At 48.5% G+C, this 70,751-nt stretch overlaps 1 protein-coding gene across 3 annotated transcripts; it reads right to left on the bottom strand.

The window, feature by feature from the left end:
* Window positions 1-32,448: 32,448 nt before the first annotated feature.
* On the bottom strand, window positions 32,449-49,096 carry Slc4a1 (solute carrier family 4 member 1 (Diego blood group)). Of its 3 annotated transcripts, XM_029483033.2 has the most exons (21): window positions 49,023-49,078; window positions 46,968-47,020; window positions 45,392-45,474; window positions 45,152-45,272; window positions 44,148-44,221; window positions 43,226-43,406; window positions 43,011-43,146; window positions 42,209-42,332; window positions 42,023-42,104; window positions 41,728-41,909; window positions 40,892-41,102; window positions 40,567-40,779; window positions 40,231-40,379; window positions 39,929-40,123; window positions 38,157-38,327; window positions 37,715-37,804; window positions 37,082-37,248; window positions 36,324-36,577; window positions 35,021-35,190; window positions 34,766-34,939; window positions 32,449-34,005 (listed from the first exon to the last, which is right to left on the bottom strand). In XM_029483033.2, exons 3-21 carry the CDS (start codon window positions 45,404-45,406, stop codon window positions 33,925-33,927), a joined length of 2,790 nt encoding a protein of 929 aa, XP_029338893.1. In that variant the 5' UTR covers window positions 45,407-45,474; window positions 46,968-47,020; window positions 49,023-49,078; the 3' UTR covers window positions 32,449-33,924. The 3 variants fall into 3 exon arrangements, with proteins under 3 accessions (XP_029338893.1, XP_021033280.1, XP_085685658.1); XM_021177621.2 differs by lacking the exon at window positions 46,968-47,020 and having other exon boundaries at window positions 49,023-49,096; XM_085829532.1 differs by lacking the exons at window positions 45,152-45,272; window positions 45,392-45,474; window positions 46,968-47,020; window positions 49,023-49,078 and adding an exon at window positions 44,535-44,606.
* Window positions 49,097-70,751: the final 21,655 nt, after the last annotated feature.

Here is a 70,751-nt window from a genome sequence, read left to right as displayed (position 1 = left end):
AGACAGTTGTGAGCTGCCATGGCGGTGCTGGGAATTGAATCCCAGTCCTCTGGGGAAAGCAAGTGCTCTAACTGCTGAACCATCTCTCTAGCTCCCACACCCCACCTTTTTGTTGTTGTTTTCTTTTCTTTTGTTTTGTTTTAGAGACAGGGTTTCTCTGTGTAGCCCTGGCTGTCCTGGAACTCACTCGGTAGACCAGGCTGGCCTCGAATTCAGAAATCCTCCTGCCTCTGCCTCCCAAGTGATGGGATTAAAGCCACCCCACCTCCTTAATACCGTGTGAGTTTGGACAAATTCTACCCTAACCAGATCCCATTTTCTATATGTGTATACTTATAGAATCCACTTCCTCATCAGGGATTGTGAGACGATGTATATAAAGCTTTATTCTCCACATACGGCACTCACAATTAAAACCAAGAAAGATGCAAATGTTCCACGGTCAGATCTGAAGTACAGGTATTCTGGCACAGAGCCCTGAACTTCTTGGCTGGGCCAAGGGGCTTTTCGGTAAAGTGCTTTGGAAGAAAGCAGGATGAACATGAATCATAAGGATTATTATTATTATTGATTCCTTGGGCAGCAAAAATCATGGCTGGCACCTTCCCCACTTGGAAACTCTTCGGCTTCTTTACCTTTGTTGGGTTTCTGGTGAGGTCATGAGTCTAAGATGTGGGATACCAGCCACAGAGTGAGAAAACCTGCCCTTGCCCTTGGTCTTTGCCCCTTTCCCTTTCATCCAGCTTTGTCCCCACTCTTCCCAGCTTCCTGGCAGCTGCCTTGAAGCAGAGCCTTGACACTCTGTAACCCCAGCCTATGCCAGCGACACAAACAGAGCACAACCCTTGCTGTGTGCCCTGCACTTGGTTGCAGCCCTTCTCTGAGTTGCCCAATCCAAACCCAGGCTCCTAGGAAATCCCCAGAGTTCTTTGAATGCTTTAAGCAAAATGTAGTAGTCGAATTCTGTTATACGCCGGGCGGTGGTGGAACATGCCTTTAATCCCAGCACTTGGGAGGCAGAGACAGCCGGATTCCTGAGTTCGAGGCCAGCCTGGTCTACAAAGTGAGTTCCAGGACAGCCAGAGCTATACAGAGAAACCCTGTCTCAAAAAAAAAAAGATTTCTGTTATACAAGGAAAAAAATCCATTGTATATGTATCTATATCAGTGTGAGTGTATGTCATCAGAGGGTGTTGGGTCCCTTGAAGCTGGAATTATTATATATATGTATATGTATATGTAATTTACCATCAAAAAGACAAAAATATCGAATATTTCCAGGATCTCAGAAGCTTGTACTGGTAATTTGGGCTACATTGCTTTGGCTCTCAGCCAGATGCACTCCACATGTGCCCTCACAGGAGCTATCTAGATTTGAGAATGGGAAACACACACACGCCAGTTAATTTTAAAATGCCTTGCCTACCTCAAAGGCTGGACACTCCTAAACCTTCCCCTGCTACCTCAGGCCCAGTTGGGAAAGTAGCCAGTAGCCACTCACCCGAATTCTCACATGGCTGGTTGGCTTTCCCTCCTGCAGCCCCTATGTCCCATCCTTCTCCCCCGAGTCATGGCACTTCTCCATTTCTCCTCTTGTCTTCCGCGCCCCAGCCTTAGCAAATCTAATGATCCCATCCCATCTATAGGCCACTGGTATCTTTATTGATCGATCAAAAACCGGTTGAGGACAAGGAGCTTCAATGTTTGTGCAGATTTCAAATTAAACCAAAGCAGTAGAACCAGTCTCCAACAGAAGCTCACTCAGCCAATACACCCCCCCCTCCAGACTCTTCAGCATTCTGAGTTCCATCGCCATTGCAATGGGACAATCTACAGCTTGGTAGATTGCATATGTTCCACTGTTAATGGACGTCTAGGTTGGATCCAGGCTCTGGGTATATGTCAGTTTTTATTTATTAGGATTGTATGCTTACAGAATGGAAGGACCACAGCACTCCCGCCATGTGCACGTGGACTTCAGAGGACAACTTTGTGGAGTCAACTTCCTGCTTTCACTTTGCCTCCAGAGGGCAAATTCAGGTTGTCAGACTTCCATTACTGAGAGACAAGAGTCTTCACCTGACTGAGCCACCTTGTTGGCCCCAGATTTTTATCATTGGGAATAAAGTAGCTTTGAATACGAATGCCTTTTGAAGTGTGTGGGATTTCTGCCTGCACCAGAGGATGTAAGTGTAGTGAGGGATGGGAAGTGACTCAGCCAGTAAGGTGCTTACAGTGCAACCTGTGGGCCTGGATCCAGGTCCCAGGTGTGATCCTACACCTGGTACTGAGGGTGTAAGAGAAGAGGTTGGCAAAGATGGGTAATCAGTAGGGTCTAGCCAATCAGTGCTCTCTGGGTTCATCAAGAGACCCTGTCTATAAATACATGCATATGCACTTGTGAACATGAGACACACACATACATATTATATATATATTAAATAGCACGTATATGTTATGCACACACACACAAGCATACAATTATCCTTGACTATTAAATAGTAGGTATTCTCTCTCCACCCCCCACCCCCAGGTTTTGGTTTTTCAAGACAGAGTTTCTCTGTGTAGTCCTGGCTATCCTAGAACTCTCTCTTAGACCAGGCTGACCTTGAACTCACAAGCGCCATCAGTGTCTGCATTCTGGGCGCTGGCTGAGATTATGGTTTATGCCCCACTCCCCGGTCACCAAGTGATCGCTAAAATGGTTGTAATATCCACTACCCCCAGAAATGTGTGGACTTCCAGGGGCTCTGGAGTTTTCATGCTAGATCCTATTAGACTTTTCCTTTTTGCCAGATTGGTTAGGATATAATCGTGGTTTGGTTTGGTTTTCCAGACAAACTTTCTCTGTACAGTCTTGGCTGTCCTGGAACTAACTCTGTTGATCCACCTGCCTCTGCCTCCCAAGTGCTGGGATTAAAGTGGGCTAATACTGCCCAGCTTTTTTCCTCCCTTTTTCTTTTTTTTTTTTTTTAAGATTTATTTATTTATTATTTGTAAGTACACTGTAGCTGTCTTCAGACACACCAGAAGAGGGCGTCAGATCTCATTCCGGGTGGTTGTGAGCCACCATGTGGTTGCTAGGATTTGAACTCTGGACCTGCTCTGGAAGAGCAGTGGGGTGCTCTTACCCACTGAGCCATCTCACCAGCCCCCTTTTTTCTTTTTAAGCACAGCATCTTGCACAGGTTGTCTTTGAATTCATGATCTTGTCTATACTAGCACTGAACACTCCTGCCTCAATATCATGAGCGTCGAGATGATATATTTGTAATTGCTTAAGCTTTTTTCTTTTCTTTTTTTTGCTTTTTGGAGAGAGGTTTGCCCTCTGTAGCCCAGGGTGTCCTGAAACTCATGGCAAATCTCCTGCTTCCATTTCCCAAGTGTTGGGATTCTTGCATTACTGAGCACAATTCTTCAGAGGGAGAGAAAGAACCCACGCACTCCTGCATGCGCGGGCGCACACACACACACACACACACACACACCACACTTTGTCTCTTACCACCTAATATCTTGTTTTTTTAACTTTTTTAAATTTAATTAGGTATTTTCTTCATTTACATTTCAAATGCTATCCCAAAAGTCCCCCTTACCCCCCGCTCCCCACCCAATATCTTGTGTTACTCAAGGACTATGGCTAAGTTGCCATGAACAGATGTAGTATTCGATTTTCAGCATTCAGAACTGTGGGGCAGGGGGAACTAGTACCCAGACAACCCCCTTTTCTTTTAAAGTTATCCAAACTGTGCTGTTCCATTGCTAACAATAGAAAACAGATGGGAGGGGCTGGAGAGGTGGCTCAGCAGTTAAGAGTACTGACTGCTCTTCCAGAGGTTCTGAGTTCAAATCCCAGCAACCACATGGTGGCTCACAACCATCTGTAATGAGATCTAATGCCCTCTTCTGGTTTGTCTAAAGACAGCTAAGGTGTACTCATATATAATAAATAAATAAATCTTAAAAAAAAAAAAAAAAAAAAAGGCCGAGCAGTGGTGGCATACGCCTTTAATCCCAGCACTTGGGAGGCAGAGGCAGGCGGATCTCTGAGTTCGAGGCCAGCCTGGTCTACAAAGTGAATTCCAGGACAGCCAGGGCTACACAGAGCAACCCTGTCTCGAAAAACCAAAAAAAAAAAAACCCAAAAAAACAGATGGGAGCCGAGCAGTGGTGGCGCATGCCTTTAATCCCAGCACTTGGAAGGCAAAGGCAGGCAGATTTTTGAGTTTGAGGCCAGCCTGGTCTACAGAGCAAGTTCCAGGACAGTCAGGGCTAGACAGAGAAACCCTGTTTCTAAAAACCAACAGGAAGAAAGAAAGAAAGAAAGAAAGGAAGAAAGAAAGAAAGAAAGAAAGGAAGGAAGGAAGGAAGGAAGGAAGGAAGGAAGGAAGGAAGGAAGGAAGGAAGGAAGAAAGGAAGAAAGAAAGAAAGAAAGAAAGAAAGAAAGAAAGAAAGAAAGAAAGAAAGAAAGAAAGAAAGAAAGAAAGAAAGAAAGAGAAAAGGAAAGAAAACAGATGGGGTGGATTGGTGGGTAGATAATAATTAGATCATACAAATATGGAAGTTACAGCCGGGCATGGTGGCGCACGCCTTTAATCCCAGCACTTGGGAGGCAGAGGCAGGCGGATTTCTGAGTTCGAGGCCAGCCTGGGCTACAGAGTGAGTTCCAGGACAGCCACGACTACACAGAGAAACCCTGTCTCGAAAAACCAAAAAAAAAAAAAAAATGGAAGTTAGGAAACCTCTGGGTCTGTAGTGACTCAGAAGATGTGATGGTGTGGGTCTAGTCCAGGTCTGAAGGCCTGAGAATCAGGAGAGGCAATGACAAAAACTCTAGTACAGGACTGGTGCATTCCTCGGTGGTAGAGGGGTCTTGATCTACAGGTTGAGAACCACTGGTCTAGAATTTCTCTAATCTGAATCTCTTAATTTTTCCCTCCTATTAGTTGCAAAAGATTCTAAAAGCTTGGCTTTCTGGCATGGATCTATAGTTCCAAAGATCAAAGGATGTTGATTCCTCCTCCTCCTTTCCCTCCTCCTCCTCTTTCTCTTTCTCCTCCTCCTTCTCCTCCTCCAGCCTCTCCTGCTTTCCCCCAAAATATTTCTCTCTGTAGATGTACGTGTATGTGTATGTAAATGCATACATGTGCAAACCACAGTATGTACATGAGCATCAGTGACAACTCCTGGGAAACAGATTTTGTCTCTTGCCTTGTTGAAGTAGGGTAGGATCTCTCCTGTTTCTGTGCTGTGCAGAATATTCCAGGCTAGCTAGCTCTCAACTTTTTATGGTAATTCTCTTGTCTCTACCTTGCACCTCATCATAGGAATGTTGGGATGACAGATGGGTACCACCACAAGCATCCTTTTTTTTTTTTTAATGAGTTTTCAAGACAGGGTTTCTCTGTGTATCCCTGGCTGTCCTAGAACTCATTCTGCCATCAGGGCTGGCCTCAGATCTGCCTGCCTCTATATCCTAAGTGCTGGGACTAAAGGCATGCATCATCATGCCTGGTTCATGCCCAGATTTTTAATGGGATCTGGAATCAAATTCAAACCTGTACAGAAAGTACAGCATCCCTCTGCCCAGCCCACCAATAGCATAGAAAACCCACAGGGAGGCTTTGTTACAGCACTGATCCCACTTCTTGTACCAATTTTCTATGTTAGACTTTTAAAAAGTATTGTTGGGGCTGGAGAGATGGCTCAGTGGTTAAGAGCAATGATTATTCTTCCAGAGGACCCAACACCCACATGGCAGCTCACAACTGTCTGTAACTCCAATATCACCTTCACACAAACATTTGGGCAAACCATCAATGCACATAAGATAAAAATAATTTGTTTTGGTTTTTGTTTTTTCAAGACAGGGTTTCTCTGTCTAGCCCTGGCTGTCCTGGAACTCACTCTGTAGACCAGGCTGGCTTCCAACTCAGAAATCCCCCTGCCTCTGCCTCCCAAGTGCTGGGATTAAAGGCCTTACCACCACCTTGATAAATAATTTGTTTTGTCTTGTATAACAAATACTCCAGACATACCCAAACAACTTAACGAGGGTAGGAACGGCAGGAACGGTCCGGTCTGTACTCTGGAGAGGTAAAGAACCTTAACGTAGTTACTCAGCCAAGAAGCTGGATGCTTCAGAAGGACGGGACCCAGTGACTCATCTCCACTCTGAATTCGGATGCCTGGAAACTCCAGGGAGACTTTATGAGTCCCCAGAGCTGGACCAGGAAGCTGGAGTCTGACGACCACAGACAATGGCAGCAGACATTGGCTCTGTTTCCAGGTCTTGTCAACTGGGCCCTCCTTCCCAACCTCCCATCCACTAAGAACTGCGGAGACAATAAAGAACAAGATAGCTGAGCAGGGAAGGGAGCCTGGATTCTGGGCCAAGAGTAGAAGTAGGAGATAAACTAGCAAACTCCTTTCTCAATCCTCGAGGGCCAGAAAGGTGCTAGATGAATAGTAAAGAGAAACGAGCGGAAAGTTGGGGGTGGGGGGCTGGGTTAGTTGGGAGGGGGCGCATATTTCTAGGAAGTGACATCTGTCAGAAGCTGCTCGGGTATCTTCTTACGTCTTTTCTGGTATTTATTTATTTATTTATTTATTTATTTATTCATTTTGTGTGCATTCGTGCGACTGAAGGAGTGTGTGCCATCCTGTCCATGTGGAGGTGAGAAGACAGTTGTTACCTGTTGTGAGTTCTAGCCTTTGAGACCTTGTTGAGCAAGGTCCCTCTTGTTTCTGTGGCTCTTCCAGGCTGGGTGGCCAGCAGCTTCCTAGCAGCCCTCTCTGACTCCGCCCTCTCTCTGACTCCGCCCTCTCCTTCTCAGCCCAGGTAACAGCTGCACAACACCCCCAGCTTCTCTTTTTTGGGGGCGAGGGGAGGTATTGGTTTTTGTTTGTTTGTTTGTTGTTGTTTTTCGAGACAGGGTTTCTCTGTCTAGCCCTGGCTGTCCTGGAACTCGCTCTGTAGACCAGGCTGGCCTCCAACTCAGAAATCCACCTGCCTCTGCCTCCCAAGTGCTGGGATTAAAGGTTTTTGGTTTGGTTTGGTTTTTTGAGACAGATTTTTCCCTGTCTTGGCCTAGACTGTCAAAGTTCTGTAGATCAGGCTGGTCTCAAATTCACAGATATCCACCTGCCTCTGCCCCCCGCCCCTGCCCCGGTGCTAGAATTAAAGAAGAGGGCCACCATCGCCTGGGCCACTATATCTTTCTTTTTGGACTCGCTCCAAGGGTCAAACTTAGGTCATCAGGTATACAGGAATACATCTCCCAGTCCTTGTTTTCCAGTTCCTTCCAGCTATTCTGATGATTGTCAGCTGTCAAGACACAGGAGGGGGGTGTCATTCAGTATTCATTCAGATGTTATGATGGTGAAGACAGAGGCTGTCATCTGGGTCACTCTGGTCTCCATCTTAGATGCAGTCTGTTTTGGCTAACCCTTCTGAAGAGAGAGAGATCTGTACCCCACGGGTGAGCATCCTTTCCGTGCAGCCAGTGGCTATTCAGCCAGGGAAGCTCTCCCCTCCACTGCCTCTTCTTTCTGCTCCTCATCCCTAAGGGTACTGAGCTCAGCTTGTCTGACTTATTGAACTTGAAATTCGTGTCATTAAAGGGTCCATTAGAGGAGTAAGACTTTTCCCTGGCTGATCTTTTTTTTTTTTTTTTTTTTTTTTGGCTTTTCGAGACAGGGTTTCTCTGTGTAGTCGTGGCTGTCCTGGAACTCACTCTGTAGCCCAGGCTGGCCTCGAACTCAGAAATCCGCCTGCCTCTGCCTCCGGAGTGCTGGGATTAAAGGCGTGCGCCACCACGCCCGGCCTCCCTGGCTGATCTTAAATAGGTGTTGCTATTGCCTGGCAGTGGTCCTGATTATCACTCTTAGCTTTATGACCTCCCTCTGATTACTTAGATAAAGACCAGAGGGTTTGATTCACCCAAGAAAAGAATCTGCACTGTTTGGTAGGTCCTCGTCTTCTTCAACAGAGACAGCTAAAGTTTGATCCTGGAGCTAAGATACATTTTTTTTTTTTTTTTTTTTTTTTGGTTTTTCGAGACAGGGTTTCTCTGTGTAGCCCTGGCTGTCCTGGCACTCACTTTGTAGACCAGGCTGGCCTCGAACTCAGAAATCCGTCTGCCTCTGCCTCCCGAGTGCTGGGATTAAAGGCGTGCGCCACCACGCCCGGCTAAGATACATTTTTAAAAGCTTATGTGTAGTACAACTAATTTAAACATATCCCCATCTAGCTTACAAATAAATGAGATTCAGACATCAGTTATTTTATTTGGCTTTGACAATTACTGGGGGCTAATCCTCAATCTACTTTTCTAACCTGCTGGCCTGGCTACCTCCCCAAAGGTGCCCCCCCCCCAATATTTGCCGTTTCCCCTGGCCATGTGCTCATAGTACTTCTCTCCAAGTTTTTCCTCCTTCTTCACCACTTCTTCCTCCTACTCCTCTTCCTCCTTGCTTCTCCACTCCCCAACTCTAATCCCTCCAGTGATTGGCTGTAACCATTTTGTTTTACAAGTAGTTTTAAACAAGGGAACAAGGTTTGCACAACAAAAGCTGGTAACCTTGAGAATTCTTTCATAGCCAGACCTCCTCCCGCTCCAGAATTTAGCATTATAATACACAGCAACTGAACAAACCTCAACACCAACCCGCTTGTCTTTCAGGACTCCACTACTCTTTAGATAAAAATAGCAGACCATCATAGGTGTTCATCCTTGCTTCTGGGTGATATTACTTTCAAAAGAAGCCAGATGCCTAATAGTAGGATAACAAGCTGGGCAGTACTTGGGAGGCAGAGGCAGGGGCATTTCTAAGGCCAGTGTGGTCTACTGAGTGAATTCCAGGACAGCCAGGGCTACACAGAGAAACCCTTCCTCAAAAAACAAAACAAAACAAACAAATAAACAAAAAAGTAGAATAACAAGAACCATTTCCTTCCATACCGTAGGACAGATGGATCTGGCTGCTTAAGACCCTTACCCTAGCATTTTGACAATAGGAGGCATGAATATGGAATACTCAAAGACTGAATTACAATGAAAAGCCTAAGGAGGTATTTCAGTAGTAGATCACTTACCTGGTGTGCATGAGGCCTTGGATTCAATTTCCAGAACTACAGTCAACTACTAACAAGCATGTAGGAAGGGACTTGGCCTTCGGGAAGCCAAATAAAGATGTCTGTTCCTATGTGGCCATATATATCACAGGTCTCATAGTGCAACGTCTGCTATTCTTGTCTTGGCATCTAAGTGCTTTGACAGTAACTGCCTCAATAGCTCAAATGTGCACAGTGTGGGGTAGACAACAGAAAACCAGTGTATACCATGAAAATAAAAACGTTAAGTCAGCCGGGCGTTGGTGGCGCAGGCCTTTAATCCTGGCACTCGGGAGGCAGAGGCAGGCGGATTTCTGAGTTCCAGGACAGCCAGGGCTACACAGAGAAACCCTGTCTCGAAAAAAACCAAAACAAAAACCAAAAGTTACGTAGCTAGAGTATTTACATTGCCCTTTTTACTCGATAAATAATACTACATAGGAAGTCAGATCAAGGGGGAAATCAAATGTATACCCCAATAATAAAATGACTATACCCTAAGCCAGCCTGGGTTTCCATAGTAATGCTAGTGAGACTGGGAATCTATACATCTCAAAGATGTATCGAGTCTTTGTTCCCAGTGTTCGCCAGGTTAGGTTAGGGTTATCAGATTCTGCTACATGGGCTGGCCAGTGAGTCCTACAGATCTCTGACTCCTCAGTACCGAGATTGCAAGTGCAGGCTACTGCACCCAGCTTTTTGTGTGGGTGCTGGGGATTAGACTCAGGTCTTCATGCTTGCACAGTGAGCATGCAGTGGACTACTGCCCGGCTCATGTTTGGCTTTCTCATGCTGAATGTGAACGTGCTCTACGTCAGCGCGCACAGCTCACTCAGCGCCCCTCTACTCTCCGATCCTTCGCGTACTAGCCATCGGGCAGCAATCTATAGTTCTTTGATTTCCAAGTGAGGGTATGGGAGACAGGAATGTACCTCATTGATGTTCAGCCTGCGGTCACTCAGTCACAAGGGTCTTCATTTAATGGCTTTTCTTACGGAAGTCCTGTGTCCCTAGGAGTTACATTAAACCCAGAAAACTAAGACTAACTAAAAGTCCAGGAACGTTGTGTCCAGGGACCCCTGGGCTGTCCTCTCGGGGGTCTGCTTCACTTTAGGCAGGTTAAGGCACCACCAGTATGACTGTGGAAACTCATTGGCTTTTCTGCCCCGAGCAACCCCTGGATCCCTGCCTTGAGATCTTGGGACAGCTAACATAGTGCTGCTTCTCTTCTCAGATCCATGTTAGTGTAAGACTCCGGGGAGCCTTAGCTTACCGGGCACCCCCTGAGTGAACCACGTGGAGCCAGGATCCATGCAAAAAGCAAGAGGAATTTATTGTTCCAGTGCACTGGGGTCATCCCAGACCGGAAGGAGAGGTGACGACCCCCAGTACCCATTCAGGGGTGGGGTGGGGGTGGGGTTATATGGTTTCCAGGGGCAGAATAGAGCATCAGCAACTGGATACAATATGATTGGCGGAACAGTGCGCCCTTTAAACTGATTGGTCTTTAGGGAATAAGGTGACAAGGACTTCCCTTATCTGAAGGTCAGTCCAGCAGAATATGTCCCCACCTGAAGGTCCTTGTTGGTTCCCACCCTGTGGTCAGAGAAATGATAATTAGCCTCTCCCTTCCTTGGGGGTGTGTGTGTGTGTGAGTGTTTCAAGAACTTCCCAAAGTTCCTGAGCTGACCTTTTCATTAGCACCGGGTCTTCTCTTTGCCTCACTAAAGAGCATAGGAGGGCATCCTCTCTGTAGGGCTTTATATTGCCTTTGAGTGTGCTATTCTTAGGAAGCTCTCCCATGTTGTCTGTCTGTCTACCTATCTATCTACCTACCTATCTATCTGAGACAGGGTTTCTCTGTGTAGCCTAGACTGTCCTGGAACTTGCTTTGTAGACCAGACTGGCCTTGAACTCAGATCTACCTGCCTGCCTCTGCCTCCTGAGTGCTGGGATGGGATTAAAGTTATGCACCAATAGTGCCTGGCTTATTTGCTTGTTTGGTTGTTGTTGTTAGTCTCCTATGTAGCCCAGGCTAGCCTGGAACTCACTCATAGAGTTCTACCTGCTTTGCCTCTCAGTGCTGGGATTAAAGGCAGATAGCACCACATCCAGCTTGGTTCTCCTTTATTTTATTTTTTTTTAATAAAAGCTTTATTTTTATCCTCTTTTAGTTATTAAAATTTTAGACTTTCTTTTTTTTTTTTTTTTTGGTTTTTCGAGACAGGGTTTCTCTTTATAGCTCTGGCTGTCCTGGAGCTCACTTTGTAGACCAGGCTGGCCTCGAACTCAGAAATCCGCCTGCCTCTGCCTCCCGAGTGCTGGGATTAAAGGCGTGCGCCACCACGCCCGGCAATTTTAGACTTTCTGAAACAACTTCTTACTGAGTTCAGGCTGATGAAAATTCTGAAGGTGAAGGTGGCCATGGGTTGATCTTTCCTGCTCTAGCTCCCAAATGCTGAGGTGACAGGTGTTTGTCACCACAAACCTAACCATCCTCATTGTGAGAGCCCTTGCTTATTGATAACCTACCTAGGAGCCATACTGTTATGCAACAATTTCCTCTGAGATGAAACTTTCTATAGTAGAGGAAAGCTCCTGAAGTCACAGAATGGTCTAAAGAGGTGGAGCATTGCATCCTGCAAGGAAGCACCTCAGCTCAGGAAGTAAACAACTCAAAGGCTTTAGGAAGTTCCTGAAACTGACCAAAAACACTAGGTCCCTCCCTCTGGGAACATATATACTAAGGGCTGCTGAGCAATACTCCAAGGCCAGACAGCCTAGAACATTCCTAGACCAGCTGAACTGACTGAAAGAGACTCTCCAAATTGTGGAACTGTCAGCAAAGCAAGCTGTGCAGTTCCGTCCAGGTTTCTAGCTTTTGTGAGCCATCAGCCATACCAATGGCCTTTGTCAAAGCAACTGTCAGAGCCATTTCTGCCGCTGTAAGTAATCCGGGTAGAACTCACTGGTTCACTAGGTTTGTCTTTAAAAGCATCCTTACCTTGGTCTGCCATCAGTTCTCTTTGGAATGTGTAGGTATTTGTTCTAATACCTCCAGAAAGAGCATCATAGAATACATGCAAATAAGATACAAAAAAATAAGCTGGGCAGTGGTGGCGCACTCCTTTAATCCCAGCACTTGGGAGGCAGAGGCAGGCAGATTTCTGAGTTCGAGGCCAGCCTGGTCTACAAAGTGAGTTCCAGGACAGCCAGGGCTACACAGAGAAACCCTGTCTAAAATTAAAAAAAAAAAAAGATACCAAAAATATACCTGTAGAGCTAATGTACAACTCTCTCTCTCTCTCTCTCACACACACACATACAAAGCCATACATAAAATCAGACAAAAATCCCTACAATTAAACATTTTAATAGATTTATTTTATTTTATGTGTTGGAGTGTTTTGCCTGTGTGTGTATGTCTGTGCAACATGTTTGTGTCTGGTGCCCTTGAAGATGATTCCTCCAGCTCTCAGGATTCTTTAGTTGCCTTTTGTTCTTTGTGTGTGGCTGAGGCCACATGACTCCCCATCTTGACCACTTTGACATGTCTGATGCTGTTCTCATCCTCATTTGCCCCAAAGGTTTTATAGCTCCCATTTAGATTCATTATTTGCCAAGTTGGTTTTTTTTTTTTTTTTTCCGAGACAAGGATTTTCTGTGTAGCCCTGACTGTCCTGGAACTCACTCTGTAGACCAGGCTGGCCTCAAACTCAGAAATCCGCTGCCTCTGCCTCCTGAGTGCTGGGATTAAAGGCATTCGCCACCACGCCTGGCCTTGCCAATTTTTTTTTTTAAAGATTTCTTTATTATTATATGTAAGTACATTGTAGCTGTCTTCAGACACCCAGAAGAGGGCATCAGATCTCATTATGGATGGTTGTGAGCCACCATGTGGTTGCTGGGATTTGAACTCAGGACCTTGGGAAGAGCAGTCAGTGCTCTTAACTGCTGAGCCATCTCTCCAGCCCCTTGCCAAGTTTTTAAAGGTGAAAAATTGTCTGACTGTTTCTTCCACAGCATTAGACAATCCTTACTCAGAAATCTGTACTTCAAAGTACTCTTGCTCTGGGAGGAGGTGGCGCATGCCTTTAACCCCAGCACTTGGGAGGCAGAGGCAGGAGGATGTCTGAGTTCCAGGCCAGCCTGATCTACAGAGTGAGTTCCAGGACAGCCAGGGCTACACAGAGAAACCCTGTCTTGAAAAAACAAAAAAAAAAAAAACCAAGCCGGGCGTGGTTAGCGCACACCTTTTATCTCAGCACTGGGGAGGCAGAGGCAGGCAGATTTCTGAGTTCTAGGCCAGCCTGGTCTACAAAGTGAGTTCCAGGACAGCCAGGGCTACACAGAGAAACCCTGTCTGGAAAAAAAAAAAAAAGACACAAAACCTAAATATAATTGAAAAGGACTTCTCTAATCCTAGTGAGCCAGGTTGTGGTGGCACAAGCCTTTGAACCTGGCAGAGGCAGAGGCAGAGGCAGAGGCAGGCAGAACCTCTGAGTTCAAGGCCACCTTGGTCTACAGAACATGTTTTAGGACATTCAGTGACACAGAGAGAAACCTTGTCTCAAAAATAAAAATAAAATAAAACCTTGTCACAAACAAGCAAACGAAACACAAAGTAAAAAGCACAACAAGCTGGGTGTGATGGCGCATGCCTTTAATCTCAGCACTTGGGAGGCAGAGGCAGGCCTGGTCTACAAAGTGAGTTCCAGGACAGCCAGGGCTATACAGAGAAACCCTGTCTAGAAAAACCAAAAAAACAAAACAAAACAAAACAAAACAAAACCAAAAAACAAAAACCAAAAAGCACAACAAAAATACCCAGAGACTAGGCACGTGACTTGGTCAGTAGAGTCCTTTAGGCACAAAGCCCTGAGTTCAATCCCCAGCACCAGATACAAACCAGACCTGGTGACTCACACTTGGGAGGTAGAGACAAGAGGATCAGATAGATATTCAAGGTCTTCCTCTGCCACACAGTGTGTTTCAGGCCAGTCTGTGCTGTGTGCTACCCTGTCTCAAAATACAGTGCAATCAAACAAAAACAAACAAAAGAACAGAAAATTAGAACTCATCTGAGAAGGATCTGGAACATTAAAAAAAAAATGGTGACATTTGTTCAGCAAAGTCAAGTGACACCATGGAAAGCCTGCTGGGCTGACAGTCACATGGTTAAGGTCACTACGGCTATGAAGCACCATGACCAAAATGACTTGGGGAGGAAAGGGTTCATTTGGCTTACACTTCCACATCACAGTTCACCATCAAAGTAAGGTAGGACAGGAACTCAAACTGTGCAGGACCGCCAGCCTAGGAATATCAATCCCAAAACCAACTTCTTTTTTTTTTTTTTTTTTGGTTTTTCGAGACAGGGTTTCTCTTTATAGCTCTGGCTGTCCTGGAGCTCACTTTGTAGACCAGGCTGGCCTCGAACTCAGAAATCCGCCTGCCTCTGCCTCCGGAGTGCTGGGATTAAAGGCGTGCGCCACCACGCCCGGCTCAAAACCAACTTCTTGATGTGAAATAACTGGACAGACCTGAGGCAAAGGAGCTGAGGCCTGCCACGGGAGGCCCCGGTCCAGTGTGTGTCTCCGCTTTGCTCCTTTACCCAGCCCCACTTCCTGTTATCTTTCTCAGCAGTAAATTCAATTACCTGTATAAAATTAATGAATGGCTTAAGATAAAGAGCCCTAGGATCTTGTCCTAGGCTCTAAGGAAGAAAGAATACAAAAGAAATTCTTACTAAAGGGAAACACACAGAGATCAAGATTAGATAACCATGGTAACCGGCCACATACCTCACCAAGTCAGCTCCTGATGCAAAAAAAAAAAAAAAAAAAAAAAAAATGTTCGGGAAGGAAGGTTTTCTCGGTGTCAGCACTTGTCAGGCCTTTGTCAGGACCTCCAGGCTGATCTCCCTCCATCTCTCAGAAGAGAGGTGCCCAAAGCTAGCACTTGTTTTTTGTTTTGTTTGTTTTTTTTGTTTTTGATTTTCCTTTTGTTTGCACAGTAAGTCTTGTGCATGCTTTCTTTCTTTCTTTTTCTTTTTTCTTTTTTCTTTTTGGGTTTTCGAGACAGGGTTTCTCTGTAGCCCTGGCTGTCCTGGAACTCACTCTCTAGACCAGGCTGGCCTCGAACTCACAAACCCGCCTGCCTCTGCCTCCCAAGTGCTGGGATTAAAGGCCTGCGCCACCACGCCCGCTCCTTATATTTTTTTAAACCCAGGTCCTCAGGAAGAGCAGCCAGTGCTCTTAATAGCTGAGCTGTCTCTCCAGGTCCTTTTTCCTGCTTCCTGAAAGTAACTCTTCATGAAAAACAGGTCTTATAGCTTTATTTTCAACTAAATATCCTGTCACCCTTTATATCCTATTGCCCCAGCCTCACTGTATCCTGATTTATGTTTCAAGATAGTTACTTTGGGGATTAAAGAAACCTCAGGTAAGGAGGGCGGGATGGCCCCCCGGCAGGACAGATGCTTGCTGCCAAGTCAAATGACCGGAGTTTGATCCTGGGTAGGAGTCATCTGGAAAGTTGCCTTCTGGCTTCTTCTTTCTTTTATTTATTTATTTATTTATTTATTTATTTATTTATTTATTTATTTATTGGTTTGAGACAGGGTTTCTCTGTATAGCCCTGGCTGTCCTGGAACTCACTTTGTAGACCAGGCTGTCCTGGAACTCAGAAATCTGCCTGCCTCTGCCTCCTGAGTGCTGGGATTCCCGGCTGTCTTCTGGCTTCTTTAGGTCCACTGCAGGATTGCATGCTGTGCAGACACACATACACTAAACAAACAAATAAAATGTAACAAAGATAAATTAGCCGCGAGGTTAAAAAGGAATGATTTCCTTTTTCATTGTTGCTGGTTTTGACCCCAAGACTCACTATGTAGCTCTGGCTGGCCTGAAATTCACGCAGCTGCTCTGGTGTCCCAGTACCTCTCTCCTGCCACTCCACCCCCACCCTCAAGACTTCCTGGCCTTATTCTCCTTGGGTGACACAGGATGGCTGCAGTCCGGAGTCTCATTGCTTTCTTAGGCTTGGAAGGCAGCGGCTAACTAGGCTCTCCTTTTAATCCCACAGACAAACCCTGGGAAACCAGCTTCTCCTGTACCCTGTAGGAGATTTAGGGAGGAACAGAATATTCTGGCATATTCTGAAACAGTTCCCAGGCAGAAGCAGAAGGGGGAGTTTCCATAGATACATAAGGCAAGCACTGGGTGGGACACCTGGAGATAACACAGTCCATGGAAGAGTGGGTCGTCCTTGAACGGGGTCTCTGGAGTTCCGCACTGAGACTCCAGCAGCTGCCGGTCGCTCAGCAGCAGCTGCTCCTTCCCTCTTCCCGGACTAACGCTGGATTCTTTGTATCTGATGTTTTCTCTGCTACTTTTCAGTCAGCTCAACTTTTGACTTATTAGGGTAAGGGACTTGCCAACTGCTTGCCTGCTGGGAGAGAAACTCCAGGAACTGGTTTACTTTGAAGGGTTTCTCTGTGTAGCCCTGGCTGTCCTGGAACTCACTTTGTAGACCAGGCTGGCCTCGAACTCAGAAATCTGCCTGCCTCTGCCTCCTGAGTGCTGGGATTAAAGGCGTGCGCCACCACGCCCGGCAGCTTTGCTGTTTCTTTTTGGGAAAGTTTGACAGTTTGGCGTTTTCGAGGTGTTCCTTAATTTTTCTAAATGGTCAAATTTATGGGTATATGTTTGTAGTATTCTTTATCCTTTTATTGTCCTTGGGATAATTACCAGTGCCTTCTCTTTTTTGCAATTCATAATTTTGGGCTTTTTTTTTTTTTCTTTGTCAGTTTTTCTTACTGGTTCCCACACACACATACCAAAGAACTAACTTTGGATTTTAATTTATTATTGATCTTTCTCTATAGGTTTGCCTAAAATCAATTTCATTAGTTCTATTTTTTTTATTACTTTGTGTGTGTCTGCGTGTGTCTGTGAGTGTGTGTGTGTGTGAGAGAGAGAGAGAGAGAGAGATATGCTCAAAATGTAGCCCTGGCTGGCTTGATTCATCCCACCAAGATCTCTGCTTCCCAAGGGCTAGATTAAAGGTGTACACTATTTTACCAGGCTGACATGCCACCACCCTCTCCCTCTTCCCCCCTGCCCCGGTCTCTCCCTCTCTCCATCTCTCCTTGCCCCCACTCCATCTCATCTCACCTCACCTCACACTATAGTCCAATCTTGCCTGGGACTTACTGGACAGTCCAGGTTGGCCTCTAATTAGCTCTGACTCTTCTCATGTCTCATTTTCCTGGCATTGGCCAAGCTATGCCCTCAAAATATTTCGTAGCTTCACTTATGGTGCCAGCTTGGTTTAAGTGCTTTTCAGGGACACATCCAGGGGCCAGCCAGATGACTCAGCAAATAAAGTACAAGGGCAGAAAACTCCAGATGCTGAGTTCCACTCTAGAATTCATGTAATGATAGAAGGGAGAATTGACCCCACAAAGTTGTCCTCAGACACACAGACCTGTACTGTGACTCACACACATTTTCAGGCATGTGATAACAACAACAATAATAAATTTAAAAGAATGCATTATTTAGCTTCCAGATCTTTGGCTTTTGCCTGTGGGTCCGGTTCCCCAGGCTGGCCTCAAACTCACAGAGATCCACCTGTCACTGTCTCCCAAGTGCTGGGATTAAAAACATGTATACTGCAGGGCATGGTGGCGCATGCCTTTATCCCAGCACTCAGGAGGCAGAGGCAGGCAGATTTCTGAGTTCGTGGCCAGCTTGGTCTACAAAGTGAGTTCTATCTAGGACAGCCAGGGATATACAGAGAAACCCTGTCTCAAAAAACCAAAACCAGCCAACCAAACAACAAAAAAACCCCATGTATACCACTGTTGGCTGAATTGCTAAGTTTTGTTTTGTGGCCCAGAATGTGGATCATTGTGGTGAGAGAGCCAAGTGCATCTGAAGATGTACTTCTGGGGGGCGGGGGGAGGTTGGATTTTTTTCGAGACAGGGTTTCTCTGTGTAGCCCTGGCTGTCCTGGAACTCACTCTGTAGACCAGGCTGGCCTAGAACTCAGAAATCTGCCTGCCTCTGCCTCCCGAGTGCTGGGATTAAAGGCGTGTGCCACCATTACCAGGCTGAAGATGTACTTCTTACCACTCTTGAGTGGCACAGACGTGACTAGAAAGGGGCCAAGCATAAAGCTCACTTGTATAGTGTTTGCCTAGTGTGTCCCTGGCTTCGGTTCCCAGCTCGGCATAAACCTAGGCACAGTGGCAAACATTTGCAATTCTGATGCTCCAAAGAAGAGACAGGAGGACTAGATTATGGTCACTCTTAGCTTCATAGTGAGTTCAAAGCCACCTTGGGTTATGTAAGATCATATTTAAAAAAAAATTTTTAAGTGATTGTAAAGCTGAGTGTTGAAGCACATACCTGGAAACTCAGCCACAGAGTTCCTAAACTAAATAAAACTAAGGCAGGATGACCGTGAGCCCAAGGTCAGTATAATCTATATACACCCTGTTTCAAAGAGCAGCAAGTTATATCAGTCCTCAAACTTGGGGGTACATAGAGCTGTTTCTTCTTTCTGTTCCATCTGTTTTAGATGTTTGAGGCTGTATTTAAAAATTATGGGGCTGGAGAGATGGCTCAGTGGTTAAGAGCAATGATTGCTCTTCCAAAGGTCCAGAGTTCAATTCCCAGTAACCACATGGGGGCTCACAACCATCCATAATGAGACCTAATGCCCTCTTCTAGTATGTGTCTGAAGACAGCTACAGTGTATGCATATACATAAAATACATAGACCCTTTTTAAAAATCATGTATGCTAGCCCAGAGTGATGGCGCATGCCTTTAATCACAGTACTCCTGAGGCAGAGGAAGGTAGATCTCTGAATCTGAGGCTAGCCTGGTTTACTGAGTGAGTTCCAGCATAGCCAGGAATACACAGAAAAACTCTGTCTTGAAAAATCAAATAAACAAATTACAGATGCTAAACTGGGTGTGGTGGTTCACACCACACCTGTAATCCCAGTTTACAGGAGATAGAAGCAGGAAGATCCTGAGTTCAAGGTCTTCTTTAGTGACATGTGGAATTTGTATGGTAAAATGTCTGAATCCAATTCCGGGTTTAAAAAACTACCCAAACCCACCAATCCCTACCCTGGAAATCTCCACCCTGGAGAACACCCCTCCCTCCAGAAACCTTGTATACCACCTGCTTCTTGCTTTGTTCTGTGTGGCTTTTCAGCCCTGCAGAGGTGTCCACCCTCTTGTATCTCTCCCAATAAATCTCTTGCCTAAGGTGTGTTGTGCAGAGTGACTTTGTGGCATTCCTTGGAGCCTGACTACCTGTGATACCCTTCCCTTCAGAGTTGTATCTCGTGCAGCTGGGGAAACCTTCCCCTGGGGGTTGTAACACTTTCATTAGGGAAAATTTCCCCTGAGCTATAACACTTCCACCGGGCAAGTCTTTCCTCTCTGAGTTTTAACATTTACAGAGTTCTAGGCCAGCTGGGCTACAAGAGACCTCGTCTCTAAATAAGTAAATAAACAGAAAATGTAAGTCTGCGCCATTAAAATAGATACAAATTATATTGTTCATGTAAATAAAACTTTATTTATAGGAGGGCTGTCCTAAATTATTAACTTACCTTCCTGTGGATTCTCTTATTTTTTTTAACAGTAAATCTACAATTTTAAGTGTTTTGCAAGATACACAGGAAAGGCTTTGAAGTAGCTAGAGCTTTAAGGAAATGAGCAAATGGGCACGAGACTGTGAACATGTCCCCTAGTTGGCAAGGAATTCTCTGGTCCTTTTTGGAAAGCTACCCACTTAACGCTCCTGCCAAGCTCCCACCACGCCTGCAGCTCCACCCCCAACCTCTATGGTTTACCAGCTCTTCCTTCCTCACCTCCTGTCAGCTGGCTGTGGGCCCAGGGACTTGAGAATGAGACAATGTTCTGAGGTCACCATGTGGACTGCCAGCCCAGCAGGCTTTCCATGATGTCACTTGACTTTGCTGAACAAATGTCACCATTTTTTTTTTTAATGTTCCGGATGCTTCTCAGATACGTTCTGGCTTTCTGTTCTTTTTGTTTGATTGCACTGTCTTTTGAGACAGGGTATCACACAGCACAGACTGGCTTGAAACACACTGTGTAGCAGAGGAAGACCTTGAATATATGATCTGCTTGCCTCCCAGGTGTGAGCCATCAAGTCTGGTTTGTATGTGGTGCTGGGGATTGAACTCAAGGCTTTGTGCCTGAGAGGCAAGGACTCTACTCAGCCACATGCCTAGCTCTACTTTGCTTTTGTTTTGAGCTTATTTTTGTAGCCTAGGCTAGCCTTAAATTTGCTACATGGCTAAAGATGACTTTGAACAGGTCCTCCTGCCAAGTGCTGGATTACAGACTTCCGTCGGTCATGAATGCTCTTTTCAGAACAGACTTTCCACATCCATCCTTATAGGTACAACTCTACATGTCCCTCAGATGATGGATTAAAGGCCTCTGCTGCCCAGGAGCCTGGCCTAATGCCAGCCTTCTGTGCTGTTTCCTTTCTGCACAGTGTTCCTCTCTTGTGTGGAGTACTTGGCACCATGCCCCTCACAGGTGTTGTGAGGGCCTGCCTCACCTGTCTGCCTCTGCAAGGGGCTCAGTAGTGTGCAGAGATTCTCAGTTTGTCTCCTGCACGGAGCTCCTAAAGGGGATCGATCGCCTTAATCTCATTATTCCGCAGGTCAAGCATTTGTACCAAAGGGTCAGTAGTAAAAAGGCTCACCTGGTGCTCTCAAGGGCCTGGGTTTGATCATGAGAGGAGGGCGGAGGAAAAAGCTTCCAAAAGACTTCCTACAAGCTCAGTCAAGCCTAAACTCTTCCTCTTGTCATTCGTTTTGTTTTTCTTTAAAAACATTTTAAATGTAAATGTATGTACCTTCGGTTGACATCTGTCTGTGCACCAGTGCATCCAGTGCCTGAGGGGGCCAGAAGAGGGCGTTGGGTCCCCTAAAACTGGAGTTGCAGATGGTTGTGAGCTACCATGTCGGTTCCGAGACCTGAACCTAAGTCCTCCAGAAGAGTGAACAGTGTTCTAACCACTGAGCCATCTCTCCAGCCCCTTTCACCATTCCTGACATTCCAGTTTCCTCAAACACGACCTGGCTTTCTATGACTTATATTAACTTCTATGCAAAAGAATTACTCTGAATATAAATGTAAATAGTGAGTTAATCTGTGGCTGTATTTATTTACCTTATGCTAATCCCAATAACTTCACAGAGAAACCAAGATTTATTTAAAACTGCACCTCCATAGCTGAACAGTTAAATGGTGTACCTTAAATTTCTATGCTGGCTACCTCCTGGCCCCGGCCTCTGATACTTGCATATCACTATCGATCTGGGTCTTCAGACCCCTTCCTCATGGCTCCAAATCCTCCATCCTCTTTGCTATCTGAATCTCCTTCTCTCCCCTTCACCTTCCTTTCACTAGAGGATGTCCCACCCTATTCTCTATTCTGCCCAGCCATTGAATAATCGACATTTATTGACAAGGCAGAGAATAAATGGTAAGACTCGTTTACACAAACTTGAGACAGGGGACTCTTGCTATAAGCATTAAAATGTTGTATCCAGATTGAAACAGGATATGACAGCAGAGAAATCAGCATTTGAATAACCCAAAGATAAACTTTGCATTGTGTACTGTGGTTGAAATTAGTGTTCTGCAGAGCCAGTGGTGGCGCATGCCTTTAATCCTAGCACTTGGGAGGCAGGGGCAGGCAGATTTCTGAGTTTGAGGCCAACCTGGTCTACAGAGTGAGTTCCAGGACAGCCAGGGCTATACAGAGAAACCCTGCCTCAAGAAACAGAAAAAAAGAAATTAGTGTTCTAGCCAGGCGTGGTGGCACACACCTTTAATCCCAGCACTCGGGAGGCAGAGGCAGGCGGATTTCTGAGTTCGAGGCCAGCCTTGTCTACAAAGTGAGTGCCAGGACAGCCAGGGTTACACAGAGAAACCCTGTCTCGAAAAACCAAAAAATAAATAAATAAATAAATAAATATTAGTGTTCTAATAAGACTGTATAAAAGACACACAATCTAGATATTTTACTTATAAACCAAGTGCCCGGGTTGGGTAGATCTAGGGCTGTTCTAACGTATTCACTGCTTTAAAGCCCCTGGTTAATTGCTGTTTCTCCTGGCCATGTGGTTCTGGTTCATGCTTCCCCCTCCCTGTCATTTGCAACCTCCTCTCTAACTTCCGGTCCCACCTTTCTCCCTCCACTGCCCAATCACAGGCTCTAGCCTTTATCAACCCGTTAAATTTGGGAGAAGGTTCACATGGCGTCTCTCTAGTATGTGAACATCTGCTCATCAGGGGCAATTACATCTTGAGAAACCAGTTTTAGCTACAGGATACAAGCAGGGTCGGACTGACCCACTACACTATCCAAAACATTATGCCTGCACTTCTACAGGAAGGCCTTGCTTCTCCATTCAAATATTTTCTGTGCTTTCCACTTTCCTGCCCTTAGCTGAACCATTTTTCCTTTGTACCTGGCAGGGAACTCACCCTCTGCTCTCCGACCCTCAAGACCAGACACGTATTGATGTCTGGTGTCTCTTCTTCCGTTTCTGGACCCTCATGAGTGTCTTGGGCCATAACTGAGACAAAATCATCCCTGTGTGAAACTCCTGGCAGAGGCAACTTGAAGGAGAAGAGATTTATTTTGCTAAGTACTTCACAGGGTCTCATCTGTGGCTGCTTGGACCTGTGCTCTAAGATGGGCCATCACGGTGTGAGATTGTCTGGCCAAGGAGACCATCCTTTATAAGGACAGACAGAAAGCAGAGTACAGAGCAGAGACCTGGGGGAGCCAAGATAACCTTTGAAGCCCTCCTCCTTGCTACAGACCTACTTCCTGCAGCTGGAGGTCAGCTCCCAATGTTTTTTTTGTTTGTTTTTTGTTTTGTTTTGTTTTTCGAGACAGGGTTTCTCTGTGTAGCCCTGGCTGTCCTGGAACACACTCTGTAGACCAGGCTGGCCTTGAACTCAGAAATCAGCCTGCCTCTGCCTCCCGAGTGCTGGGATTAAAGGTGTGAGCCACCATGCCCAGCCCCAACATTTTCTGTAACTGTTTAAGATAGTGCCACCAAGTGTTCAAAGCAGCCTGTGGGTCAAGACCTCTTTAAGGGGTCAAAGGACCCTTTTATGGGGGTTGTATGTAGCTGGTTTTTGCTATTTTGTGGGTTCTTCTTTTACCTGCCCTTTATCCTCTCCAGTTTTACCCCCTAACACTAGATAGGAGAGGAAGAGGACAAGGGGAGAGAGAAGGATTAGGAAATCCCTGAGTCTAGTTTCTTTCCTTTTGTTTCTTCTTTGACCATGGCTATTGACAAACCACAACCACCCACTACTCTTTCAGGGCCCTAGCATTTCTATGCCCTCCGAGAAGTTCTCAGAATTCCAAACATCACATAGTCATAGAAGTTATCTGTAGCTGGCAAAACTATGCTTCTGCCAGAGCATGAGGCAAATCATGGTCAGCCGCTGCCAACAGTTCAAAGCAGCCCGGAATCCCTACACCTGGGATTAAAATGAAAGCAAACTCTTTAAAATATTTCTGTGGCTTTTTAAGTATATGTGCTGTCGAAGTGAGCACATTTCTGTGGCTTTTTAAGAAACCAACATTTCAGGCTTCTCGCTACAATCATATATCAAATATCCTGCATATCAGATACTTCCACAACAGTATCATTACAATTCATAACAGTAGCAAAGTTTACACTATGATTCATACCAGTAGAAAAAGAATAAAGTAGCAACAAGGACAAGTTTACGGTTGAGGGTCATTACCACATGAGGAACTGTGTTCAAGCCTTAGGAAGGGTGAGAACCACTGGTCTAATTGGCAGAGAAGAGTGAAGAATTTAGTGAGGCCTTGTCTCAGAATGGTGATGATGGTGATGGTGATGATGATGTTGACCGTGGTGATGATGTTAATGATAATGTTGATATTGATGGTGATGGTTGCTAATGATGGTGAAAAAGAAGAAACGTGGTGGTACATACCTGAAATTCTAGCATTGTTTTTTTTTTTTCAAAATCTCTATTAACTATCTTGACACATTCAGCTAGATGCTGTGAACTATAGCTCTTCTGTTGCTGATGAACTTATTAGTCAGTATATTCCCTAATTTTTCCTAGGTCTATAGTTATGCTTTTGTGATAACACAAAATAGTGATATTTTCTATTATTCAAGGAATCCTATTTTATTAAAGACATAAATATTTATGTGGTTCTCACTTATTGCATATATCATTTATATCTTCACTCAAATTCCAGCATTTAAGAGGCAGAGACAGGAAATGTAAATGAGGAAAATACCTAATAAAAAAGATTAATTAAATAAAAAAAAAGAGGCAGAGACGGGAGAACTGACAAGAGGTTTAGGCTAGCCTAGGCTAGTTCCAGTCAGGGCTACATTGTGAGACACGATCTCAAAAAAAAAAAAAAAAAAAGAAGCCGGGCACGGGCACGGCAGGCAGATTTTTGAGTTCGAGGCCATCCTGGTCCACAAAGTGAGTTCCAGGACAGTCAGGGCTACACAGAGAAACCCTGTCTTGAAAAACCAAAACAAAAAGAGTGGCTAAAGATCTCAAGACTAGTCTGGGACACATAGCAAGACTGAGGCTTTTAAAAATGCACTGATAAGAGCCCGGCGTGGTGGTACACGCCTTTAATCCCACTTGGGAGGCAGAGGCAGGCAGATTTTTGAGTTCCAGGCCAGCCTGGTCTACAGAGTGAGTTCCAGGACAGCCAGGGCTACAACAGAGAAAACCTGTCTCAAAAAACAAACAAATGCACTGATAAGATTCCATTGACTGAGCTGGCGGTGGTGTCACACGTGGTGTCACACGCTGGTGAAGGCAGAGACTAGTGGATCTCTGTGAGCTCATGGCCACCCATCTCTAGAGAAAGTTCCAAGACAACCAGGGTGACACAGAGAAACCCTGTCTTGAAAAACTAAATGAATCATTCAAACAAACAAACAAATCAAAACACAAAACCAAGATGACAAAGACAACAACCGTTGGCATCTGGCAGCGGCAGCAGTGGTGTGTGGTGGGGCAGGAGGAGGAGGAGGAAGAGGAGGAGGAGGAGGAAAAGAAAAGTAAGGGGCATTCCCCAAGGACATGCATTACAGATTTGCTTGTAGGAGAGGAGTGTGCAGAGGCTGGAGGCAGGGGGGTGTGGAGGTGGGGGAGGGTGATGACCCACAGAATATCGGATGGATGTTAAATCCACCAGCTGCTTACAGAGCAACAGGGCTGGTTTTGAAGCAGAGCTGAGTGAGAAGAACGGAGAGCCAGACAGAGTGACACACAAGCCTGTAGGACCCAAACCTGTGATCCCAGTGCTCAGCATTCTGAGACTGGAGGAGCGAGGTGGTTTAGAGACCAGGCTGAGGGGTCCAGAGTGAGACCCATCTCAAACAAACAACCAGAAGCGATGCTTATGAGTGCTGTTCAGTGGGAGAGCACGCTGAAGGCCAGCCTTAGATCCCCAGGAATGGCTTAAGAGAACAAAACCACACAGGAGTGTTAGCAAGCATGTGTGCGCTCCACCAGACACTCCAGGCTCATCGTGTCACTGCGACCCTCCATGATCCCATGAGGTGAAGCTTATGACCTCTCCTTTGCAGAGGCATTAACTGAGCTCAGAGAGAGGCTGCAGGTTCCAGGGCCCATTGAGTCTCCAGGCACAGAACAAGATTGCACCAGCCTGCTCTGATAAGTGTGTCCTTATTATGCCTTGATAACCTGCCTGGTGGTCCACTTTCCTGATGTGGGATAATTCTCTGTAATCTACTAACTGCTGTTTCTGGGCCTCAGGTCTCTTTCAGGTTCTTTGATTTTGTAGCTAGCTCTGTATAAAGCAGCTTTAGGCCAAGAGCTCTTTTAAAGTGTTATTTTGCACCATTATTTCCTTTCTAGGTGGAGTTATTTTGTACTTCGGTCTCATTACTATAGTCCGTTCCCATTGAAGTAGTGTTTATACTTGAGGCAGAGGCAGAACTCTGTGAGTTCAAGGCCAGCCTGGTCTACAGAGTGAGTTCCAGGACAGCCAGGGCTACACAGAGAAACCCTGTCTAGAAAGACAAAACAAAATAAAAAGGAGGAGGAGGAGGAGGAGAAGGGAGGGAGGGAGGGAAGGAGGAAGAGAGAGAGAACTGGGGAGATGTCTGAGCTGGTAAAGCACTTACTGAGAAGCATAAGGAACTAAATTCAAGGCCCAGCACCCACATAAAAACTGGGTGTGGTGACACCAGTCATCAATTTATAATCCCATCATGCACTGGGGCATGGAGAAGCAGAGGGCGGTAGATCCTGGAGCTCACTGGCTAATCAGCATCACAGAGCTAGTGAGCTCCAGGTCCTAAGGAGAGACTGACTGGATAAGGCAGATGCAGGTCTAGGGAGACCGCTCAGCATGGGGACTTGTGATCAAATCTGCAACACGCATGTGGCCTGCAAACCAAGGTTGAGGGACAGAGACAGGAGCATCTCGGTGGCTTCCCGGTCAGCCAACCAGCTGAATCAGAATGGTGAACTTTAGGCTGAGGGAGAGACCCTTCCTTAAAGAATAAGGCAGAGAGCAACAGAGGAAGACACTCAACATTCTCCTGTGTGTGTCCCCGCACACAGACAGACACATAGACACACACAGACACACTGATACACATACCGTATATCTCCACCCCAGACACATCAAAAACAAGAAACAAAAATGAGGTGATAACGCACCTTAGGGGGAGGCAGTCCATGTACATGAATAAGAACAGCTTGCTTTAATTAAATTATTTGCTTTAATTAACTTGGCTCCTCCACCAGGAGCAGCACCTGTGGCTTCCACCTGTCCACTGTACACACTTGCGCTCGTTCACACACACTGACACACACACACACACACACACACAGGATTGCACAAGCACACACAGACAAGTAAAAAAAAAAAATGTAAAAGTAAAGGAAGCCGGGCGTGGTGGCGCACGCCTTTAATCCCAGCACACTCGGGAGGCAGAGGCAGGCGGATTTCTGAGTTCGAGGCCAGCCTGGTCTACAGAGTGAGTTCCAGGACAGCCAAGGCAACACAGAGAAACCCTGTCTCGAAAAAACAAAAAACAAAACAAAACAAAAGAAAAAAAAGTAAAGGAAGACACCCAGGCGAGGTGGCGAACGCCTTTAATCCCAGCACTCAGGAGGCAGAGGCAGGCGGATTTCTGAATTTGAGGCCAACCTGGTCTACAAAGTGAGTTCCAGGACAGCCAGGGCTATACAGAGAAACCTTGTCTCGAGAAACCAAAAAAAAAAAAAAAAAAAAAAAAGCCACCACCACCAAAAAGTGAAGGAAGACATCAGCGATTTCTTTGAGGAAGGGAAAGGGTGAGCAGGGCAGGGCAGGGCAGGGCAGGTATGTGGGAGAGGCAGGAAGTGAGAGTCCCTGGGCTCTTGGGGCTTGTAGCAACCTGAGTCAATCTCAAGCATCTAGTGGCTTTCAAGGTTTCCTTGGGCTGTCAAGATGGCTCAGTGGGTAAAGGTGATTGCCATCAAGTGTGATGACCTGAGTTCAAAATGCCCTGAAACCACATAGCGAAAAGAAAGAGCTAATTCCTATGGGCTCTTCACTGACTTCCACTTGTTCTCAAACCTCAGATCATGGCGCTTCCACAAATAAATACATGGAACATTATTTTTGAGACTGTGTAAGCCAGTCTGGCCTTGAACTTAAAGATCTGACTGCTTCTGTCTTCTGAATGAACAAATGTAACTGAAAAGGAAAAAGAAAGGGCTGGAGAGATGACTCAGTAGTTAAGAGGACCGGGGTTCGATCCCCAGCATCCACAAATGTCTATAAGATCTGAGACTCTCACAGACATACATGCAGGCAAACACCATGCACATAAATAATACATACATACATACATATATATATGGTTTTTAGCTGTGCGTGGTGGCTCATGTCTGGAGGCAGAGACAAGCAGATCCCTATGAGTTCAAGGCCAGCCTAGTGAACCAAAAAAAAAAAAAAAAAAGAAAAAAAAAATTGTCCAGGACAGCCAGGGTTACACAATCTGTCTAGAAAAACAAAAACGAGCAAGAAAAAAAGGGTTTTCTAATATCAGATCATGGATGGGGTTCAAGGTAGGAAGGAGACTAGACTGGCCATGACCCAGCATCTTCCAGATTGATAACACACTTCATTTACAAACACCCCATCCACTCTGAAGAAAGATGGGGAGGAAGCATAAATCCTCTGGATGCTCACTGGCTATGGCGGGTGGGGGATGGGCTGAAACGCCAAACTCCTCCCCCCTGTGGTTCCCCCCCCCCTTTTTTTTTAAAGTTAAAAGTCTCCTCTGGGTCAGACCCACAAATAACCTGGGAATCTAGCTGCAAAGTAGGGACAGACTTGTCAGTTGTGGGGCTGAATCCAATCCTATGAGTAGCAGAGTTCTAGCCAGGGTCCCAGCCTCACTCATCCCCAAAGCTAGTCTCATAAGAGAGATTAACTGTTGGAGAGTGGGACTGGAGAGATGGTTCAGCAGTTAACAGCACTGACTACTCCTCTGAAGGTCCTGAGTTCAAATCCCAGCAACCACATGGTGGCTCACAACCATCTGTAATGAGATCTGATGCCCTCTTTGGGTGTGTCTGAAGACAGCTACAGTGTACTTACATATATAATAAATAAATGGCAGGGCCGGAGAGAGAGGGGCCAACCAGAGGGAGCAGAGGTCCTGAGTTCAATCCCCAGCAACCACATGATGGCTCATAACCATCTGTAAATATACAATAAATAAATAAACAACCACACATAAAATAGATAAATCTTTTTAAAAAAGTGTTGGAGAGGGTAATGTTAATCCTGTAGATGGGAGAAAGACAACTGGCCAGAATCATCAGGGCCAAATTAATTAAAGCAGATGATTTAATGAAACCAGTTTTTTTTTTTTTAAAGATTTATTTATTTATTATATGTAAGTACACTGTAGCTGTCTTCAGACACTCCAGAAGAGGGCGCCAGATCTTGTTACGGATGGTTGTGAGCCACCATGTGGTTGCTGGGATTTGAACTCTGGACCTTTGGAAGAGCAGTCGGGTGCTCTTACCCACTGAGCCATCTCACCAGCCCGAAACCAGTTTTTAAATTCATGTCCTTGGGCTGCCTCCCCCTGAGGTGGGGTTTGAGAGGTCAACTCCTCATGGTAGGGGCTTGCCAGATGGGGGATTTGGTGAGCAAAATAAGTGAGGTTACAGGAGCAGGGCAAAAATAAGTTAGTCCCTCCTCAAACAAAGACATGGTTGCAAGGTAGGCAGAGCAAAGTAGTGGCCCTATAACCTTTTGAAACAAAGGTAGGGTTGTAAAGTGGTTATAAACAACATTCTGAAAAAAAAAAAAAAAAAAGACATGATTGACATTCCTAGAACAGACAGAACAAAACCCCTTGTAGTTAAGGTTACAGGTGGGACATAGCCCAATCCTTGAGACAGAGAACCTTAACCATAAACAGGAATGAGCCTAGTTTGTCTTTACTATAAAATGGCTTTTAAGCCTAAAATGGAGGCGGGCTGGTTCTTCAGGTGATCAGGTGTGGTAGTGTCAAGTGATCAGGTGTGGTAGTGGCACCTTTAATTCCAGCACCCGGGAGACAGGCACTTAGATCGCTGTGTGTTGTGTTTTATAAAAAGTGGAGGCATGGTATGGTATGGAGTGGGGGTGGGGTGAGGGGATTACTCTGCCGGCCCATACTGAGGCATTCCTTCCCCCTGAGGTACCAGCCACAGGACCTATAGCGTTTATTTAGGGCATGAGGAGGGGAGTTGAAGGGGTAGAGACAGAGAAAGACAGGGAGAGAGAGGGGAAAGGAGAGGGGGAGGGAAATGGGGAGAGAAGGGACAGAGGAGGAAGAGGGTAAGAGAGCAAGGGAAGAGAGTGAGGAAGGGGCAAGCAGCCCCTTTTATAGTGACTCAGACACATCTGGCTGTTGCCAGGTAACTGTGGGGCGGAGCCTAGAAGAAATGCTAACACTGTAACTTTGAGGCCAGCCTGGACTATAAAGCAAGTTCCAGAACAGCCCGGATTGTTACACAGAGAAACCCGTCTCCACCCGTCTCAAACAAACAAACAAACAAATTGGAAGGGGCAGGGCCAGGACAGTAGCTCCATGGAACAGGACTGCCTGGCATACACCAAGCTGTGAGGGCTGTTCTCAACACCAGGACAAAAAAGATTGGAAAGCCAATTATAGCGAGGCTCGCGAGACTCATCCACCTGGAATCCCAGTGTTCAAGAAGCAGTGGGAACCGGAAGTTCAAGAACTTCATCCTGCTGGGCATGGTTGCGCAGGCCTTTAATCCCAGCACTTGGGAGGCAGAGGCAGGCAGATTTCTGAGTTCGAGGCCAGCCTGGTCTACAAAGTGAGTTCCAGGACAGCCAGGGCTATACAGAGAAACCCTGTCTGGAAAAACCAAAAAAAAATCCAAAAAAACCCAACAACAACAACAACAACAAAAAACCCAACAAAACAAAACAAAACAAAAAAAGCTTCATCCTAAACTAGATTATAAATTTAAGGCCAGCTTGGGCAATGAGAGACCCAGTCTCAAAAGTTCAAAAAAAAAAAAAATGGAGATGGGTTTAAGGTTTGAGAGGCAGGAACTTCTCCAAGAAGGTGGCGGTTGTTTCCTAAATCTGGTTGGTTCCTCCCTCAGGAGAGAGGAAGGATGTAAAAGAATAGGCCTGGCAGGATATCCAGGCCAGAGAGCTGCAGGGTGGCCTTCCGATGGGCCGGGCTGCACAGTGCTCCTGTGAGAGGACCTGGGCACCTGCTGGGCCTCAAACCTGTCCAGGCCAGTCTCAGTCTCAGTGATTAGCAGTGGAGGAAGAGGATAATATATCCCCCCCACCCCACCCCAGCCACAGGCCTAACCCTGCTGGAACGCAGCTGTAGTGAATGGGAAGCAGGCTTTGAGAACAGCTCTGCTTGGGGCTCCGTTAGCACCCAGGCCTTTTGCCCCAGCCTGAGAGGAGGGTCAGCTCAGGGTAGTCAGGTAGTAGATATAGACCCAGGGAAGGAACCAAAGACCCTGACCTCTACCCGAAGGCTGAGGAGGGTGGGAGGTCTTGTATGCTGGCATCTTCCTTTCCAGGGTAGGTAACACCCTGGCTTAAGAGCACTTGAGAGCTGCAGGAAGCAGTTGGGGTGGGGACCAGAGCGAGGGCGAGTGGAAAGCTGGCCAGAAGATGCTGTTCTAGGGTAAGAGAGGGAGACAGGCTGCTCTCATGACCAGCATATGGAAAGCTAACTTCCTCCCTTGGCCTTGGTGTCCCTCTGATACCACTCTCAAAGGCTTCGTTCAGCTTTTGGATCTAAGATACGGAGCTGTTTTAGACAAACATCATGACCAAGAAGCAAGTTGGGGAGGAAAGGGTTTATTCAGCTTACACTTCCAAATTGATGTTCATCACCAAGGAAGTCAGGACTGGAACTCAAGCAGGTCAGAAAGCAGGAGCTGATGCAGAGGCCATGGAGGGATGTTCTTTACTGGCTTGCTTCCCCTGGCTTGCTCAGCCTGCTCTCTTATAGAACCAAGACTACCAGCCCAGAGATGGCACCACCCACAAGGGGCCTTTGCCCCTTGATCACTAATTGAGAAAATGCCTTAGAGTTGGATCTCATGGAGGCATTTCCTCAACTGAAGCTCCTTTCTCTGTGATAACTCCAGCTATGTCAAGTTGACACAAAACTAGCCAATACAGGAGCTGACAGGTTTAAAGAGACTTGGAGTGGGTGTGGGGAGGACTTATGAGTGCGAAGGGCAAGGTCTTCTGACAGCCTCTCTTGCCGACCCCTCCAGACCGCTCTCTCCTACTCAGCAGAGGAAGGTTGTACAGAATTCGAATTCATCTCCCACTCTAGGAGAACTGGCTGGTCTCATGCTTAGGCTCAGGGCCACGCCCAGCATGACTCTAGCAACACTCCCATGGTCAAAGCCTTACATGGGTTTCCACCTAGTGCCACCATGTCCACATGGTCCGGTTAAGACCCCCTGGAGCAGCTGGGTGTGGTGGCGCACACCTTTAGTCCCAGCACTCGGGAGGCAGAGGCAGGTGGATTTCTGAGTTTGAGGCAAGCCTGGTCTACAAAGTGAGCTCCAGGACAGCCAGAGCTACACAGAGAAACGCTGTCTCGAAAACAAACAAACAAAACAAAACAAACAAAGACCCCATGGAGCACCCCAACTCTGAGAAAGGACTTCAAGCAAGGCACCCCTTTAACACAGACACATTTATTGGCAAAACCTATTCCCAAGCACGGCAGTGGGGAAGAGCGTTGGCAGAGTGGGTGGCGCGATTCCCCCACTCTCTTTGGTAATGTTCAAGGAGCAGGCAAGGCAGGAGAGGATGAGGTGTGCCCAAAACATGGTCACATCAGCAGCTTCCCACAAGGAGGGCTCTGCTCAGCAAACACTTTTCTTAGACCTTGTGGATCAATCCTCCCAGCTCCCTACAAGGTAGGTACATCCCTGTCCTCATTTCTACAACGTGGAAACAAGCGTTCTGTGGTGATGTACCAGGAGGCAGGCATGTGCTTTCAAATCCCCCGAGAATCTCCCACTGCAAGCCTCCTGCTGCCTGCTCACTCAGATTTTCTGCTTCTCTCACAAGTTCCAGTTCTTTCAACTCTTTTTTTTTTTAATATTATCTTTTTGTAAAAAAAAAAAAAATAGATGTTTATCCATATTTTGAGCAAGCCACTGTCTCCTACTCCAATGGGTCAAAGCTTGGGTTCCCCCCAAAGATTCAGCTTAGCTGGGGTTGGACACAGCAGGTTTCTCATGGGGGCAGAACTGAGGCTCAGAAGGAGCACTTAGAAAATACAGAGTTAATAAATTACAACTCTCCCACCCTCCCTCTATCCCCGCCCACATTCAGAGCAGACTTCGATATTGGCCTCACCCCGGAGGAATTTGAACCAGTTCCCTCTGTGTCTATAGGTCTAGGGCCTTTAGTAGGTGGCTATGGAGTGTATGAATGAGTGAATAAGTGAATGAATGAATGAATGAATGAATGAATGAATGAATGAATATTTAGTGGGAGAGAGCAAGTACCTAGGAGTCTGAGCCCCAGTCCCTTATTCTCACCAGGACGCCTCTCTGGATGCAGAGAAGGGAGTCTTGGGGTGGGGCTGGGACAGAAAATGCGAGGAAGTCATTAGGGGTATTTCTGTACAGGGCAGGCATGTGGGTGGGAAGATGGAGGACAGAGGTGTGGCCTTCAGGTCAGGAGGCTCAGGTCTGTGCTGTGTGGCCCCAGGGGCTGTATGATCTGGGCAGGCTTGGGGAACAATGAAGGCTGTAATGGTTCTTGGACATTTGCTCTTGGTCCTCACCCGTCATATGGTAACATGGGTACTCTTACCAATGCATACATTTTATAGAGTAGGAAGCAGAGGCCAGAGAGGTCAAGGGACTTACCTAAGGCCACACAGCCAGCAGGAACATGAAAAGTGTCCATGAAGAGAGGAGACACAAATCTAACTTTTCCAGCCTGGGGGGCCCGGACAGTCGCAAGAGACTGTGACCCCAATTCCCTGATATAGCTTCTGGTCATCTCCAGCCAGAAAATCCAGTGTACCTTAGATAGAGGGTTTCCTAGAACACCCCTCCTTCCCCACCCACAGTCATAACACGCCCATGAGTGGTCTTCCTGGGAGGGTGGGAAAGTGGAGTGGTTGGGGCCTGGGCCTGCCGCTCACACAGGCATGGGCACTTCGTCATACTCATCCAGGCCATTCTCCTCGTCAAAGGCCACTTTGGCATCATCACCGTCCAGCTAGAGGGGTGGAAGGGAAAGGGTGAGAGAGCGGGGCAGGATGAGTCTTTTTGGGGACTTAAGAGGCACGCACTTCTAGAGTTAGGAACCAGCCTGGACAAGCCCTGCTGTCCCTAGAGTACAGAGTTGGTCTAAGTGAGTGGTTTACAATGGGGGAAGGTGGCCTCTGAGGGTCTGGTGAGGAAAACCTGCAAAAGGTGGGCTGGGCTTCCCCTCACCATGGCAACCCCACACTGAATGTCCCAAATAACTTGGACGATGATACAACTAACTGCTCAGCAGCTCATGTGGGATGCACCCTGTGTGCCTCATTAGCCTTTCACCCTGTCATGACTGCTGCCTACACTGGGGAGTCATAGGGAAATGAGGTCGCTTGCTCCAGATCATATGTTAGGATACAGCCGACCAAGACGGAGACAAAGGCCTGCATATAGACTTTTTTTCTTCTTCTTAAGATGGGATCTTATGTAACTCAGGCTAGCTTTGAATCATGTGGCAGCCAAGGATGACCTAGAATTTCTGATTTCCTTACCTCTACCTCCCCAGTGCTGGGATTATAAGCATGGGCCTCTGTATACAATCTATGGGGTGAATTGAATTCAGGATCCTGTGTATTGGAAGGAAGCATTCTACCAACAGAACCACATCTATTCCTAACCCTCCTCCGCCTCTCTGCCTCATTCTTCCGTCTCCCCAGCTCCAAGACACACGATTCCTATTACTGGGCCCTTCTCCTCCCATCAGGGCCCCCATGACTCACACACTGGAGTTCCAGCTCTCTGAAGATGAGCGGCAGGATGAGACGACGGAGAGGCACTGTGAGGATGAGGACGAAGGGCAAGGCCAGCGAGGCGGGAGTGGATTTCACCACCCACAGCACAGCCAGGCAGATGATCTGGATGCCCGTGAAGAGGTGCATACGCCAGGTCTTCACCTGTGGGGAAGCCAGGTTCAGTGTCTGCCCTGTTCTGACACCCTTCCCTCACCCTAGCTGGACAGCCGCAAAGCTAAATACCCTCTTGACAAAGGGCACATCCGGGTGGTACTTGGGTGGCTTGAACAGGAGCAAGATGCGGTCAAAGAGCTGGATGCCACTGAGGGATGTGACTCCCATGTACAGGAAGATGCCGAAGAGCACAGCCAGGGGGATGCGGGACAGGATAGGTTCCATGAGGATGGACAGTCCTGTGAGGACGGACACACTCTCAGTTCAGGTCACCCAGGGATCAGCACCAATGGGGCTTTGCTCACACTTGGAACAGAGCAGGAAACCACAAGTGACCCTTTTCTGCAGCGTTTGTTTATCGGCTCAGAGGGCAACAACCTTATCTTTCCAAGGAGTCAAGCCCACTCCCCCCAGCCTCGTTGGGGCAGCCACGGTGCTCAGAGGAATCTGTGTTTCTCCTCGCTACAGATCACTTTCATTATTCTTTACAGGAAGGGGGAGAAGCGGAGAGAAGGAAGGGGGAACTTTAGATCGCTCCATCAGTGACTGTGACCTTGCTCAGCCAGCTAGACTCAGCTTCCTATGGAGCCCAGGGGTGCTCTACCACCCCTTAGATGGAGGAGGCATGCTATCAGCCTTAGAGCAACTGATCTGGAAAAGAATATCAGAGATTTAATAAATCCTCTAACTGTGTAGATAGGGAAACTGAGGCCCAGAGGCTAGGGAAGTTACCCAGCCAGAAGCAGGGCAGGGCAAACCCCCACAGTTTCTTACGTTCCTCTTGCTTAAGCGTATGGGAAGGATCTGACTTGGAAAGAGCCCAGCAGTGCAGCCCTCCTGCCCTGCACAAGTGTCCCAGGGCCCTGGGCTTCCTCACTTCTGCTAGATCCCCTCCTGTGAGGAGCTAGTGTTGGGGAAGCTTGAGCAACTGATGTATAAGGACCTGGACAATGTAGATGGTATGGGAGCCTCATTCCCCAACCCCAAGAGAAAGAGTCAGGGGAGATAGTGGAGGTGTAGATGGTATGGGAGCCTCATTCCCCAACCCCAAGAGAAAGAGTCAGGGGAGATAGTGGAGGTGTAGATGGTATGGGAGCCTCATTCCCCAACCCCAAGAGAAAGAGTCAGGGGAGATAGTGGAGGTGTAGATGGTATGGGAGCCTCATTCCCCAACCCCAAGAGAAAGAGTCAGGGGAGATAGTGGAGGTGTAGATGGTATGGGAGCCTCATTCCCCAACCCCAAGAGAAAGAGTCAGGGGAGACAGTGGAGGTGGGATTTCTGAGTGGGAAGAGCCACCCCCACACCTCATCCCAAGAACAAGGGGCAGAAATGAGTGGAGCAGGGCATAGGGGCATGACTGGCCCCACTTACCCACAAGCACAGAGACCAGGAGCCCACTGATCCGCTGTTCCTTGACCTCTTGGATCTGGGCTGCAGCCCCTGGACCACTGGCCTTCCCCATGACTGTGAGGGCATTGGCGTGGGTAACAGATCTTACAGTGGTGGCGCTGAGCCAAGGCATCCCAAAGAGGGCAGCCACCCCACCCATGCCAACGACCAGCAGCAGGTCCAGGTGGAAGCCAGAGCCCTTGATCATCTTCCGTTCTGGTTTACTGACAATCAGCCTGGGGTAGGGAAGGGAGGGGAGGGAAGTCAGGTGAGCTAGGCTCTCCCAGTGGGCTCCTCTTTCTTTGCCCACATCGGTCCCCCTGGGTCTCTTTGTGCTTTCTGTTCCCATTTCCCTTTGAGTTCCTGGCCCCCTCCCTCTGGTTGTTTGAGAATTCAGACTCTGAGAGCTAGAAGTCTCTGGAACACCCTCAGGTATTCTTGCTAAATCCTGGGACTTTACCTTCAGGGAGCCTTGACTGTTCAGCACCCCTCACCCCACTCCCACCCCCATCCCCTCTGTTCAGGCCCCTCCCATCATCCAGCAGTGAAGCTCATAGCTCCCAGTTTACAAGGTGTTCAAATGATGCCACCCCAGGGGCCACAAGACTCAGACCTGCCTCTGATGCTCCAACACTCCCATCCCCTCACAGAGAGCCACCAGCCAGTCTCCTGCTGGCCCAGAGCCTGCTTCCCTCCCTGCCTCCAGCCCTCCCGGGCCAAGCCTCTCTCCTTGCTCTTACGTGGTGATCTGAGACTCAAGGAAAATGAGAATGAAGACAAGCAGGGCGGGCAGAACGGAGGCAAACATCATCCACGTGGGGAAAAGTCTATACAGCCCCAGAGGGTGGATGACCCAGCCCCGGGCGGAGGAGTTGGACACTTTGAGGCCATCAGGCACCGAGAGTTTCTGTGAGAAGAGACAGCTGGTGAGAACCTGGGACCAGATGGCTAAGGAGACATGGGGTCAGGGAAGTCAGGATCCTGGGGTAGGGAGTTGGGTGGAAGTGCTCATTGGACATTTGCTTTGCTCCAAGCTACTTCTCTAAACCCTCTATGTGTCCTCTCGTTCCTGATGTTGTAGGCAAACAAACAGGATTAGAGAGGTTGTACATATCCAGTGGCTGAGCTGAGGTTTACCTGACTCTGCCTGGCTCAATGCGCACCCTCTCCTATGGCCCTGGGCAAAGGGATAAAAAGAGCAAGGTGGCCTAGGCTCTTGCTGGAGTGGAAGGGTCTTGAGGGAATATTGGAAGACCAAGGCCGGGGGATGAGGTCTAGTTGACTTTGGGTTAGGAGAAGCCATTTTGGCAGGGTAGAGAGGAGAGAAGGAAATGAAGGCTATGGTGGCATGCCAGAGGATGAGGAGGACTCACCTGTGTGTAGGTGCCCTTGATGAAGGAATCCACCAGGACCATTATCAGGATGGAGATGGGGACCCCGAAGTCCCCAATGACTCTACGCAGCTGTAAGCAGATAAAGGAACCAGTTGTGCCCATAGTCCACCTCGCACCACCTTCCTCCCCATCCTACATTTACCAAGGATTCTGCTCATCCGGAGAGGTCCATCAAGAACCAAGTGTATCATTACTCCGGCTATCTCTGCCTTCCTTCTTCCTCTAACCCCTCCCCGCCTGGCTCTACCCTTCTCCCTCCCCCAAGAACTCTCTATCCCTGATTCCCTGCTGGATCTTGGTGCTGGGTTGAGATGGGCTTGCATGCAACATGGTCCCTGGAAGTGGGGACCTGGGATAGAAGGGGAGTCAAGGGTACTGGAGAAGCTAGAGTTGGTGAAGGTAAGGGCAGGGGTATGCTGACCTTGCCGGGGAAGTAGGTGCTGTTCTTGAACTTTCGTAGCGTCATGGCAAGTAGAAAGGTACCAGCCATGAGCACAAGAGAGAAGAGGGCTGTGTTGGGCACGGGGCCCTGAGGTTTGGGCTTCATCACAACAGGGGCATAAGTCTGTTGTAGTGGGTAGTCCTGGAAAATCTGTAACCGACAAAACTTTGTGTTCCCCTTCCAAGCCTTGACTTGAGCTAGACAGTATCAAATAAGTTGACTGGGCACTATCAATCAGTTGTTTGTACATCCATTTATCCATATATACGTCCAAACATCCATCTACACATCTACTGCCCATACAACCATCACCTACCTACACCCATCTCCCCATCCACGCATCCATCCATCCATCCATCCGTCTCTTCTTCCTCATCTGATTTATTAACCTACTTGGGTTTTGTTTTGTTTTGGTTTTGGGTTTGGGTTTTTTGTCTTTTTTTTTTTTTTTTGGTTTTTCGAGACAGGGTTTCTCTGTATAGCCCTGGCTGTCCTGGAACTCACTTTGTAGACCAGGCTGGCCTCGAACTCAGAAATCCGCCTGCCTCTGCCTCCCGAGTGCTGGGATTAAAGGCGTGCGCCACCACGCCCGGCTTTGTTTTATTTTTTAAAGGTGTATTTATTTTTATTTATTTGAGTACACTGTAGCTGTCTTCAGACACACCAGAAGAAGACATCTGATCCTGTTACAGATGGTTGTGAGCCACCATGTAGTTGCTGGGAAATTGAACTCAGGACCTCTGGAAGAGGAGTCAGTGCTCTTAACCGCTGAGCCATCTCTCCAGCCACCTTGCTTTATTTTTTAAGGGAGGAAGAACAATTAGCTTGTCTGGGAAGGGTCCAAGAAGCAACAAGACTGCATGTGCAGGTATATGCTTCCAGGCGTTGTGGGGAACATGAGAATTCTGGAGATAGCCATTAAGTAATAAGAAGGTTAATAAAAAGGGCTTGAGGAGTTAGTGACAGGAATAGCATTTGCCTATCATGCAAGAGGTTTGAACCGCAGCACAGTAAATAAGTAAAAAAAAAAAAAATCTTCTTAAAAGATCTACAGAGAGCCAGGCATGATAGTGCAAGTCTTTAATCCCAGCACTCGGGAGGCAGAGGCAGGCGGATTTCTGAGTTCGAGGCCAGCTTGGTCTACAAAATAAGTTCCAGGACAGCCAGGGATATACAGAGAAATCCTGTCTCGAAACACACACACACACACAGATCTACAGAACATAAACGAGCCTGCCAATCAACAGAATAAGGACAGGCACACACAGGTCACCCTTCTTCCATACACAGGTGCAGATGTGGAGGTGGGTGGAGCTCTATGGGGAGGAGGCAAGCTCTGGAGGCGGAGGCCCTGTGGGGTTCTGGAGGGCAAGTGCAGGAAAGGAGAGGCCTAGGGCTTTCAAAGCATCCCCTTCCTCGATACACAGGACTTCCCGGGCCATCTCACATATAGTACCCACTAGTCACGTGATGTGTGGCCATAACCATGAACAAGTGTTGAGAGAGGTACCTTCCCTCATATACAGGTCAGGCCACGAGCACTGAGTCTCAAGCCTTTACGTGGACCCAAGAAACCCAGCTGCATAATCCTAGGTGAACCCCAAAACATACATGTGCCCATGTTCATGGTTGTGCAAAGAGGTAGAAAGAGGTAGAAACATGGCCACAGTCACGCTGTACAGACTTGTTACATAATAACACACTCTCACAGACACGCTATGCGTGAGTGTTGGCATCCTCCCTGGCCTCACCTTGATCAGCTTGGAGAAAGTCTCATAGATGAAGATGAGGGAGATGAGGAAGGAGAAGATCTCCTGGGTGTATCGGGAGATGTATTGGACGAGGAAGCTGCCTTCAAAGGCCACCACCAACATCACGAGCAGGATGAGCCAGAAGCCTATCCACGCGCGGCCCACGATATACTCCAGGTTATTGCTTTCACAGAACTGCAGGCAGTGAGACAGATACAGGTTTAGTGACCTTGTGGGCACTAGGTAGGTGAGCCAGGGTAAACTACAGGGTTGGGGTCAGAGTGGGGCTGGGATGATGTTACCGAGAAGAAGGCTTCTTCAAACACCAGCAGGGGTCCTGAGAAGCCTAGCACAAGCAGGGGCTGTGCCCCCAGGAGAGCAAAGAGAATGCCTTGCACTGCTGTGGAGATGAGCAGCTCTGACACCCCCATCAGGTTCCGGGTCTTTTCTCCTGTGGGGGGAAAATGCCATATAGGGATCAAGATGGAGAGATTACTTTCGGGGAGCGAGAGTTAAGTTATGGGGTATGACCTGCAGAGCATCAGATTGGGTCAGAAGTGAGGGGGCAGAGGCCAGAGGGTTAGAGGTGAATGTTCCGGGGTGGGGGGAGGGGGGAGAGAACCATAATTGTCACTGACCCAGGAGGCCGCCGAAGGTGACCGCAGGTGACAAGGCAGCAAAGTAGATGAAGATGACAGCAGCCAACACCTGGGGACTGAGCGCATCAGTGATGTCACTCAGGTAGTAAGGATAACGGCGCCGGATATCACGGATCAGGCCTCCAAAGATCCGGCCTGTGCGCCGTAGAGGGTCGTCTTCGTCACCAGGGCCCCCTTTTCCCCCGTTCAAGTCTGTTGTAGAGGATAGGAAAATGGTCAGAGGGGCAAATGTCTGAGAGGAAAGGAGCAGCGTACGGGGGGATCCAGGGGCCCATGGGGGAATCAAGAAACCTTGTCCGTGTACCTAGAGTGTTGTACAAGTTGGGGTCTGGCTTGGCGGGGCTGGGCAGGTACCGCCTCCTAAGCAGCTCCTTCTGCACGGGTACCAGGTTGAGCAGAGCTTTTTCTGAAGGGGCGTCTGTGGGCGGCAGCACCAGGCTACAGTCCAGAAAGCTCTCCAGAGAGCGCAGCAGCTCCTCTCGGTTATGCGCTGTGGAGGCGGTAACGCGGAACACCTAGGGAAGGAGAAAGGTCGGGAACACTTACTCTGTAGCCAGGAGGTCCAGGGGAGCAGGGCAACCTGGTGGTGCCTGCCTGTAGTCTTAGCACTCAGGAGGTGGAGATAGGAGGACTGCCTCAAGTTTGAGGCAATCCTGGGCTACATAGAGAGAACCGGGTCAGCCAGAGAGGTACCAGAGGTACATTGTCTAAAAAATCTTGAAGTGGGGTAGGGAGGACCTGGACATGTGTAGCCAGGGACCAACCACCAAAGCCACGGCTGTCGTTATAGGGTCTGGTTCTTTCTGTTTCCTCTGACCTCTAAGGACAAGCTTTGGGGAAACAGGAACCCTGGGTGGGGTAGAAGGAGCTAAAGTATCCCTGGTGGGCTAGGCAGACCACACAGCAGATTGGGCCAGCTAGAACCAGGTCAGAGCGGGCCAGGATGGACCAGCCAGTCCAATCTAAGTCAGGGTAAGACTAGACTGGCCAGGAACAGGTGGAATTCAACCCACTGGATCCAAATAGTGAATCTAAAGTCAAGCCAGTCCAGGGTAGGGAACCTGGCCTCTTCTGTCCTCCCACAAGCTCCCTGGCTAACCAGCCACATCTCCCTCCATCCCCCCAGCCCTCCACACTCACTCTTTCTGTCATGAGAGTTGCTGCAGCCCTGCCCAGCTGGGTATAGTCGACATGTGGAGCCTCAGGTCCCAGCAGAACAAGAAGGAAGCCCACAGGCTCCGGCAACACCAGGTCCTCCAGCGGCACAGCCTCCTTCAGTCTCACGAAGCCCAGTACAGGCTTCTCCAGAAAATTAGCCCGGCCTGTGGGAGGCACCAGGTGGTGAAGCCAGGCCGCTGGGACTCATAGTTTATGAATTCAAGAGAGGGGGGCTGCCCGGGGCCTGAAGAAGGATGCACGGGGAAGGAGTTCTTACCCACTAGCACCAGTGTGGTTTCTGAATCTGGGGGGATCTTCAGAGTCCCAGATGTTGAGGGTCCTTCTGAGCCCCCCTCTGCCTGTGGAAAGGAAGGTGAAGGAATTAAGTCTGGCATCACACTGACCCGAGGAGACCTGAGCATCCATCCAGCCCTTCCTTCTCCCAACCGTGTCCTAAGCGTACCTGTCCGCAGTACAGCTGGGTCTCCAGAGATGGCTGGTGGGGAAGCAAAGGCTCAGAGGCGCCTCCAGAGCGGGTCAGGACGGCGGGCTTCACCCCCTCCAGGTTCTCTAGGTCCTCAGCATGGCTGTGGGACACACAGGTGACATGAGCTGAGTCAGTTATTTGGACTGAGTTTTCCATGGAAAGAGAAACTGGCGAGAGGGGCAAAGGTGAGCACGAAGTGGAACTTCCCAGTGACCAAACTTGAGAGACTTCAGAGAAGGAAGATCAATCTTCTCTTAAAGGACAGTGTGGGTAGAAGACGGGTGGCCCCTGTCTAGGATGTTTAGGTGGGAGAAAAACAAAAAACAAAAAACCACAGATGAAAGAAAGGGTCTTGGGGCTGGTGAGATGGCTCAGTGGGTAAGAGCACCCCACTGCTCTTCCGAAGGTCCAGAGTTCAAATCCCAGCAACCACATGGTGGCTCACAACCATCTGTAACGAGATCTGGCGCCCTCTCCTGGAGTGTCTGAAGACAGCTACAGTGTACTTACATATAATAAATAAATAAAATCTTTAAAAAAAAAAAAAAAAAAAAAGAAAGAAAGGGTCTCAGGATTATGCTCTGTAAGTGTGAGCTTGAAGTCTCGGGCTCTGTTTGGGGGATGTCAGGCAGCTGTGGGAATTATGGTGGAGGAAGATCTCTTGCCTGATGGGGTGGGGTCCATTTGGAGCTGAGGGAGGGTGGGGAGACCTTGGAGGCAGGGGAGCTAGGGAGGAACCCATAGGATGTGAAGCCCAGGTCCTGGCCAGCAAACGCACCTGCGTTTGAGTAGCAGAGCCCGGAGCAGTTCTTCTCGGTCCTGAGGCCTAATCTGATCCTCGTAGATGAAGCAGTCTAGAAGGTGATTGGCCACCCCAGCCAGGGATGTCTCTGCCAGACCCAGAAGGAAGGTGCCTAGGGACAGCCAAGTGATGAGCTGAGTGGCTGCTCCAGAAAGCCACCTATGCAGCAGGGGGACCACAGGAGGACTCACCTTTTGAGAAGACCTTCTGCAGTTCTAGAAGGCTCCAGAAGGTCAGGTAAGATAGATGTGGGCGACCCCACACACCATCCTCTCGAAGGTTTTCCTCCAGCCCTATCCAGTGCGCTGCCTCCACCCATCGTAGTTCCTGGTTCCTCTGGTCCATCATCAGTTCCTGAAGCTCCACGTAGACCTGAGGCCCACGGCCTGAGTTAGTCCCGCAAGCCATGGGCAAGCCCACGAGAGAGGGGGAGCCTGGACCCTGAGGCGCTCGGGTCTAAGCTAGGCTTAGAAAAGGCCCTGGGCTCTGGAAGGCTTAGGACAGGCCTCCTGCTCAGAGCGTGGGGAGATATGCAGGGTCCCCTGGCTCCACATCCATCCTCCTCAGCAGGCCATTGTCATGTTTCAGAAGAGGCATGGACCTCTGAACCATGAGGGGCCTCGAGCAGCCACTTGGCAGGAAAACTGGGATCTGGTGACCGGGGCAGAAGGGACTTGGGAAGCCAGTGGGTTATCTCCCAGCTCCAAGACTTGAGGGATGTGGCTCACACTGTCCTGAGCCAGGTGGTTACTCTCAGGGTCCCAGCTTAGGGACCCAATTCCCTCACTAGCTAGGAAGTCTGGTGCTCAGCGGGGACCTGGATGCTGGGAGAAGGAAATGTGTACTTGGTTCCATACGTGCCCGTGAGTATCTAGCCCAGCCAAGCGGGAAAGCCGTGGCTTAGTCCTCAGCACTATCTGTCCAGTGAACTCAGCAAAGGTTTCTCTGTTAGTGAGCATGCCCCTTTTCTTCCACTGATGTCCCAGGGTGTTCACTCTATTTGCTTGTCTGTATGTGGGCATCTCCTGCACCTTGGGTCTCTCTCTACCCCTCCCTATGGTACAAAATGGATTTCAAGGCAACTCGAGAAAGAGAATGGATCTGAGTTCTCACCTGACCGGAGCTTGGGTGCGGTGTGGAGGTACTGCTGGGGACGTAGTCTGTGGCTGTTTGCTCTGTGGGAAGAGCTGAAAACCCAATGGCCAGTTAGCACTGCCCGAGATGTGGCCCTTCACTCGGGCCTCACTGTACTACAGTCAGGGAACCTCAGGAAGCCAGACCCACTCCCTGCACACCCCCTGGGCTGGGAGCTCTGCCTAACTTGGGTCTGTCGCCACTCTCCACCTAAACTTTATTGAGGAACCTGGAATTCGTTGTGGTGATCTGAGCCCCCAGCCTGACCCCTCCTCTGAGATAGGAAGACAGAGCCCCAAGTCCCAGTGTTCAAAACCATCCTAGCATTCCCTCCCTTCCTTGCTATATCTCCTTTCTTCTCCCCACCTGCTTAGCTAAGCCACCAGCTGGTAGCCTCTTACCACACGCCAGTCAGAGAGGTCGAGTCCCTTATATCCCCCACCCCGACCCTCATTTCCCAAGGGGGCCTCTTAACTTCAAATCTAATCACTAACACTTAAGCCCAGTTGACAGTAAACAGGTCCCCGCCTTAGGCTCCCCCATCTAAGACCTTGGGCAGTCCAAGGAAAGTGGTATGGACTCCTGGGGTCTCTGCTCCGGGGGTCTCCACCACTTTCTCTCACTTCTCAGCATCTCCAGCTATCTAGACTGAATAAGGTTCCAGGAACAGGCCTGCTGCTTGGCCTCAATGCTGATATGGGACAGACAGGGTAACAGCTGGGTCTGTGCCCTTGTCCCAGACATACCTGGCTGCCCTGTCACATGTGAAAGGGACCCAGCCCCCCATCCCCCCACCCCCAGTCACCTCCTGTGATCATTTCAAACAAAACCCTGTTTATCCTTCAATCAGCCAGGATTGTGGGGAGAACTGGCCCAAGGCCTGGGACTGGAGCTGTAGAGAGGGGAAGGACTGGGTCCCTACTGTCCCTATGGAGACCCAGCAGCTCCTCTGGTAGAGACAGAAGGCGTGGGATGGGTCTTACCTTCTGGCTCCTGCATCTCAGTCACAGGGATGGTTAGGTCATTATATGCTATCTGTCCGATTATGTTCTCCAGTTCTTCTTCGCTGTCCTGATCTGGGATCTCCAGCACTTCCTCGTGGTCCTGTGGGGAAAGCCCATCAAGGCTGGATTAAGTGGCTTCCCAAGTCCCCTGAGGAGAGAAGCCCAGGGTGGCTCCCAGAGCCCGAGGCAGGAACCCTGCATGGATCAGGGGACACTTACCCGCATGTCCCCCATGATGCTGTCCTCAGTGTCCAGTCGTCCTCTGCTCTCTGGGCCACCAGCATAACCTGCACCTCAGGTCCCTGGAAGAAAGGTGCAGGCTGATTGAGGCACAGTAATGTCACATACGTCAACTAGCCTCCTGTTGCTTCTGGGTCCCCCTAAAGGAGCTAACATTTAGTGCCAGAAGAGCCCTGGGGACCTGAGATTGATCAGATGGAGGCAGTGGCCATGGAGGAGGAAGCAGAGTTTGTAGGTGTATAGGCAGGGGCTGAGGGACAGGAGACATAGGTATGGCTGAATTCTCCTTAGTGTGTTTGGGGTGCATGGTCAAATGGTGTCTAGCTCCATCCTTTATCCACCAGGCCTTAACTAACTTCTCTTTCTGAGCCATGAGGACTCAGCCAACTCCCAGAACATGATGTATCCCCTCTTCAGGGAGCCTGGCTCCCCTGAAAGTCTCCATAACACATCCTCTTCTCCTAGAGATGGCAGCTTCTGCCTGGACAACAGGCTGCAGCATCCTTGGGTGTGGCTCGCAGATCCTGAGAGACATGAGTCTGTGTTCTCTTCTTCATTCCATCCCTACCTCGCTGGCGTGTCTTCTCCTTAGTCTATTGGCTTCTATCCAGTTCCTAGAACTCACCAAGACCTTGCCTACTCCAGGGCCTTTGCACACTCAGTGTCTCTTCTGTCAACAGCTGAGCCTTTCTCCTACCTCAGTTCCAGTACCACCCTTTCACAGGCCCCACTTAACCACCCCGACAGTCGCCGACCCAGTCCTACATGGTTCCTTAGTTAACTTGTGTGCAATTGTCAGACACGTCCTTTGGAAAGGAAGACACCTGAGTGTAAGTCCCTGCACATTTCTGTCCTCATGGGGTCCCCACACTTAGCAGCCAACCTGACTCCACATCACAAACTCAAAATGACCAAGATCCATCCGGAGGCCACAGAACCTCAGCCTCTATTTTCTCAAGACAAAGATGTCCCTACCCTAGGATGTGGGGACCACGTCATCTAATGTGCCAGTCTGGTGCTTCCTTTGCCCTGTCATTGCTACATGGAACCTTGGGGTGACAAGCATTTGGGTAGGTTCATGAAACGGAACCACTGGCTGAGTACAACAGACTGAGCTGAGCCAGGCTGAGCGTGTCCTTACACTTCAGGTGACCTAAGTGAGCGTGTCCTTTCTCTTCAGGTGACCTGAGTGTTTCCTACATGGATGGAATCTAGGGGGTTACCTGTGCTGGATACTGCAGAGAGGAAAAATGGGACAAAGGTACAGGGCCCAGTGACCACAGCATGGGTCCCAAGAAATAGGTAAAGAGGACCAGCCAAGGCATAAGGCATGGGCTAGGACAGAGAGGTGTGTGTGGGGGGGGGGGAACAGAGGAGCAGGGGCCAGTGAGTGGAGGGCACGGGGAGCAGAAGACAGAAGGCCAGAGGAGAGGATCAAGAGGTCAGAATAGGGTCAAGGGGTCAGAGGCAGGGGTAGAGGGTGACGGGCAGAGGTGTGGAGGTAGAGCCACACAGTCATGCTAGGGACCATGTAAGAATCTGGGGCAGAACTCACATTTGGAAAGAACCATACAGAGGTCTCTCTGGGCCTTGGAGAGTCCTGAGGTTCTGAGAGGGAGAGACATCATGAAGTCTTTAGGAGTGGCATGTGACCTCCATGGCAGTGTTCCTGAGCCTGAGAATGGGACAACCCTCTGGGCTTTCCCCTGGGTAGTTAGTATTCACCTTTCCCCTTTCTGCTCTCCCCGCCTCCTTCACCTTCCTTCCCCCATGGTTTGCACCCAGTTTCTCCAGTCTATCTTTAGTTTTCTTCTTTCCTTCTCTGGACCTGTTCACACTGCTTTCTGGCTGGGCCTCAGATCCCAAGGTACCAAAATGCCACTGTGGGACTGGGTCTGGTGCCTTGAATCTCCTGAGGGTCAGCATGGCACAGCCAGAGATCCAGGTTTCCTAGGCTGTGTCCCTGACCCTGCCTAGACCAATGGCCTGGGGAAGCTCTCGGGTGTTTAACTCTGCCATCGGTCTGTCAGATGACAACCTCTGGGAACTCAGTCAGAAAGAGTAAAAATATCAGAAGCAAGCCAGGCGTGGTGACGCACGCCTTTAATCCCAGCACTCGGGAGGCAGAGGCAGGTGGATTTCTGAGTTCGAGGCCAGCCTGATCTACAGAGTGAGTTCCAGGACAGCCAGGGCTATACAGAGAAACCCTGTCTCAAAACAAACAAACAGACAAACAAACAAACAAACAAACAATCAGAAGCAACCTAGAGTCCAGCTGAGCCTTGGAGGGTGTGCCAGGCCCAGGCTGTTGCCTGCTGGTCCTACACTCTTAGCTCTGCCCCACTCTGCCTGGACCTGATAAGAGCCTGGGCCCCTGAACCTTCAGAGCTCTGAGTTTGGAAGCACCCCAAACACCTGGAGGGCCAGCTGCCAGCCAGGACAGATAAGGGGCGAGCGGGCCATCTGGAGCCCAGGAGGTGGAGCCCAGCTGGGAAGACACAGGGGAAAGGGGACAGATGACAGAAACAGCTCCCTGGTGGCACAGTACTACCTTTTTTCTGTCAACCCCACACCTCACAAGCAGCTGTAGTGCCCTCTCTCTCTCCCAGTCCCCAGACCACTGACACCAGTAAATGTCAGTGGTGCCATTTGACAAAGCCAAGACTCAGAAGAGTTTGCCTACTCCAGGGGCACTGGATGGATCAGAAGCAGGATTAAACCTCTGGCTTACAACTCCACAAGCCTCTCTACCCGCTGTACTGAACTGCCTCCCAGAGAAGAAAATAGCTCTTAGCTGATTGGGAGTTGGAAGTTTAGACATGGCCTCTCACCTCTGCAGTCAGACTCCCTGAGTTTATTTAATCCTGACCCTGTCCTTTACTAACTTTGTGGGCTAAGGAAGGTGACAGACTACCCAAGCCTCAGGGGTTTTTCTGTCTGTAAAACAGAGCTGGTAAGAATGATTCCTGCATGATAGACCCACTGTGCAGATGAAGTTCATGCCGAGAACACATGGCCGGTGCCTGGCACACAGTCTGTCATCACTCCTGCCTGCCACTGATGACCAGGTCAGTCAGGCTTGGGATCTCCATCCCGCCCCGATTTTCCTCCAGTTCCTATAGAGTTAGCCTGAGATGATCAACCCACAGTAGAGATTCACTTCTCTTTTCCCTTCCAATGGTCTATGGGCTGGGGGTAGCACCAAGGTCCCAAGTAGACCTCTAGAAATGTCCCATATAGGAATCAATGCTGGCTGACATATGGTCTCCCAAGTGAGAGTTGGGGTAGCCTGGGGATGCCCCACATCTGAAGGAAATGAGTCTTGAGTCATGGGGCTCATGGGGCTGGTAGATAGAAAGCAGGAGGGACCTACACCGGTGGAAGGTCTCAAGTGCACTCCAGCTACACACACCTCTGTATGATATCTGCCCCCTCCCCGCCCCCACCACTACCACCACAGGTGCACCGAGGGACCACATGGACACATTACCATCCCATCCACCTGGAGGTCAGAAATCACACCCCTTGGACACAGATTTAAGCTGACCACCTTCACAAACCCTCAGGACAGATGCCAAAGGACCACCCAGCCACCCCCTGCCCTGCCCACCTGCTCAGGAGCCTTGGGGGTCCTTCGGGAAGTCCTGCCTGCCGCCACTGGTGCCCTCTGTGACTGGCTGAGCTCCCAACTGCTCTAACAGCACAGGCAGGTGCCCTGGGGGAGGCTCCCAAACCCCTGACTCATGCCCTGCCTCCTAATCTGCCCGTCCCACAGCCGGGAGCCCCTTCCCACCCCACCCCCTTGCCCCGCTCTGACCGGGTGCCCCATAAACAGAGTTATCTCTCACCCACATCTGGACAGCTGTGCATCAGGCCCACCCCACCCACCCTGTCCAGTCCCTAAGGTCTTTGGGCCCTTCAGGTCCCTGGGGATTTCTCAGCTCTGCCTTTGTGAACTAAGGCTTGACTGCTCAGTTCTCAAAACTTCTAGGTCTCTGGTAGGAGGGCGCTGACCCCTGGACATGTCTGCCTGGCCTCTGTCCACTCTTCACTATGGCCAGGTCTTCTCTGGCCCCAAGTCTCAAGACATCTTCTCTCTCCTACCATTGTCTTCCCTCAAGACTGGCTTTTCCTTGGCAACCTCTCAGGGGACCTGCCTGGTGCTTGTGGGACCCCATTAGTCCTCTCTTCTTCTTGCCCCTGACTAGAGGACTTTAGCTACCCTCTCCCAAAGACCCCACTGGCTCCTGAGAGCTGGCCCCTAGGGTCTAAGACACTGACAGTCAGCCTGAAACAATGTCAGGTCAAGAAAACAACTGTCCCCACACGAGCCTCGGCTCACAAAGCACCAATGTCTGGGCACACTGGCTCCTCTGTGGCAGCCCAGCCCAGGCCCCTAGGCAGAGAGTGCCTGCATTCTTGGCCCCCGCATACCCCTCCCCCGACACCTCCAACAGGACTGTTCTCTCCTCTTGCTGGGGGGTGAACACTGGCTAGGGCACCTATCTCTGACTGACAGATGACTTCTGGGTGGGAATGAAATGGTTTAGAGCAGACTAAGTGGGGTACTGTGACCTGGAGGGGTGAGAAGGCTCAGCATGGCTCCTGTACTGACCATGGGACCAGGGCAGCCTCCTGGTCTCTTGGACCTTCTGTTTCCTCTTCTATTAAGAGAAACTTCCCAGGGCTGAGGATGTAGCTCAGATGGCAGAGTCCTTGTCCAGCATGCATGAAGCCCTGCTTTAATTTACCCCAGCAACACAAAAAACCGGGTGTGGTGCTGCTCACTGGTCTTTTGTTTGTTTGTTTGTTTTGGTTTTTTTCGAGACAGGGTTTCTCTGTGTAGCCCTGGCTGTCCTGAAACTTACTTTGTAGACCAGGCTGGCCTCGAACTCTGAAATCTACCTGCCTCTGCCTCCCAAGTGCTGGGATTAAAGGTGTGCACCACCACCGACCGGCTAGTGCTGCTCACTTGTAATTCCAGCACTTGGGGGTGGGTTGGGGTATCCCAAAGCTCGAAAGGTGGAGACAGGGGGATCAGAAGTTCAAGGTATCCTCCATTACATACTTAGGGAGTTTGAGGCCAGCCTGGGATATATGAGGAGAGAGGGAGAGAGTGTGAACGAGAATGAGCACTCAAGTGACCCTGACTCTTCGCCCATTAAGTTCAGGCTCCAACAATAGAAAAACTCAGAGATGGGCAAATGGAACACATTGAATGGTCTCCCTCACTAGCTCGTGATGGCTGAGACCCAGCAAAGCTAAAGGAACAGTGGGTGAGGGCAGAATCCTCTAGGGTAGAAGGCCTTGCTTGCAGAGCCTGTGCTGGGTGGTCAGCTGGTGTCATTCCCAAGCCCCCTCTGTGCCCTATGCAGAGGAAGCATTTAAAGTGACAGAGAGGGGATGTGCTTCCCCCAAAGGCAATGACCAGGGGGCAGTAACTCTCCATGCTGGACATCAAGTCTCTTTGAGCTCATGATGCCCTCAGAATGAGCACCGCTGTCCAGGTTTTCACAGTCCAGGTTTTGGTTGGTTGCCCCCTCAATCTCTTTTCATATATATATATATTGTTGTTTTCGAGACAGGGTTTCTCTGTATAGCCCTGGCTGTCCTGGAACTCACTCTGTAGAGACCAGGCTGGCCTCAAACTCAGAAATCCATCTGTCTCTGCCTCCTGAGTGCTGGGATTAAAGGCGTGCACCACCATGCCCAGCTCTTCTTTTTACTTTTATTTTTAAAATTTCCCCACAGGTGTGATGGTACATGCCTTTAATCCCAGTACTTGAGAGGCTGGTGCAGGTAGACTTCTATGAGTTCAAGGCAGGCTGGTCTACAAACTGAGTTCCAGGAGAGCCACTGATTTGTAGAGAGACCTTGTCAATATATATATATATATATATATATATATATATATATATATATATGCCAGCCAGGGCTCTAGAAGCAGGATCTCATGTAGCTCAAGCTGTTTCAAATTTGCTATGAAACTGAGAATGACCTTGAACTTCTGACCCTGAGTTCAGAACTAACAAGTGTGCAGTGTGCAGTACCACGCCCACTTTATACAGTGCTAAGGATCGAACCCAGAGCTTTGGGAATGTTAGGTCACACTCTACCAACTGTGCCACATTCCTCAGCTCACTGTTCCCCTCTCACAGGAAGCCTCCCAGCTCAGACCTCCCTGTCTGTGTGGCCAGACAGGACAGGGACTTAATGGCAGTTAGGTGAGCTGAATCTTGTAGTGGGGTGAGGAGGAGGAGGAGGAGTGGGGTGTTGGCGTGGGGCTGTGACAAGTGAAGATGGAGTCCCTTAACAATGTCATGGCCATTCCTTCATGCCATGCTGTTCCAAGTCCCCAGTCAAGCCACACTGCCCCTGGAGGGACTGTCTCAGCGTCCCCATGGGGGTAGAGGCAAGGAGAGAAGAGCGAGGTTTGGAATGGCAGCCAAAGCAAGCAAGTGTCCCAATAAAGCAAGCTGGAGCCAGGGCTGTGGTTGGGTGGGGGCAAGGTATGTACAGGGTGGCCTGGGAGAACTTCCTGTGGAAGTTGTTACTCCACAGACTGGGGACCCAGATTCCCATGAATTTAATTCAAGGGAATGGCCCACAACCCAGCTTCATTAAACTGCTGGGGCGGGAGGTTCTACCATGTTGCAGTGTGACCACGGTCACAGAGAGATCATTCCTTTCCTCTCTGAACCGTTGGGACCGAATGGAGTGACAGATGGGTGGCAGCTTGGAATCACAGTCCCCTTTGGACGCAGAGTGGGGCTGGGTTGAGACGTTACTGAGGAAGGAACGTCTCCTGGGTAGGTGGTTGGCTGAGCTGGGGTCCTCAAATCATCCATCCTCAGGGGCTCCTGTCTAGTGGGGTAGATGATAGCATCCCACAATAACCACAGAGTGTGGTGACAAGAGATGTGGTAAGGAGGGGGGACTAGAGAGATAAGTCACTGGGGAGGTACTAGTTGTCTCCAGGGAGTAATCTGAGCCCAGCCATGAAGAAGTTCTTTAAGGGGAAAAAAAGAGCTAGGAATCCAGATGTGTGTGTGGTGGGGGTGGTGGGAGTTGGGGTGGGGGACCAGGACAGGGATCAGCAGAAGGATACAGAAAGGAGTAGATGAAACAGGAGGGGACATGAATGTAGATGACACAGGATGGGAAGGGGGAACTTGGAGAGAATGACAATGACACTTGGGAGAGAGGGCAGAGATGGGGAGGGAGTGGAATAACACACACACACAACCAGAGGTAAAAGACTGACAGAGTCTCGGGAGGACAGAGAATCCGACAGGAGATACACACACACACACACACACACACACACACACACACACACACACACGGCTTCCCTTCTCCTGGGGGAGCAAGGTGAGGAGTGTGGAGTGGCAAAGAGAGACCAGAAAGGCTGTTCTTTCTGTTCCTTCAGAGCTCTGGGTCTCTTTTCTGCCTGGCCAGCACCCTTAGCTGGGCCTTGGGCCTGAGAAGAAAGAGGAGGATTTTAGCTGGGCCAGCAGGGCCAGGTCTGTGTGGCTATGTGGTTCTGGCCTCTTTTCAGAACATACACAAGTGGGGTTGCTCTTCAGGGTCCAGTGAGCTGTGGAGGTGGGGATGGGGAGCTACTGCTTTCCCAAGGGGACAGGAGAGGGCTTGGCTGGCTCAGGGTGGCTCAGAGAACACAGGATCTGCCTGAGGAACCCCAGACCCAGTTCTAGGCTCTCATCATTGGATACACACCCTTCTGGGACTATTCTCTGTTTCTTGATTTCTGGACTTTTCACGTCCTTCTGCTTGTCCTGAGCCACCTTTCATCCCCAGTCCCAAACCCACTGAACCAAAGCTGTGACCTTCAAGGATCAACACTTGTGCTCCTGGCTCTGCCCTGGGATGGAGGAAGGGAGGAGCTCTGCCCAGAGGAGCTGGGTGCCCTCACCCCTCTGTGCTGTGCCAGGTGACTCTTTGCTCCAGAGACCACGAGCCTCAAGGGCAGAGACCGTTGCTTTCAGGCCTTTCTCTGTGGCCTAGACTCTGCTGGTTTGTTAGTGTTCTCTGAGACTGGGTCTTACTCCATAAGCTTCATGCTCTGATCCTCTCTCCTCCGCCTCCCAGACACTGGCTCTCCAGATGTATGTCTGGCTTCACTGTCCATGTCTTGGTGCATTTGAATGGGGTCTGGGCAGATCTGGGTCTCCTGTCACAGTGCCAAAGCATATTTGAGACAACAGTGTTTAAGAAGGGTCATCTGAATGTCACAGTGACAGTCTCATTTACTTCTAACCACTTTTAAGATTTATTTATTATATGTAAGTACACTGTAGCTGTCTTCAGACACTCCAGAAGAGGGTGCCAGATCTCGTTGCAGATGGTTGTGAGCCACCATGTGGTTGCTGGGATTTGAACTCTGGACCTTCGGAAGAGCAGTCGGGTGCCCTTACCCACTGAGCCATCTCACCAGCCCCTTCTAACCACTTCTTAAACAAGCAAGAAGACACCCTGGGCCTCCTCCAGTCCCCTTCCCTTTCCCCTCTCCCCTCTGTTTCTTTTACTGTTTCTGTTCCTTGCCCCCACCCTCCCCCCTCAGTCCATTCCTCCTTTCCTCTCTAACACTACAGGCCTCCCTAAGCACTCATATTTCCAATCAGTCCAGGATTCTCCCAGTCGGCTTCGCACTTCCCGGCTCCTACAGTTTGGCTGTCAGAAGCCAGTCAGTATGGCCTCTTAGAGATGCCAATCATGATACCGCTCCTGTGTCAAATACCGGCTCTGACTCAGCATTCAGGTCTCACTCAGGTCAGTGTGCCTCCTCTTGACCACTCAATTGGACGCAATCCCGTGTCAGTCTGTCGTTGTGTCAAGGAAAATAAAAATGGGTTGAAAATGAGCAAACCCCCAACATCTTTGTGGCTTAAATAAGGTAGAAGTTTATTTCCCTCTAATACAGAAGTATGGAGGTAGGACGTCCCAGAATGCAATGGTGCTCTGCAGGACTGTCTGTCATCATTAGCAAATAGCTTCTCCCTTCGGGTCCTGTATGGCTGCTTGGGCTTCACATGTCACTTCTGCATGCCTGCCAACAGGGGTAAAGAAAAACATGAGACCTCTTTTTAAGGACGGCTTCTGGGATGGAGACTTAGCTACATGGCTGTAGTTAGCTTGAAGGGAGGATGATGGAGTCTCCATTCTTGGAAGTGTCGTGTCCGGGGTTCTGTGCCCTGTCACTATCCTCCCCTACATCCACTGAACCATCTGACCAGTGGATCATTTTCTTGTTTAATAACTTGTTTACTATTATCTTTTGCCAGTAAAACAGAGGTCTGGGCTGGGGGGATAGCTCAGGACCTGAGCTCAGGCCATAAGCACCATGCACAAGACAGGGAGATTCCCTGAACTTGAAAGCTCACAAGCCTAGCCAGCTGGTGAGTACTGGTTCCATGAGAGACCCTGTCAGCACTAGGTGAAAGGGTTGGCAAAATGGCTCAGTGAGTAAAGGCAAACCTAGGACCTGAGTTCAATCCCTGGAACGCACACAGCGGTAGAAGGGGAGAACCAACTCCACAAAGCTGACCTCTGACCTCCAAACATCCATGGTGTGGGCACCCCCCATCCCCTCAACAATAATAATTAGAAATTTAAAAATAAGCCACATGTGAGAGTGTATACCTTTAATCCCAGCACTTGGGAAGCAGATTGGGAGGATCTCCAAGTTCAAGGCCAGCCTGGTCTATGTAGTGAGTTCTGGACCAGCAGAACCACATAATGAGCCCTTGTGTGACAAACAAACCTTAAAAGAAAAGGTGGAGAGCAATTGAGAAGACATACATGAGTGTCTGGTCTAAACACACACACATACTACATACACACACACATACTACATACACACACACACACACACACTACATACACACACATACCACACACACACATACTCACACACACACTACATACATACACACTCATTACATACACACACATACCACACACACACACACACACACACACTACATACACATACTGCACTCATACACATGCTACATACATATACTACACACACATACACTACATACACACACACTACATACACACTGTACATATACAGACATTCTACAAACACATGCTATACATATACACAGATGTTACAAACATACACTTTACATATACACACTACACATATACATACATACTATGCAAACATACATACTCATATTATACACACTATACATATATATACACACCATACATACATACATACATACATACATACATACATACATTCTACACACACACACATACACACTGTCCACACACACTGAAAACCGAACAAAACTATCAGCTCCATGAGCGCACGTCTTTTTTGGGCATTTCTATCACTGGGTCTCCAGTTCCAGCACAGGGTAGTCCTAACTATTCAAGAAGTTGAGGCAGGAGGATGATCAAGGACAGGAGCCAGGAGGACAACCTAGGATATGCAATGAGGACATCTCAAAAAAGGAAGAAAGAAAAGAAAAGTTCTGAATTTTTATTGAATAATGACTGCCTTTCAGAAACTATGGTCTAGAGCGAGTGGTTTTCAACCTTCCTAATGCTGTGACCCTTTAATAACAGTTCCCACGCTGTGGTGATCCCCAAACCATAAAATTATTTTGTTGCAACTTCATAAGTGTAATTTTGCTACTGTTATGAATCACAATGTAAATAATCTGTGTTCTTTGGCAACCCCCGTGCAAAGAAGGTTTGCCCTGCAAAGGGGTTGAGACCCACAGGTTGAGAACCACTGGTCTAGAGACACTCTCATTCCCACACAGCAAATGGGGACATGGGGCTGAGAGAGTAATTTACATCTACAATGACCCGAGGACTTGCTTCAGGTCAATCAGTTGGCAATCGGTGCCAAATTCAAACTGATGTGACTGTACTTTGCGGCTCTCTCCACTTTGCAGGCAGGCTTTGGGTGCACTCTGTCTTATCCAGCGACAAACAAGTCCAAGCCAGGGAAAGATCACCTGCAGCCTGATGGTGCCATGCCTGGGAAATTCCATTCCAAGTTCTCACTTCGGCCAAGCCGGTCGCCTCTAACTGGATCTACATGATCCATGGTGGTTTTGTCAGTAGCCTTCAGACAGATCAGCGAGCGGGTGAGAGATCAGATGGAATCCACGAGCTACATTCTTCCCGGACCTAAGCCTTGGACAAGGTGTCATCAACAGATAGGGTTTTTCCTTTCCAACAAGAGAGAGTTGTCTAACTCATCGGGTTTCCTTTATTACCTTGGCTTCTAGGAAAGCTAGTTTGAGTAAAACACCCACAGGCAGCTCCAGCCTCAGACCAGAACTGAAAGCAACAGTATGATGTCCCCAGGGCCAGTAGGCAGATGGCTAAAACAGCCTAGGATGCCTGGGAAATCCACAGAGGCCTCCAGGGCTTTAAGGTGAGTGTCAAGAGGCGGTTTCTGTCCCTTCATTTAGTCATTCGGCACCTATTGTGTGCAGGGCCTTGTGGAAATGAGGTGAGTTCGCTGCTTTTACTCATGAACCCAATATTCCCAGTGCTCGAAGAACACTGGGCATAGAGAGGTACAGTGACTTCCTTAGGTTCAGCGCAGGATCCGCTGGAACCGCATTGGCCCACAGGAAGCAACCGGCTAAAACTTGGGCTGTGGGCAGGGAGGGAAAACCCTCCTGGAAGTCACTCTTAGTTGGTAGGACAGGCTCCTGAGATAGACTGGGGCGGAGCTACAGCGAGGCAAGAGCTGCTTCTGACTGCATTGAGGGTGGCCTGGAACATCAGCCAGGCAGGGTGGGAACAAAGCCTGGGCTGCTGAGGAACAAAGCGTAGGCTGCTGACACAGGCTGCGAGTGCCTCCTGTAAGCCATAGACCCTATCTCCTCTGTACACTTCTCAGAGTCCAGACACAAGGTCTGCTGTAGGGCAGCCCATGTCTGCAAGAACCCGCAGATCAGGATACTTACGGGGACCAGGCAAGGATGAGGTGGGAGTAATGTTGCCCGCCGTGTGTGTGTGTGTGTGTGTGTGTGTGTGTGTGTGTGTGTGTGTGTGTACCCTGGTCCCCTGCAGGTGAGCATCTTTTCGAGGAAGCGGGTCCCCCTGTGAGCTCCATAGGACCCTATATTCCCCACCACCCAGCCTCACCAGCCACTCTGTGGGGTTCAACCACAGAGTTAACTCCAATTCCTCCTCCCAGTCTGGCCTCCTGACTGAAATTGTCCCCACTGAGGTCTGCCCTGTCTAAGTATCTTTCCTCCTCTGGCTTCACTTTCAGCTAAGCCAGGTCCGTTCTGCAACCTTGAGACTTGGTCCCCGTGCCTCTGTTCTAGACCATCCTCCCCACCCCCACTCTCCCTGGAAATCGTGTGTGTGTGTGTGTGTGTGTGTGTGTGTGTGTGACTCCCTCTGCCTTAGGAAGGTTGCTGTCCAAAGGGGAGAGAAGGGTTGTCAGAGAAGGCACTTTGGCCTGTAGGCAACTCTCCCAGTAGTGAAGGGGAGGCTCCTTACCATCTGCTGTTTAGTTTATTTAAAACCAAAAAGGAGCCAGGCATGGTGGCGCACGCCTTTAATCCCAGCATTTGGGAGGCAGAGGCAGGCGGAGTTCTGAGTTCAAGGCCAGCCTGGTCCTACAAAGTGAGTTCCAGGACAGCCAGGGCTACACCGAGAAACCCTGTCTCGGAAGAAAAAAAAAAAAAAAAAAAAACCAAAAAGGTGGCTAGGGGACCAGAAGAGATGGCTTGCTGAGAAAGAGAGACCCCCTGCTGCCAAGCCTATGACCTGATTTTGGGTGGGGGGGAATCACATGAAAGGAACCCTCTCCCTAAGGTGGCATTTTACTCTCTACATGTGTGCTGTGACATGCACACATGAGCACACAGAGAAATAGTAAATAATAAATAAAATGTTTTTAATAAAACGAGCTGGATGAGCCGGGCATGGTGGCGCATGCCTTTAATCCCAGCACTCGGGAGGCAGAGGCAGGCGGATTTCTGAGTTCGAGGCCAGCCTGGTCTACAAAGTGAGTTCCAGGACAGCCAAGGCTACACAGAGAAACCCTGTCTCGGAAAAAAAAAAAAAAAAAAAAAAAAAAAAAACCGAGCTGGATGTAGCTCAGTGTTTGTATAGCATGCACCACACCCTGGGGTCCACCCCATGCACCTCATAAACACAGTGTGGTGGCCCACACAGGAGGAAAAGAACTTCAGCTTCTTTCTTGGCTATGTAGAGAATTTGAGGCCAGCCTATAATACAGGAGACCTTGCCTTTTTAAAAAAAAGGTACCCAGGTGTGGTAGTGCACGCTTTTAATGCCAGCACTCAGTGGGTAAAGGCAGGCGGAGCTCTGTGAGTTCAAGGCAAGCCTGGTCTACATAGAGTTTCAGGACAGTCAGGGCTGCCTAGTGCCCTGTTCAAAACAACAGAATTTAAACTCCCTTGCTATTGAAAGTCAATCCTACACACACACACACACACACACACACACACACACACAGAGAGAGAGAGAGAGAGAGAGAGAGAGAGAGAGAGAGAAGCCGGCATGGTAGGTAGTGCACGCCTTTTAATCCCAGCACTTGGGAGGCAGAGGCAGGCGTATTTCTGAGTTCGAGGCCAGACTGGTTCTCAAAGTGAGTTCCAGGACAGCCAGGGCTACACAGAGAAACCCTGTCTCGGAAGAAAAAGAAAAAGAAAAAGAATATATATATATATATATATGAATAAGAGAAAAAGAAAAAAATTAAACTGAAATAGCAGTTGGCATTGACATCACTGGTGACAGAGCCCTGAACCTGGCAAAGGATATGCATCTGATACATCCAGTTTCCTAGTAAACATCTGTGGGGGAGACAGATGTTGCTCACCTGAGGGCCTTGTGTAGGTGGACCTTGGAGGATAAGGCAAAAGGATATGTATCTGATATGACTTACTTTCCAGTGAATATCTGTGGGAGAGGCAGTGTTGGACACCTGAGGGCCGAAGAAGGCTTATGTGACCAGCCTCCTCTGTCCTGTCCCTGCCCTTCCTTGGAATCCCCTAGGTTTCCCGTCTCTGGCTGACCCAACCCTGTCTGTCCAGGCCTCCCTTCCCAGCCCATAAGGACCCCTTCCTTGTTGAGAAAATTCTCTCCCTGCCTATACTGAAAAGGGTCACACCCTAACAGGAGGGACAGCCCCTCCCTTCAGAACAGCTGCAGCCCCACTTGATCCTTCGTATCTGCTGAGCCAGATGTTTGAGGCCCTCAACCTGACAGCTGATGGCAGAGTCACAGAGCCCAAGCCTATGGGTGTGTTCCCTGCCCTGTGTATGTCTAGGGGAAAATGCTTAACACACTGGCTTTGAGCCAGCTTGCCTTCCCACTAGCTGTGTGACCTTAACAGAGTTTCCAGAAGTCTCTGAAGGTTCAAGTTCAAAAGGTTGTGAGGTAGGACAAGGCCCAGAGAAACTTGGTGGAGAACGGGTGTGAGTGTCATTTTAGGAGAGAGCCTCAGTTGGTGGTGGTGGTGGCAGGCGCGCCCCCGCTGACCCTCAGACCAGTAGCTCTTGCTGCCTTTGTGCAGGGAAGTGGAGGTACACTCAGGCGGGCGCTCAACAAAATCCTCTCGATCTTGAGCTCCTGAGCCCAGGCAGTGGAGTGTCTCAAACTGGAGCCTTGAGCTGCGCCCATCTCAATCGCAGCTGGTGGGTAGGGCTGGAGAACCCTCGAAGGTGAAACCTTAACTCCGATCCTTCAGTCCCTGTGCCTCCGTCTTTCTGTAGGTGAAGGAGAGAGCAAAGGGACAGGGCTCAGTGACTCAGCTGTCCCTGGAAAGGCGAAGGGCGATGGGCGGAGAGAAAAGGAGGCCGCCAGGTCCAAACTCCCCTCCCTTCAGGCGCTCAGCTTGTTTGTTTTTGAACAGTCCTTAGGGCAGCCAATCAGAGCTGAGGCCCCAGGCTTGTGCCTTTCCCGGCTGACTGCAACTACTGGTTCCTGGCCAGTGAAGCTGGGGGAGGTAGGGTTCCTGGGTGGAGAGCAGGATAATGACTACGGGGTGCTCCTCTTTGGATTCCCAATCCTGTCAGCTACCCAATCTCTTGAGGTGTCTTGTTTCAGAGGCAAAGTGCTGACTGAGTCTGATGACAGCCTGGCAGAAGACAGAGGACGTGGTATCCAGCCTGAGCCTCCTCACCATAGGCTCTGGAAACAGGCTGAAGGCTTGCTTAGCTTCCACTCTTGTGACAGGAACTGGTTCCTTTATCCATCCAGGTGTCAGTCTGCAAGCGTTTGCTTTACTCATGCTGATGAGTGCTAGGAACCACAGAAAGAGACACAAAAGCACAAAAGCCAAGCTAAGGCTGGGTGGGGGAGAATAGGGTAAACACACAGATGCTGAGTCCCTGGGGACCTCCTCGACATAAAGTCCTGCAACATTTTGGTGGCAAAAGTCCCAAGAGTGAACCGGGATTCCCTCCTGTGATTCAGCAGAGATGTAAACAGCTTACTAAGGCGCTCAGGCAGTCACTGAGCACAGTTCACAAGCCTGGAGGCTCTCTTTCCCATTGCAGATGGGAGAGCCCAGAGAACAGCTGTCAAGGACTACCGGGACCTGCTCCGTACAGAGACCTTCCACCTCCTCTCCCAGCCTAGCCTAGTCTTGGGGGAATGGACCCCCATGTATGCACACTCACCCAGGGCTCATCCCTGCTGGAGGCCATGGCTCCCACTAACTATGGCAGCACCCAGAGATGCTCTCTAACCTAGTCCCAAATGGAGGAAGTGAAAGTGCCGGGAGCGAGTGAATTCTATATCCCTAGAGAAAAAAGAAAGTCAGGATGGAGTCTGGAGAGATAGCTCAGCAGCTAAGAGCACCGGGACCCAGCACCCACCCACATGACAGCTCACACCTATCTACAACTCCAGTTCCAGGGCTTCTGACACTCTTACACAGACATACATACAGTTTCCTGGGCAGCCAGGACTACATAGAGATAGACCTTGTCTCAAAAAAGAAAAAGAGAAAGAAAGAAAGAAAGAGAGAGAGAGAGAGAGAGAGAGAGAGAGAGAGAGAGAGAGAGAGAGAAAGGAAGGAAGGAAGGAAGAAAAGAAAGAAAAAGAAAAAGAAAAAAGAAAGAAAAGAAAATCTATGGCTTATTAATTTATAAGGTGAATAAAGTGGACAAGAAATCAAGTTCAAGGGAGTCGAATTGAGAACTCTCCCTCCTCTCAAATTTGTAAGAGGAAATATTGACGCGAGTAAATGTTCTCCCCTCCCTCAGCCTTGAAAACTCCTTGGTAATTACACCACCTGGCCTCCAGGGGGCTCATGCTGTTTACTGCCCCTAAAGAAGCCCACGAAGAAGGTTCAGTCTATCCCGTGGAAACAACATTCTACTCTGCTCATAGCTTATAAAGACCCCATAAAGACACTCTCTGAAATTGCTCGCTTCTAAAGAAATTGCTGACTTCACCCCTTTCTCCCCACACTATGTTTAACCTACTCACCACCAGGTCCTGCACACACCCACACTGCCCAGCTCCTCATTCTTTGTAGCATTTGACACAGGCAGCACTCAGCTCTTGGGACTGTCTGCTCTGTGGCCCCCATATTATCATCTCCATCTATTTAGCGTTCTCACTTTGCTCTTGTCACCTCCCCACATCACTTCACCAAGCTCATCTTTTCTAATCTATCTTCGCCAGCCATTCTGCTCACTCATAACCCGGCCTTCTACAGTGTTCTTTCTCAGCTGGTCCACGCATGTGGGTCAAACTAGCACCGGCAAGTGTATGGAGGACTCCCGCCTTCCATAGCCGATCACTGCCAATGCCCATTGACTTCCGTGTACCCGGAGGACCTTCTGGCCGCAGTTGGCTGCAGTTGGAGCTTGTCGTTTCCGGTGGATGTAGCTAGGTCAGTGTTTACCTCCGCGCCCTATAACCAAGAATTTCTCTCTTTATTGTTCCTTCCTTCCTTTAACAGGATTGTATGATTGGCACAGGCCACCACATGTCAGGAATGCTCAGTTAGTGTTTGTAGAATGTGCTGCAAAGTAATGAAGACAGAGAACAGTGGCTCAGTTGGTAAAGCGTTTGCCTTGCAAGTACAAGGATCTGAGTTCGAGACCCAGAATCCATGTTTCTCAGAAAAATGGGAATGGTGGTGTGTGTTTATAATCCTAGCATGGGGAGACAGAGAGAGGCAGATTCACAGGGCTTGCTGGTCATACAGCCCAGCCTTCTTGGCAAGTTCTAGGTCAGTGAAAACCCCTGCTTCCTCTCAGGAAAAAAATTTAAAAATGGCTGGAGCATGAAGAATAGCACTCAGGGTTATTATCTAGGAGATCAGAAAAAGAGGGCAGTTCTCAGTAGCTGTAATGAGGGCAGGCTGAACAATAAAATTGAAGATAAAATTACAAAAAAAATGTAGTCAGTTGATCTCAATTTAAGATCACAACTGGTGTTATTTTCTATTCCAGCATCTGAAAGCACTTCATCCCACAATATATAAACAATGTAGCAGGCAACACAGAGGAAGCTGGCTTAGACTGAAGAAAGTTGAAGCAAACTGAGGACAGAAAAGCTCTTTGGCTACTTGTAAGTGACCTTCCTTGTAAGGAAACAGAACAATAGGAAAGTGGTGGATAACAGGTATTTGAATGAGAATGCCCCCCCCCCCATAGGCTGTTATGTTTGAATACTTGGTCCTCAGTTGAACTGTTTGGAGAGAATTAGAGGGGAGGCCTTATTGAAGGATGTATGTCACTGGGGTGGGCCATGAGGCTTCAAACGCCTGACACCATTCCAAGTATCTGTCTCTCTAACTCGTGATTGTGTCTGAGCTCTCAGCTGTCTCTGCTGCCATGCCTTTTTTCTGCTGTCATGGACTCTGACCCTTAGAAACCAACCGTAAGTCCAGTTAAAGGCTTTCCTTGGTCATTATGTTCTGTCACATTAGTAGAAAAGCTACTGTGGTGGTTTGAATATGCTTGGCCCACAGGAAGTGGTACTCTAAGGAGGTGTGGCCTTGTTGGAGGAGTGCTTCACTGTAGAGGCTCCCTTTGAAGCTCTGAACAGTGTGGAAGAGTCAGTGTGGCTGCAGTCAGATTAAGATGTAGAACTCTCAGCTCTTTCTCCAGCGTCATGTCTGCCTGCATACTGCCTTCTTCCTGCCGTGACAATGGACTAAACCTATGAGACTGTAATCCAGCCCCAATTAAATGTTTGCTTTTATAAGAGTTGCCTTGGTCATGATGTCTTTTCAAAGCAATAGAAACCCTAACTAAGACAGCTACCAATACAGCACATCTCTAAACAAACAAACAGGTAAATTATACAAAAGCCAGGCATGGTGGTGCACACTTTTAATCTCAGTACTCGAGAGGCAGAGGAAGATGGATGGATCTCTGTGAGTTCTAGGCCAGCCAAAGCTATAGCGTGAGACCCTGCCTTAAAAACAAACAAAAAAATATTTTAATCAAGACCACTCAATAGGCCAGAGCGAGCGGGGCCAGAGCAAGCAGAGGTCCTGAGTTCAACTCCCAACAACCACATGATGGTTCACAACCATCTGTACAGCTACAGGAACTCATATACTTAAAAATAAAATAAATAAATAAATCTTTTTAAAAAACTACTCAATAACTATCCACAAGTTCATACTGATATATTTAAATGATTGGGTGAATAAATAACTGGAGTAAAGAGACAATCCTCTGTGTAGAAAAATTCCAAATAATATATAGAATCCCTCAACAGTGGAGATCTTTAGGGATCAACTGTGTATAAAGTGGAAGTTGGAAAACCAGGAACATTTCTACAGTGGACACTCTGACAAGCCTGAGCCAGCAAACGGGCTCCCCTTCAACAACCATAAATTGTATTAGTGTGATTTCAGAGAATCATAAACGGTCCAAGTACCAAGAGTAAATGACCATTGGATGCCAGTTTTGTTTTGTTTTGATTTTGGTTTTCTTTTTTTTCTTTTTTTTTTTTTTGGTTTTTCAAGACAGGGTTTCTCTGTATAGCTCTGGCTGTCCTGGAACTCACTTTGTAGACCAGGCTGGCCTCGAACTCAGAAATCCGCCTGCCTCTGCCTCCCGAGTGCTGGGATTAAAGGCGTGCGCCACCACGCCTGGCTGGATGCCAGGTTATTAAGTGGGACATCGATATCACTCTCACATCAAGGGAAAAGCAGAAAGGCTGTAAAATCCAGAGAGGGGTTGGGTAGTGTGGAGCACTGACTCCCAGGCAAGGTGTGGTTGGTGCACTTGAGTTTACAGCAGCTGGGATTGCCTGCACAAGGTCTGCATAAGACTGAGACTGTTTCCCAGCACTTAGGAGGCAGAGGCAGGCAGATTTCTGAGTTCGAGGCCAGCCTGGTCTACAAAAGTGAGTTCCAGGACAGCCAGGGCTGTACAGAGAAACCCTGTCTCAGAAAACAAAACAAAACAAAACAAAAGACTGAGACTGTTGACATCCTGTTCCAAGGAAGTGGGAGTGGCCCATGGGGCACAATACCTCCCTGGAGATTTATATACAGGCAAAGGCTGGTGGGGGAGGGGAGACATTTTCTTCAGGGCTGTTTCCATTGACAAGGTGCCCAAGCTCCTGTTCTTAGCCATGTCTTTGAAAGTAACCCTCATGAAACTCACTGGATCTGGTTGTCTGTGTGTTTGTGTCTGTCTGTCTATCTCTCTCTCTCTGTCTGTCTCTGTCTCTCTCTTTCACACACACGCACACGCACACACACGAAAGGATACCAGTGGAAAAAAAGGGGATCAGTGGAGGAGGCAGTAGGAGAAAACAGGGGGAGAATACAAATGAAAGACATTATGGAGAACATGGCCACAAGATGCTGAATGCACAATGATCTCAGATGCTAAGCAGGCTTGGGCCTGGTGAGTACTTGGAGGAAAATACATCATGTGTGAAAATACCATGTTAAAACGCAGCCTTACATATAATTAGTATATGCTAATAAAACATTTTAATGATTACATTGGTAGTAGTTTACTAATACAACCACATGAAAGGAGGGCTCCTGACTGCTTCACACAGCTCATAACCTTAGTCAAGTCCTGAGAGAAGCATCTGGCAAGTCCCACTAGAGCGGGGTCACTGTCAGTTTGGTGTGTCTGAGCTCTTGGCTCTGGTATCCAATTCCTCAGTCTTACACCCCTCTAAGTATTGCTGGAAAGATGTCCTGAATATGTGGTTAACAGCTACAGCCAGCTGATGTGAAGCAAAGTGAATTAACCCTCTATGTTCTGGGTGTTCTGCACCCCATCAGTGAAAAGGCTTCCCCAACCCCCTGCAGAAGAAACTGTGCTGTGAACAGCTGTGACGTCAGCTCCTGCCTAGAGGGCCTGGCTTGCCTGCCTGCTCCGCGAATTTTGTGCATGCCTCACCAGCCGCCAGATGAACGAGATGATTGCTTGCCAATGAAGTAGTCGATCTTGATAGACAGATAATGGATAGACAACAGAGTAATGTCTTCCTCCACCTCATTCCTCATCTCTTCCTCGGGTCAGCTCAATCCAATGGACACTCCTGGGAATGGACACAATTGGATGACAGAAAGATCCACAAAGGCAGTGCTCTGCACGAACAAAGAATAAAAACCCACAATTGTCTCAGAGACAGAAAGAGCATTGGCAAAAGAAGCCACACATTAATGGTTAACACTGAATAAACTAAGATTCGGATCGGACCTCTATTGCCTGGTAACACCCGTCTGGTGTGGCCTATAGCAGTCATCCACTTGCTGTTGAAATGCTTCCTCCCCATATAGGGACAGGCAGACAAAGAGGTTTGCCACTTAGGGAGGGAGAAACAAGCCTAGCATTTGTCAACATCTCAATATAGGCAGAAAAATCTAAAATAGCCTTTATATGAATTATTTTAATCCAGAGGCATGTTTAATCAGCTAGCAAAAATCAGTACATAAAGTAATTGTGGAGCTGGGGGATGGCTCAGCAGTCAAGAGGACTGGCTGCTCTTCCAGAGGACTCAAGAGTCCATTCACATCAGCTATATAGCAGCTCACAACCACCTGCAGCTCCAGCTCCATGGAATCCAGTGGCCTCTTCTGGCCTCTGCGGGTATACATGCAGGCAAAACACTCATACACATAAAATAAGAAATAAATTTTAAAAACTCAAACAGCCAGGCAGTGGTGGCACACACCTTTAATCCAAGCACTTGGGAGGCAGAGGCAGGCAGATTTCTGAGTTCGAGGCCAGCCTGGTCTACAGAGTGAGTTCCAGGACAGCCAGGGCTACACAGAGAAACCCTGTCTTGAAAAAAACAAAACAAAAACAAAAACACCTCAAACAAATTGATTGCAGGAAAATACAGCCCAACTAAGAAATGGTCAAAAGAACTGAATAGAACTTCTATAAATTTCCACATAGGGCCAACATAATATATGCATGGGAAGAGATCTGGCAGCATTAGTTGTTGAAAAAAGATGAATCTAAACCACAGTGAGGAGCAGGGCAGTGGTAGTGCACACTTTGTATCCCAGCACTCAGGAGGCAGAGGCAGGCAGATTTCTGAGTTCGAGACCAGCCTGGTCTACAGAGTGAGTTCCAGGACAATGAAGGCTACGCAGAGAAACCTTGTCTCAAACCAAAACCAAAAACTACATCAATAACAACAAAAAATAAATAAAATAAACAAAATGAGATACTGTTTCAAGTTTCCTAAAATGGCTATTATAAATAGGTGATAGATAGATAGATAGATAGATAGATAGATAGATAGATAGATAGATAGATATTTCTGTATATACACACATACACACATGCACACATATATGTGCATATACGTGTGTGTGATGATATGACTCAGCAGGAAAAGGAGCTTGTAAGTAAGCCTGACGCCTGTTGGATTGCTGAATCCCACAAGGTAGTAGGAAAGAAATGACTCACAACTTATGTCCTGTGATCTCCTCATCTACACCAGGACAGTGTGTGTCTCTACTCACACACTCACACAAAATAAAGCAAACCAGTAATGTTTAAGAAGAGCTAGGTGGGCTGGAGAGATGGCTCAGTGATTAAGAGCACTAATTGCTTTTCCAAAGGTCCTGAGTTCAATTCCCAACACCCACATGGTAGCTCATAATCATCTGTAATGGGATCTGATGCCCTCTTCTTGTGTGTCTGAAGACAGCAGAAGTGTACTTACATACATTAAATAAATAAATCTAAGAAAGAGGAAGAGGAGGAGGAAGAGGAAGAAGAGGGGGAGGAAGAGGAAGAGGAGGAGCTAGGTGTGTGATATCTGTCTTCTCTGCCCTCAGATGGAGGCAGGAGGATCAGGAATTCAGCAATTCAGCTACAAAGCAGGTTTGAGGCCAGACCAGCTGTCTCAAAAACCAAAACAATGGGAACTAATAAACCCTGAAGTCACATGTCAGCTGTCACACCTCTTTTGTGCTTAAGTGAGCCAGTCCAACAAGATGCTGTTCAGAGTCCCATGGATGAGTCAGACACTCTGATAGATGCCAGATGGCATTTACTGGCTAAGCTATCTAGTCCCCATGGTTGCTCTATGTCCCTTCTGCATAGAATTCTTCCTGGCAGATACTGGTGTCTGACACACAGGTCTTCAAACTCAGGGCTAACTCTAATCCATCCATTCATCCATCCACCCATCCACCCATCCACCCATCCACCCATCCACCCATCCACCCATCCACCCATCCACCCATCCACCCATCCACCCATCCACCCATCCACCCATCCACCCATCCACCCATCCACCCATCCACCCATCCACCCATCCACCCATCCACCCATCCATCCATCCATCCATCCATCTGCTTGCTTTCCCCACACAAGTCCAGCTTTCATTCTCCAGTCTTGTTTCTTCCCATCAGTCAAGCCACTGGCTACTGCTTGTAGTTGGTGATCTGTCCTTAGCTTAGATCACTTTGTCCTTCTGCCCTGTGCTGATAGCACAGGTCCTATTGCTTGAAGTTCCGGTCCCCGAGAGGGTTCTCCTCACCAGTGCCCTTGAGGGCACCAACTCTTTGAGCCTTAGTGTGTGAAGCAGACCTGATGCTCTCCCTCTCTGTCAGCTGCTAACAGAGATCACCAAGCAGCCTGAGTCATGAGTTGTGGGGGAGGAGAGGGTCCAGCAGAGGGTGGTCTGGACTCTGTGCCCTTTCCAGTTGCTCAGGTCTCATGTTGGATGTGACATCTCCACCATATGGAGTTCCTGCTGAAACCACCCAACCTTATGACTTCTTGTTTCTGAAGAACACAGCTCATTATGGGCAACTCCAGTCATCATGACAATGATTGAGCCTCAGTAGCATATCATGTAGACCAGGCTCTCTCTCTCTCTCTCCCCTCTCTCTCTCTCCTCTCTCTCTCTCTCTCTCTCTCTCTCCTCCTCTCTCTCTCCCCTCTCTCTCTCCTCTCTCTCCCCTCTCTCTCTCTCCCCTCTCTCCTCTCTCTCTCCTCTCTCTTTCTCTCTCCCCTCTCTCCTCTCTCTCTCTCCCCTCTCCTCTCTCTCTCCCCCTCTCTCCTCTCTCTCTCCCCTCTCTCCTCTCTCTCCCCTCTCTCCTCTCTCTCTCTCCCCCTCTCTCCTCTCTCTCCCCCTCTCTCTCCTCTCTCTCTCTCTCTCTCTCTCTCTCTCTCTCTCTCTCTCTCTCCCCCTCCCTCCCTCCCTCCCTCCCTCCCTCCCTCTCCCTCCCTCTCTCCCTTCCTTCTTTCCTTTCTTAATTTCTTAATCAGGATCTTGTTGTGTAGCTCAGACTAGCCTGCAACTCATGATGACACTCCTGCCTTATTCCCCCAGGAGTGATGAGGCTTACAGGTATGGCTACACCAGATTTTTTTTCTTTTTCTTTCTTTCCTTTTTTCCTTTTTCTTTTCTTTCTTTTTTTTTTTTAAGTGCTCTCTCACTGCAGATGGTATGGCCTCATTCCAGAGCCTTATGGGTTTTCCAGAGACTCCCTGAAGCATCGGTATGAGTCAAAGTGAGGCAGCGTTTGCTGAGTTATAAGGACTCATGAGGCAGGGAAATTACATCTTAGCCTAGAGCTGAAACCCCCTCCTATTTGGGGCCTCAGCAAAACCCAGCAGCCTTCTGGGTTACCCAGTAAATAGGCAAGAGCTGTGTTTTCAAGTACAGCCTGTTCTAGCTCAGAGATCTGAAGGAATCTTCTTCTTCTTCTTCTTCTTCTTCTTCTTCTTCTTCTTCTTCTTCTTCTTCTTCTTCTTCTTCTTCTTCTTTTTTGGTTTCTCTGTGTAGCCCTGGCTGTCCTGGAACTCACTTTGTAGCCAGGCTGCCTCAAACACAGAAATCCTCCTGCCTCTGCCTCCCAAGTGCTGGGATTAAAGGCGTGCACCACCACTGCTCAGGGTGCTAAACTTTCTTAATGATAGAAAGCCAGCCCATCAGACCCTTACAAATTGCACAAAGACCCATGATTCTTTGCAACATTACTTTCCCCCTCTAGAAAGCAGGGGCCTCCTGAGTGCATCCAGAAGGTCTCCTGCAAGCCAGGTTCAGTTTGCTCATCATCATCAATACAGTGAATGAGGAAGATGTCCTATGGAATACCTGCATCAGAAAGCAGGAAAACCCCCAGAGGAAGTAACTGTGAATTCCTCCTGTTGTCTGTCCCCAGGGAAAGAGAAGGGCTTTGAATCTTCCATCACCAAATTAACATTCACTTGCTACCTCCTCTGGCTTGGTGGTTCAGCTGGTACAGTGCATGGCTGTGTTCACCTCATCTGCAGCCATTGATTGGGACTGAAATTGGATGGGTCAGACACCACCATTGCTGAATCCCTTAGAGTAGCATGTGGGACAAGGAGTTATTTCTGATTTTCTATTTCAGCAGGAGGGGTTGTCTTCCCGTGTGACTTTTCCTACCATTTTTAAAAAATGTTTTAGGGGCTGGTGAGATGGCTCAGTGGGTAAGAGCACCCGACTGCTCTTCCAAAGGTCCAGAGTTCAAATCCCAGCAACCACATGGTGGCTAACAACCATCCGCAACGAGATCTGGCGCCCTCTTCTGGAGTGTCTGAAGACAGCTACAGTGTACTTACATATAATATATAAATAAATCTTAAAAAAAAAAGAAGGGGCTGGTGAGATGGCTCAGTGGGTAAGAGCACCCGACTGCTCTTCCGAAGGTCCAGAGTTCAAATCCCAGCAACCACATGGTGGCTCACAACCATCCGTAACGAGGTCTGGCGCCCTCTTCTGGAGTGTCTGAAGACAGCTACAGTGTACTTACATATAATAAATAAATAAATCTTTAAAAAAAATGTTTTAAAAACTATATTTGTGTATGGGGTGTCTAAGCATGTCAATGTGTACATGTGGAGGTTAGGAGATA

Source organism: Mus caroli, unplaced genomic scaffold (assembly GCF_978045245.1).
Source record: "Mus caroli unplaced genomic scaffold, Mus_caroli_1 scaffold_13, whole genome shotgun sequence".
Classification (NCBI taxonomy): Eukaryota; Metazoa; Chordata; class Mammalia; order Rodentia; family Muridae; genus Mus; species Mus caroli.
This window is presented reverse-complemented; position numbering and strand designations above follow the sequence as displayed.

Excerpts from the sequence above, each read along its gene's own strand:
- Slc4a1 (XM_021177621.2), bottom strand. Across the intron at positions 44,222-45,151 it reads TGAGATGCAGGAGCCAGAAG|CTCTTCCCACAGAGCAAACA; the intron begins GTAAGACCCATC and ends TTGGGTTTTCAG. Across the intron at positions 40,380-40,566 it reads CACCTTCGGCGGCCTCCTGG|GAGAAAAGACCCGGAACCTG; the intron begins GTCAGTGACAAT and ends TTCCCCCCACAG.